The sequence below is a fragment of the Osmia lignaria genome, chromosome 3 (assembly GCF_051020975.1).
Source record: "Osmia lignaria lignaria isolate PbOS001 chromosome 3, iyOsmLign1, whole genome shotgun sequence".
In the NCBI taxonomy this organism is placed as follows: domain Eukaryota; kingdom Metazoa; phylum Arthropoda; class Insecta; order Hymenoptera; family Megachilidae; genus Osmia; species Osmia lignaria.
The window spans coordinates 239,987-312,075 of NC_135034.1; positions in this window are offsets into that span (position 1 = coordinate 239,987).

A 72,089-nucleotide genomic window follows, 5' to 3' on the forward strand; every position below is an offset into this window, starting at 1 on the left:
CATCTACATTAGATATAAAGTAATATACTGATCCCGGACCACAGTTCAATGTACCTATATTTAATAATAATATCATTAGTACTATACCCACATCATATATAATGTAATATACTGATTCCTTCCCACAGATCAATGTACATATAATAGCAATATCGTTATTACTATATCAACATCAGATATGTAATATACATTTAAAAACAAATCATTATTACTACATCTACGTCGGTTATAACGAAATGTACTGATTCCTTCCCAAGGATCAATGTACATATAATCGCAATATCATTATTAGTTACTATATCTACATCGGTTGTAACGCAATATTCTGATTCCTTCCCACAGATCAATGTACATTTAATAGCTGTATCATTAGTACTATATCTACATTAGATATAATATAATATACTGATCCCTTCGCACAGATCACGGTACCTACATTTAATAACAATATCATTAGTACTACGTCCACATTACATATAATGTAGTATACTGATTCCTTCTCACAGATCAGTGTAGATTTAATAACAACATCCTTCATACTATATCAACACTAGGTATAATGTAATATACTGATCCCTTCCCACAGACCAAGGTGCCTACATTTAGTAACAATATCATTATTACTATAACTACATTAGATATAATGTTATATACTGATCCCTGCCCACAGTTCATTGTACCTATACTTAATAACAATATCATTAGTAGTATATCCACATCATATATAATGTAATATACTGATTCCTTCCCACAGATCAACGTAGATTTAATAACAACATCATTCATACTATATCAACACTAGGTATAATGTAATATAGTGATTACATCCCACAGATCAAGGTACATTTTATAACAACATCGTTCATACTATATCTACATCAGATATAATATAATATACTGATCCCTTCCCACAGATCAATGTACATTTAGTAACACCATCATTCATACTATATCTACACTGGATATAATACAATATACGGATTCCTCCCCACAGATCAATGTACATTTTATAACAACATCATTCATACTATATCTACATTGGATATAATGTAATATACTGATCCCTTCCCATACGTCAAAGTACATATAATAGCAAAATCGTTATTACTATATCTACACTAGGTATAATGTAATATGCTGATCCCTGCTCACAGATCAATGTACCTATATTTAATAACAATATCCTTAGTACTATATCCACATTACACATAATGTAATATACTGATTCCTTCCCACAGATCAATGTACATTTAATAACAACAGCATTCATACTATATCAACGCTAGGTATAATGTAATATAGTGATTACATCCCACAGATCAAGGTACATTCAATATCGATATCATTATTACTATATCTACATTAGATAAAATGTAATATACCGATCCCTTCCCACAGATCAATGTATATTTAGTAGCGATATCATTATTACTATATCTACATTGGATACAATGTAATATACTGAACCCTCCCCACAGATCAATGTACCTACATTTAACAACAATATCATTAATACTACGTCCACATTGCATATAATGTAATATGCTGATTCCTTGCCACAGATCAGTGTACATTTAATAACAACATGATTCATTACATATCTACATTGGGTACAATGTAATATAGTGATTACATCCCACAGAACAATGTACATGTAATATCGATATCATTACTACTATATCTACATTAGATATAATGTAATATACTGATCCCTGCCCATAGTTTAATGTACCTATATTTAATAACAATATCATTAGTACTATATCCACATCACATATAATGTAATATACTGATTCCTTCCCACAGATCAATGTACATTTAACAACAGCATCATTCATACTATGTCTACATTGGATATAATGTAATATACTGATCCCTTCCCACAGATCAATGAACATATAATAACAATATCATTATTACTAGAACTACACTAGATATAATGTAATATACTGATTCCTTCCCTCAGATCAATGTACATTTAATATCGATATCATTATTACTATTTCTACATTAGATATAATGTAATATACTGATCCCTTCCCACAGATCAAGGTATCTACATATAATAACAATATCATTATTACTATATCTACACTAGATATAATGCAATATACGGATTCCTTCCCACAGATCAATGTACATTTAATAACAACATCATTCGTAGTATATCTGCATTGGATATAATGTAATATACTGATCCCTTCCCACAGGTCAATGTACATACAATAGCAAAATCGTTATTACTATATCTACATTACGTATAATGTAATGTACTTACTACATCCTACAGATCATTGTACATTTCATAACATCATTCATGCTATAGCTAAATTGGATATAATGTAATATACTCACCCCTTCCCACAGATCAAGGTACCTACATTTAATAACAATATCATTATTACTACATCTACATTAGATATGAAGTAATATACTGATCCCTGCCCACAGTTCAATGTACCTATATTTAATAATTATATCATTAGTACTATATCCACATCATATATAATGTAATATACTGATTCCTTCCCACAGATCAATCTACAGTAACAACAACATCATTCATGCTATGTCTACATTGGATATAATGTAATATACTGATCCCTTCCCACAGATCAATGTACATATAATAACAATATCATTATTACTATAACTACACTAGATATAATGTAGTATACTGATTCCTTCCCTCAGATCAATGTACATTTAATATCGATATCATTATTACTATTTCTACATTAGATATAATGTAATATACTGATCCCTTCCCACAGATCAATGTACATTTGGTAACACCATCATTCATACTATATCTACACTGGATATAATACAATATACGGATTCCTTCCCACAGATCATTGTACATTTAATAACATCATTCATGCTATAGCTAAATTGGATATAATGTAATATATTGATCCTCTCCCACAGATCAAGGTAGCTACATTTAATAACATTATCATTAATACTATATCTACATGAGATATAATTTTATATACTAATCCCTACCCACAGATCAATGTATATTTAATAGCGATATCATTATTACTATATCTACATTAGATATAATGTAGTATACTGATTCCTTCTCACAGATCAGTGTAGATTTAATAACAACATCCTTCATACTATATCAACACTAGGTATAATGTAATATACTGATCCCTTCCCACAGACCAAGGTGCCTACATTTAGTAACAATATCATTATTACTATATCTACATTAGATATAATGTACTATACTGATCCCTGCCCACCGGTCAATGTACATTTAAAAACAACATAGTTCATACTATATCCACATTAGGTATAATGTAATATAGTGATTAGGTCCCACAGATCAATGTACCTACATTTAATAACAATATCCTTAGTACTATATCCACATTACACATAATGTAATATACTGATTCCTTCCCACAGATCAAGGTATCTACATTTAATAACAATATCATTATTACTATATCTACACTAGATATAATGCAATATACGGATTCCTTCCCACAGATCAATGTACATTTAATAACAACATCATTCATACTATATCTGCATTGGATATAACGTAATATACTGATCCCTTCCCACAGGTCAATGTACATACAATAGCAAAATCGTTATTACTATATCCACATTAGGTATAATGTAATGTATTTACTACATCCAACAGATCATTGTACATTTAATAACATCATTCATGCTATAGCTAAATTGGATATAATGTAATATACTCACCCCTTCCCACAGATCAAGGTACCTACATTTAATAACAATATCATTATTACTACATCTACATTAGATATAAAGTAATATACTGATCCCTGCCCACAGTTCAATGTACCCATATTTAATAATAATATCATTAGTACTATATCCACATCATATATAATGTAATATAATGATTCCTTCCCACAGATCAATGTACATTAACAACAACATCATTCATGCTATAGCTAAATTGGATATAATGTAATATACTGATCCCTGCCCACAGATCAATGTACCTACATTTAATAACAATATCATTAGTACTATATCTACATTAGATATAATGTAATATACTGATCCCTACCCACAGGTCAATGTACCTACATTTAGTAACAATATCATTATTACTGTATCTACATTAGATATAATGTAATATACTGATCCCTGCCCACCGGTCAATGTACATTTAATAACAACATCATTCATACTATATCTACAATGGATATAATGTAATATACTGATCCCTGCCCATAGTTTAATGTACCTATATTTAATAACAATATCATTAGTACTATATCCACATCACATATAATGTAATATACTGATCCCTTCCCACAGATCAATGTACATTTAGTAACACCATCATTCATACTATATCTACACTGGATATAATACAATATACGGATTCCTCCCCACAGATCAATGTACATTTTATAACATCATTCATACTATATCTACATTGGATATAATGTAATATACTGATCCCTTCCCATACGTCAATGTACATATAATAGCAAAATCGTTATTACTATATCTACATTAGGTATAATGTAATATACTGATCCCTGCTCACAGATCAATGTACCTATATTTAATATCAATATCCTTAGTACTATATCCACATTACACATAATGTAATATACTGATTCCTTCCCACAGATCAATGTACATTTAATAACAACAGCATTCATACTATATCAACACTAGGTATAATGTAATATAGTGATTACATCCCACAGATCAAGGTACATTCAATATCGATATCATTATTACTGTATCTACATTAGATAAAATGTAATATACTGATTCCTTCCCACAGATCAATGTACATTTAACAACAACATCATTCATACTATATCTACATTGGATATAATGTAATATACTGATCCCTTCCCACAGATCAATGTACCTACATTTAATAACAATATCCTTAGTACTATATCCACATTACACATAATGTAATATACTGATTCCTTCCCACAGAACAATGTACATTTAATAACACCATCATTCATACTATATCTACACGAGGTATAATGTAATATAGTGATTACATCCCACAGATCAATGTACATATAACAACAACATCATTCATACTATATCTACATTGGATATAATGTAATATACTTATCCCTTCCCACAGGTCAATGTACATATAATAGCATAATCGTTATTACTATATCTACATTAGGTATAATGTTATGTATTAACTACATCCTACAGATCATTGTACATTTAATATCATCATTCATGCTATAGCTAAATTGGATATAATGTAATATACTGATTCCTTCCCACAGATCAATGTACATTTAATAACAACACTATTCATACTATATCTACACTAGGTATAATGTAACGTGGTGATTACATCCCACAGATCAATGTACATTTAATAATATCATTCATACTATAACTACATTGGATATAATGTAATATACTGATCCCTTCCCACAGATCAAGGTATCTACATTTAATAACAATATCATTATTACTATATCTGCACTAGATATAATGCAATATACGGATTCCTTCCCACAGATCAATGTACATTTAATAACAACATCATTCATACTATAACTACATTGGATATAATGTAATATACTGATCCCTTCCCACAGATCAATGTACCTACATTTAATAACAATATCATTAGTACTACGTCCACATTACATATAATGTAGTATACTGATTCCTTCTCTCAGATCAGTGTAGATTTAATAACAACATCCTTCATACTATATCAACACTAGGTATAATGTAATATACTGATCCCTTCCCACAGACCAAGGTGCCTACATTTAGTAACAATATCATTATTACTATATCTACATTAGATATAATGTAATATACTGATCCCTGCCCACCGGTCAATGTACATTTAATAACAACATCGTTCATACTATATCCACATTAGGTATAATGTAATACAGTGATTACGTCCCACAGATCAATGTACCTACATTTAATAACAATATCCTTAGTACTATACCCACATTACACATAATGTAATATACTGATTCCTTTCCACAGATCAATGTACATTTAACAACAACATCATTCATACTATATCTACAATGGATATAATGTAATATACTGATCCCTGCCCATAGTTCAATGTACCTATATTTAATAACAATATCATTAGTACTATATCCACATCACATATAATGTAATATACTGATTCCTTCCCACAGATCAATGTACATTTAATAACAACATTATTCATACTATATCTACACTAGGTATAATGTAACATAGTGATTACATCCCACAGATCAATGTACACTTAAAAACAACAACATTCATACTATAACTACATTGGATATAATGTAATATACTGATCCCTTCCCACAGATCAAGGTATCTACATTTAATAACAACATCATTATTACTATATCTACACTAGATATAATGCAATATACGGATTCCTTCCCACAGATCAATGTACATTTAATAACAACATCATTCATACTATATCTGCATTGGATATAATGTAATATACTGATCCCTGCCCACCGGTCAATGTACATTTAATAACAACATCGTTCATACTATATCCACATTAGGTATAATGTAACATAGTGATTACGTCCCACAGATCAATGTACCTACATTTAATAACAATACCATTAGTACTACGTCCACATTACATATAATGTAGTACACTGATTCCTTCTCACAGATCAGTGCAGATTTAATAACAACATCCTTCATACTATATCAACACTAGGTATAATGTAATATACTGATCCCTTCCCACAGACCAAGGTGCCTACATTTAGTAACAATATCAATATTACTGTATCTACATTAGATATAATGTAATATACTGATCCCTGCCCGCCGGTCAATGTACATTGAATAACAACATCGTTCATACTATATCCACATTAGGTATAATGTAATATAGTGATTACGTCCGACAGATCAATGTACCTACATTTAATAACAATATCCTTAGTACTATATCCACATTACACCTAATGTAATATACTGATTCCTTCCCACAGATCAATGTACATTTAACAACAACATCATTCATACTATATCTACATTGGATATAATGTAATATACTGGTCCCTTCCCACAGATCAATGTACCCACATTTAATAACAATATCATTAGTGCTACGTCCACATTACATATAATGTAGTATACTGATTCCTTCTCACAGATCAGTGTAGATTTAATAACACCATCATTCATACTATATCTACACGAGGTATAATGTAATATAGTGATTACATCCCACAGATCAATGTACATATAACAACAACATCATTCATACTATATCTACATTGGATATAATGTAATATACTGATCCCTTCCCACAGGTCAATGTACATTAACAACAACATCATTCATGCTGTAGCTAAATTGGATATAATGTAATATACTGATCCCTGCCCACAGATCAATGTACGTACATTTAATAACAATATCATTAGTACTATATCTACATTAGATATAATGTAATATACTGATCCCTGCCCACAGTTCAATGTAACTATATTTAAAAACAATATCATTAGTACTTTATCCACATCATATATAGTGTAATGTACTGATTCCTTCCCACAGATCAATGTACATATAATAGCAATATCGTTATTACTATATCAACATCAGGTATGTAATATACATTTAAAAACAAATCATTATTACTATATCTACGTCGGTTATAACGAAATGTACTGATTCCTTCCCAAGGATCAATGTACATATAATCGCAATATCATTATTAGTTACTATATCTACATCGGTTGTAACGCAATATACTGATTCCTTCCCACAGATCAATGTACATTTAATAGCAATATCATTAGTACTATATCTACATTAGATATAATGTAATATACTGATCCCTTCGCGCAGATCAAGGTACCTACATTTAATAACAATATCCTTAGTACTATATCCACATTACACATAATGTAATATACTGATTCCTTCCCACAGATCAATGTACATTTAACAACAACATCATTCATACTATATCTACAATGGATATAATGTAATATACTGATCCCTGCCCATAGTTCAATGTACCTATATTTAATAACAATATCATTAGTACTATATCCACATCACATATAATGTAATATACTGATTCCTTCCCACAGATCAATGTACATTTAATAACAACATCATTCATACTATAACTACATTGGATATAATGTAATATACTGATCCCTTCCCACAGATCAATGTACATATAATAGCAACATCGTTATTACTATATCTGCATAAGGTATAATGTAATCTAGTGACTACATCCCACAGATCATTGTACGTTAAATAACACCATCATTCATGCTATAGCTAAATTGGATATAAAGTAATATACTGATCCCTTCCCACAGACCAAGGTGCCTACATTTAGTAACAATATCATTATTACGATATCTACATTAGATATAATGTAATATACTGATCCCTGCCCACCGGTCAATGTACATTTAATAACAACATCATTCATACTATATCTACACGAGGTATAATGTAATATAGTGATTACGTCCCACAGATCAATGTACATATAACAACAACATCATTCATACTATATCTACATTGGATATAATGTAATATACTGATCCCTTCCCACAGGTCAATGTACATACAATAGCAAAATCGTTATTACTATATCTACATTAGGTATAATGTAATGTATTCACTACATCCTACAGATCATTGTACATTTAATAACATCATTCATGCTATAGCTAAGTTGGATATAATGTAATATACTGATCCTTTCCCACAGATCAAGGTAGCTACATTTAATAACATTATCATTAATACTATATCAGCACTAGGTATAATGTAATATAGTGATTACATCCCACAGATCAAGGTACATTTAATAACAACATCGTTCATACTATATCTACATTGGATATAATGTAATATACTGATCCCTTGCCACAGATCAATGTACATTTAGTAACACCATCATTCATACTATATCTACACTGGATATAATACAATATACGGATTCCTCCCCACAGATCAATGTACATTTTATAACAACATCATTCATACTATATCTACATTGGATATAATGTAATATACTGATCCCTTCCCAAACGTCAATGTACATAGAATAGCAAAATCGTTATTACTATATCTATACTAGGTATAATGTAATATAGTGATTACATCCCACAGATCAAGGTACATTCAATATCGATATCATTATTACTATATCTACATTAGATAAAATGTAATGTACTGATCCCTTCCCACAGATCAAGGTGACTACATTTAGTAACAATATCATTATTACTATATCTTCATTAGATATAATGTAATATACTAATCCCTGCCCACAGATCAATGTATATTTAGTAGCGATATCATTATTACTATATCTACATTGGATACAATGTAATATACTGAACCCTCCCCACAGATCAATGTACCTACATTTAACAACAATATCATTAATACTACGTCCACATTGCATATAATGTAATATGCTGATTCCTTGCCACAGATCAGTGTACATTTAATAACAACATGATTCATTACATATCTACATTGGGTACAATGTAATATAGTGATTACATCCCACAGAACAATGTACATGTAATATCGATATCATTACTACTATATCTACATTAGATATAATGTAATATACTGATCCCTGCCCATAGTTCAATGTACCTATATTTAATAACAATATCATTAGTACTATATCCACATCACATATAATGTAATATACTGATTCCTTCCCACAGATCAATGTACATTTAACAACAGCATCATTCATACTATGTCTACATTGGATATAATGTAATATACTGATCCCTTCCCACAGATCAATGTACATATAATAACAATATCATTATTACTATAACTACACTAGATATAATGTAATATACTGATTCCTTTCCTCAGATCAATGTACATTTAATATCGATATCATTATTACTATTTCTACATTAGATATAATGTAATATACTGATCCCTTCCCACAGATCAAGGTATCTACATATAATAACAATATCATTATTACTATATCTACACTAGATATAATGCAATATACGGATTCCTTCCCACAGATCAATGTACATTTAATAACAACATCATTCGTACTATATCTGCATTGGATATAATGTAATATACTGATCCCTTCCCACAGGTCAATGTACATACAATAGCAAAATCGTTATTACTATATCTACATTACGTATAATGTAATGTACTTACTACATCCTACAGATCATTGTACATTTCATAACATCATTCATGCTATAGCTAAATTGGATATAATGTAATATACTCACCCCTTCCCACAGATCAAGGTACCTACATTTAATAACAATATCATTATTACTACATCTACATTAGATATGAAGTAATATACTGATCCCTGCCCACAGTTCAATGTACCTATATTTAATAATTATATCATTAGTACTATATCCACATCATATATAATGTAATATACTGATTCCTTCCCACAGATCAATGTACAGTAACAACAACATCATTCATGCTATGTCTACATTGGATATAATGTAATATACTGATCCCTTCCCACAGATCAATGTACATATAATAACAATATCATTATTACTATAACTACACTAGATATAATGTAATATACTGATTCCTTCCCTCAGATAAATGTACATTTAATATCGATATCATTATTACTATTTCTACATTAGATATAATGTAATATACTGATCCCTTCCCACAGATCAATGTACATTTGGTAACACCATCATTTATACTATATCTACACTGGATATAATACAATATACGGATTCCTTCCCACAGATCATTGTACATTTAATAACATCATTCATGCTATAGCTAAATTGGATATAATGTAATATATTGATCCTCTCCCACAGATCAAGGTAGCTACATTTAATAATATTATCATTAATACTATATCTACATGAGATATAATTTTATATACTAATCCCTGCCCACAGATCAATGTATATTTAATAGCGATATCATTATTACTATATCTACATTAGATATAATGTACTATACTGATCCCTGCCCACCGGTCAATGTACATTTAATAACAACATAGTTCATACTATATCCACATTAGGTATAATGTAATATAGTGATTAGGTCCCACAGATCAATGTACCTACATTTAATAACAATATCCTTAGTACTATATCCACATTACACATAATGTAATATACTGATTCCTTCCCACAGATCAAGGTATCTACAGTTAATAACAACATCATTATTACTATATCTACACTAGATATAATGCAATATACGGATTCCTTCCCACAGATCAATGTACATTTAATAACAACATCATTCATACTATATCTGCATTGGATATAATGTAATATACTGATCCCTTCCCAGAGGTCAATGTACATACAATAGCAAAATCGTTATTACTATATCTACATTAGGTATAATGTAATGTATTTACTACATCCTACAGATCATTGTACATTTAATATCATCATTCATGCTATAGCTAAATTGGATATAATGTAATATACTCACCCCTTCCCACAGATCAAGGTACCTACATTTAATAACAATATCATTATTACTACATCTACATTAGATATAAAGTAATATACTGATCCCGGACCACAGTTCAATGTACCTATATTTAATAATAATATCATTAGTACTATATCCACATCATATATAATGTAATATACTGATTCCTTCCCACAGATCAATGTACATATAATAGCAATATCGTTATTACTATATCAACATCAGATATGTAATATACATTTAAAAACAAATCATTATTACTACATCTACGTCGGTTATAACGAAATGTACTGATTCCTTCCCAAGGATCAAGGTACATATAATCGCAATATCATTATTAGTTACTATATCTACATCGGTTGTAACGCAATATTCTGATTCCTTCCCACAGATCAATGTACATTTAATAGCTGTATCATTAGTACTATATCTACATTAGATATAATATAATATACTGATCCCTTCGCACAGATCACGGTACCTACATTTAATAACAATATCATTAGTACTACGTCCACATTACATATAATGTAGTATACTGATTCCTTCTCACAGATCAGTGTAGATTTAATAACAACATCCTTCATACTATATCAACACTAGGTATAATGTAATATACTGATCCCTTCCCACAGACCAAGGTGCCTACATTTAGTAACAATATCATTATTACTGTATCTACATTAGATATAATGTAATATACTGATCCCTGCCCACCGGTCAATGTACATTTAATAACAACATCGTTCATACTATATCCACATTAGGTATAATGTAATATAGTGATTACATCCGACAGATCAATGTACCTACATTTAATAACAATATCCTTAGTACTATATCCACATTACACCTAATGTAATATACTGATTCCTTCCCACAGATCAATGTACATTTAACAACAACATCATTCATACTATATCTACATTGGATATAATGTAATATACTGGTCCCTTCCCACAGATCAATGTACCCACATTTAATAACAATATCATTAGTGCTACGTCCACATTACATATAATGTAGTATACTGATTCCTTCTCACAGATCAGTGTAGATTTAATAACACCATCATTCATACTATATCTACACGAGGTATAATGTAATATAGTGATTACATCCCACAGATCAATGTACATATAACAACAACATCATTCATACTATATCTACATTGGATATAATGTAATATACTGATCCCTTCCCACAGGTCAATGTACATATAATAGCATAATCGTTATTACTATATCTACATTAGGTATAATGTAATGTATTAACTACATCCTACCGATCATTGTACATTTAATAACATCATTCATGCTATAGCTAAATTGGATATGATGTAATATACTGATCCTTTCCCACAGATCAAGGTAGCTACATTTAATAACAATATCATTATTACTACATCTATATTAGATATAAAGTAATATACTGATCCCAGCCCACAGTTCAATGTACCTATATTTAATAATAATATCATTAGTACTATATCCACATCATATATAATGAAATATACTGATTCCTTCCCACAGATCAATGTACATTAACAACAACATCATTCATGCTGTAGCTAAATTGGATATAATGTAATATACTGATCCCTGCCCACAGATCAATGTACGTACATTTAATAACAATATCATTAGTACTATATCTACATTAGATATAATGTAATAATTACATTAGATATAATGTAATGCCCACAGTTCAATGTAACTATATTTAAAAACAATATCATTAGTACTATATCCACATCATATATAATGTAATGTACTGATTCCTTCCTACAGATCAATGTACATATAATAGCAATATCGTTATTACTATATCAACATCAGGTATGTAATATACATTTAAAAACAAATCATTATTACTATATCTACGTCGGTTATAACGAAATGTACTGATTCCTTCCCAAGGATCAATGTACATATAATCGCAATATCATTATTAGTTACTATATCTAAATCGGTTGCAACGCAATATACTGATTCCTTCCCACAGATCAATGTACATTTAATAGCAATATCATTAGTACTATATCTACATTAGATATAATGTAATATACTGATCCCTTCGCGCAGATCAAGGTACCTACATTTAATAACAATATCCTTAGTACTATATCCACATTACACATAATGTAATATACTGATTCCTTCCCACAGATCAATGTACATTTAACAACAACATCATTCATACTATATCTACAATGGATATAATGTAATATACTGATCCCTGCCCACAGTTCAATGTAACTATATTTAAAAACAATATCATTAGTACTATATCCACATCATATATAATGTAATGTACTGATTCCTTCCCACAGATCAATGTACATATAATAGCAACATCGTTATTACTATATCTGCATAAGGTATAATGTAATCTAGTGACTACATCCCACAGATCATTGTACATTTAATAACATCATTCATGCTATAGCTAAGTTAGATATAATGTAATATACTGATCCTTTCCCACAGATCAAGGTAGCTACACTTAATAACATTATCATTAATACTATATCTACATCAGATATAATGTTATATACTAATCCCTGCCCACAGATCAATGTATATTTAATAGCGATATCATTATTACTATATCTACATTACATATAATGTTATGTACTGATCCCTGCCCACAGTTAAATGTACCTATACTTAATAACAATATCATTAGAACTATATCCACATCATAAATAATGTAATATACTGATTCCTTCCCACAGATCAACGTAGATTTAATAAAAACACCATTCATACTATATCAATACTAGGTATAATGTAATATAGTGATTACATCCCAGAGATCAAGGTACATTTAATAACAACATCATTCATACTATATCTACATTGGATACAATGTATTATACTGATCCCTTCCCAAACGTCAATGTACATATAATAGCAAAATCGTTATTACTATATCTACACTAGGTATAATGTGATGTAGTGACTACATCCCACAGCTCGTTTTACATTTAATAAAAACATCATTCATGGTATAGCTAAATTGGATATAATGTTATATACTGATCCATTCTCACAGATCAAGGTACCTACATTTAATAACAATATCATTATTACTACATCTACATTAGATATAAAGTAATATACTGATCCCTGCCCAAAGTTCAATGTACCTATACTTAATAACAGTATCATTAGTACTGTATCCACATCATATGTAATGTAATATACTGATTCCTTCCCACAGATCAATGTACATTTAATAACAACATCATTCATACTATATCAACACTATGTATAATGTAATATAGTGATTACATCCCACAGATCAAGGTACATTCAATATCGATATCATTATTACTATATCTACATTAGATAAAATGTAATATACTGATCCCTTCCCACCGATCAAGGTGACTACATTTAGTAACAATATCATTATTACTATATCTTCATTAGATATAATGTAATATACTAATCCCTGCCCACAGATCAATGTATATTTAGTAGCGATATCATTATTACTATATCTACATTGGATACAATGTAATATACTGAACCCTCCCCACAGATCAATGTACCTACATTTAACAACAATATCATTAATACTACGTCCACATTGCATATAATGTAATATGCTGATTCCTTGCCACAGATCAGTGTACATTTAATAACAACATGATTCATTACATATCTACATTGGGTACAATGTAATATAGTGATTACATCCCACAGAACAATGTACATGTAATGTCGATATCATTACTACTATATCTACATTAGATATAATGTAATATACTGATCCCTGCCCATAGTTCAATGTACCTATATTTAATAACAATATCATTAGTACTATATCTACATTCGATATAATGTAATATACTGATTCATTCCCACAGATCAATGTACATTTAATAACAATATCATTAGTACTATATCTACATTAGATATGTAATGTTCATTTAATAACAATATCATTATTACCATATCTTCATTACATATTATGTAATATACTGATTCCTTCCCACAGATCAATGTACATTTAATCACAATATCATTATTACTATATCTACAGTAGATATATTGTCATATTCAGATTCATTCCCACAGATCGAAGTACATTTATTCACAATATCATTATACTATATCTACATTAGATATGTAATGTACATTTAATAGCAATATCATTATTACCATATCTACATTGGATATTATGTAATATACTGATTCCTTCCCACAGATCAATGTACATTTGATGACAATATCATTAGTACTATATCCACATTCGATATAATGTAATATACTTATTCGCTCCCACAGACCAATGTACATATAATACCAATATCATTAATCCAATTTCTACATTAGATATGCAATGTACATTTAATAACAATATCATTATTACCATATCTACAGTAGATATAATGTAACATACTGATTCATTCCCACAGATCAATGTACATATAATCCCAATATCATTGGTACTATATCTACATTACATATGTAATGTACATTTAATAACAATATCATTATTACCATATCCACATTAAATATAATGCAATATACTGATTCATTCCCACAGATCAGTGTACACTTAATACCAATATCATTAGTACTATATCTACATTCGATATAATGTAATATACTGATTCATTCCGACAGATTAATGTACATTTAATAACAATATCATTATTACCATACCTACAGTAGATATAATGTCATTTACAGATTCATTCCCACAGATCAATGTACCTTTAATAACAATATCATTAGTACTATATCTACATTAGATATGTAATGATCATTTAAAAACAATATCATTATTACCATATCTACATTAGATATGTAATGTACATTTAATACCAATATTATTAGTAGTATATCTACATTAGATATGTAATGTACATTTAATAACAGTATTATTATTATCATATCTACATTAGATATAATGTAATATACTGATTCATTCCCACAGACCAATGTACATTTAATCACAATATCATTAGTACTATTCCTACATTAGATATGTAATGTAGATTTAATAATAATATCATTATTACCATATCTACATTAGATATAATGCCATATACTGATTCCTTTCCACACATCAATGTAGATTTAATAACAATATCATTATTGCTATATCTACAGTAGATATAATGTCATATACAGATTCATTCCCACAGATCAATGTACATTTAATAACAGTATCATTAGTACCATATCTACATTAGATATGTAATGTACATTTAATACCAATATCATTAGTAGTATATCTACATTAGATATGTAATGTACATTTAATAACAATATCATTATTACCATATCCACATTAGATATAAGGTAATCTACTGATTACTACACACAGATCAATGTACAATTAATAACAATGTCATTAGTACTACATCTACATTCGATATTATTTAATATACTGATTCATTCCCACAGATGATTGTACATTTAATAACAATACCATTAGTACTATATCTACATTAGATATAATGACATATACAGATTCATTCCCACAGATCAATGTACATTTAATAAGAATATCATTATTACCATATCTACATTAGATAGTATGTAATATACTGATTCCTTCACACAGATCAATGTACATTTAATAACAATATCATTAGTACTATATCTACATTCGATATAATGTAACATACTGATTCATTCCCACAGATCAGTGTACATTTAATTCCAATATCATTAGTATTATATCCACATTAGATATGTAATGTTCATTTAATGACAATATCATTATTACTATATCTACAATGGAGCAAGGTTCCATCCCCTGTTCGGGGGTGGAACCTCCAAACGCTCCAGAAGGAGGTCTTCGAAGAGGCCCTCCAAGTCGGGATGCAGAACATTTTGCAGCCCGACGGAGGGCCGTGGACCCGGCTATCGCTGGAGCGGTTCGTCGACGCAAACATGGACGCCATCCATAAAGCGTGCGACGCGTCGTTGAGCCGCGGAAAGCCACGCAGTGCCAGACGGCCTGCCTACTGGTGGTCGAGCGATATCGCCGACCTCCGGAGGTACTGCCATCGTCTGCGGAGAGCAGCCCAGCGTGCGAGGCGCACCACCGACGGAGAGGCCCTGTGGGAATCCTACAGGGCCAAGCGCCGCGAGTTCCGCCACGCTATTCGTGTGAACCAGCGGCGCTGCTGGGAGGACCTTCGAGAGGAGGTCAACCGAGATCCGTGGGGTCTAGGGTACCGTATTGTGCGTCGCAAGATCGGTGCCCAAAACGGTCCCGCGGTGTTACCCGCAGACGAGGCATCGGCGATCGTGGACGCCCTCTTTCCGGACCACCCGCCAAGAGTGCGACAGCCAACTGGGCTGCAGGTGGAGGAGTTCCCCCCCCCTTCACCATGCAGGAGATGCAAGATGCAGCTCGGACCTTCCGCAACAGGAAAGCCCCGGGCCCAGACGGCATCCCAGCAGAGGTCGTGAAGCTGGCAGTTCAGCTTCAACCACGACCGATGCTGGAAATGCTAAACGCATGTCTGGGGTCCGGCATTTGGCCGACCCGATGGAAAGTGCAGCGCCTTGCGCTAATCAACAAGGGGAAGGGGCAGCTAACCGGTCCGTCCGCATACCGCCCTATATGTATGCTGGACACGGCCGGTAAGCTGCTGGAAAAAATGATCAGGCCCCGCCTCCTAGAAGCTTTCCGGGAAGCGGGCGATCTATCGGATCGGCAATACGGCTTTAGACGCGGAAGGTCCACAGTTGACGCCGTACGGGTGGTCCTGGATGCCGCCGATAAGGCGGAGTCCGGCAACCGGCATAGCTGGCATGTCGTCCTCGTAGCCACGTTCGACGTCAGGAACGCCTTCTACTCGGCGAGTTGGGCGGGGATACTCGCGGCCCTGAAGAACAGCTTCCAGGTGCCGGAATATCTCCTCCGTATGATGGAGAATTACTTCTCCGACCGTGTCTTGGTCTACGACACGGTCGAGGGGAGACGGAGGAGAAAAGTCTCTGCAGGAGTGGCCCAGGGGTCCATCTTAGGACCGGACTTCTGGAACGCGTTTAACGACGCCATCCTGCGGATCGAGTATCCCAGTCAGGCGTTCCTGGTGGGCTACGCGGACGACATAGCGGTAGTTATTGTCGCCTGCGACACGGAGTGCGCACAGTTCGGCCTTAATCAGGTCATGAGGCGGATCGAGAGGTGGATGAATGACGCGGGTCTTCGGTTAGCTACGGAGAAGACCGAGCTCGTCGTCCTGTCAAGGCGAAGGATCCCAACAGAGATACCTTTCAAGGTGGGGATCCACACCATCATCGCCAAGTCCGCCGTTAGGTACCTGGGGGTCCTGCTTGACAGCAAGCGGACCTTCTGGGCACAGATACGGCAGGCGGCCGACAGGGCGGCAGCAACCGCGTCGTCCCTCGCCCGCCTCATGGCGAACATCGGAGGCCCAAGGCCGGCGAAGCGGAGGCTGCTCATGACCTCCGTAGAGTCCGTCCTGCTGTACGGCGCGGAGATCTGGGCTGGAGCCCTCCGCTTCGGAAAGTACCGTCGGAGATTAACGGCGGTTCAAAGGAGGTGCGCGCTTCGGGTAGCCTGTTCCTACAGAACTGTCGCGGAGCCAGCTGTGTTGGTGATAGCTGGAATGTTGCCCATAGACCTGCTTGCCCACGAGCGCAAGCAGGTTCATGAGGCGAAGAGGAGCGGCCAGGACACGGCCGACGCGAAGAGGGTGGCTCGAGAGGCCACCCTGCATCGCTGGCAGCAGCGTTGGACTGAACAGGCACGGGGACGCTGGACGGCTAGGCTAATTCCAAGCATCGCCCCCTGGTTAAATAGGACGCACGGCGAGGTGGACTACTACCTTACCCAATTCCTGAGCGGGCACGGATATTTCCGTGCGTATCTGTTTAGGATGGGTAAGGCCACCTCGCCAGTGTGCGATTATGGCTGCCAGGATGCAGGGGATAGTGCCCAGCACACCCTCTTCCAATGCGGACGCTGGGCGGCCGAGAGGAATGCCCTCCAACAGGGGGTTGGCCCCGTCACCCCCGACAACATCGTGGGGGTGATGCTGCAGACATTGCAGACCTGGAGCGCCGTTGCCAATTATGTGCGACGGTTGCTCCAGCAGAAGAAGCAGGAGGAGAGTCGGTGGAATCCCCTAAACCCAGTGTAGGCGATGCCACCGACAAGTTGAAGTAGCTCCTCACGGGCCACCTTCTGTTGTGAGGACATTCGAAGTGCAGCGGGTATGAACACACGCAGCAGGCGACTCCCCCCCAAAGTAATGTGATGAACAGTTCCGGGGGGGACTAAAGTCGCATCAAGGGTTTGCGGTTTTTTAGTGGGTAGGAATCCCACATACCCCGGGGCACGTGGTCCGACCCGGGGATCTTGAAGACCGGAAGATTTTTCCGCAGCTTTCCTTCACCAAAACAAAACAAAAAAAAAAATTTATCTACAATAGATATAATGTAATATACTGATTCATTCTCACAGATCAGTGTACATTTAATACCAATATCATTAGTACTATATCTACATTAGATATGTAATGTACATTTAATACCAATATCATTATTACCATATCTACAGTACATATAATGTTATATACTGATTCCTTCCCACAGATCAATGTACATATAATACCAATATCATTAGTACTATATCTACATTAGATATGTAATGTACATTTAATACCAATATCATTAGTAGTATATCTACATTAGATATGTAATGTACATTTAATAACAATATCATTATTACCACATCCACATTAGATATAAGGTCCTGTACAGATTCATTCCAACAGATCAATGTACATTTAATCACAATATCATTAGTACTATATCCACATCACATATAATGTAATATACTGATTCCTTCCCACAGATCAATGTACACTTAATAACAACATTATTCATACTATATCTACACTAGGTATAATGTAACATAGTGATTACATCCCACAGATCAATGTACATTTAATAACAACATCATTCATACTATAACTACATTGGATATAATGTAATATACTGATCCCTTCCCACAGATCAATGTACATCATATAACAACATCATTCATGCTATAGCTAAATTGGATATAATGTAATATACTGATCCCTGCCCACCGGTCAATGTACATTTAATAACAACATCGTTCATACTATATCCACATTAGGTATAATGTAATATAGTGATTACGTCCCACAGATCAATGTACCTACATTTAATAACAATATCCTTAGTACTATACCCACATTACACATAATGTAATATACTGATTCCTTCCCACAGATCAATGTACATTTAACAACAACATCATTCATACTATATCTACAATGGATATAATGTAATATACTGATCCCTGCCCATAGTTCAAGGTACCTATATTTAATAACAATATCATTAGTACTATATCCACATCACATATAATGTAATATACTGATTCCTTCCCACAGATCAATGTACATTTAATAACAACATTATTCATACTATATCTACAGTAGGTATAATGTAATGTATTTACTACATCCTACAGATCATTGTACATTTAATAAGATCATTCATGCTATAGCTAAATTGGATATAATGTAATATACTCACCCCTTCCCACAGATCAAGGTAGCTACATTTAATAACATTATCATTAATACTATATCTACATGAGATATAATGTTATATACTAATCCCTGCCCACAGATCAATGTATATTTAATAGCGATATCATTATTACTATATCTACATCAGATATAATGTTATATACTGATCCCTGCCCACAGTTCAATGTACCTATACTTAATAACAATATCATTAGTACTATATCCACATCATATATAATGTAATATACCGATTCCTTCCCACAGATCAACGTAGATTTAATAACATCATTCATACTATATCAACACTAGGTATAATGTAATATAGTGATTACATCCCACAGATCAAGGTACATTTAATAACAACATCATTCATACTATATCTACATTGGATATAATGTATTATACTGGTCCCTTCCCACAGATCAAGGTGCCCACATTTAATAACAACATCATTCATACTATATCTTCATTGGATATAATGTAATATACTGATCCCTTCCCACAGGTCAATGTACATACAATAGCAAAATCGTTATTACTATATCTACATTAGGTATAATGTAATATACTGGTCCCTGCCCACAGATCAATGTACCTACATTTAATAACAATATCATTAGTACTACGTCCACATTACATATAATGTAGTATACTGATTCCTTCTCACAGATCAGTGTAGATTTAATAACAACATCCTTCATACTGTATCAACACTAGGTATAATGTAATATACTGATCCCTTCCCACAGACCAAGGTGCCTACATTTAGTAACAATATCATTATTACTATATCTACATTAGATATAATGTAATATACTGATCCCTGCCCACCGGTCAATGTACATTTAATAACAACATCGTTCATACTATATCCACATTAGGTATAATGTAATATAGTGATTACGTCCCACAGATCAATGTACCTACATTTAATAACATTATCATTAATACTATATCTACATGAGACATAATGATATATACTAATCCCTGCCCACAGATCAATGTATATTTAATAGCGATATCATTATTACTATATCTACATTAGATATAATGTTATATACTGATCCCTGCCCACAGTTCAATGTTCCTATACTTAATAACAATATCATTAGTACTATATCCACATCATATATAATGTAATATACTGATTCCTTCCCACAGATCAACGTAGATTTAATAACAACATCATTCATACAATATCAACACTAGGTATAATGTAATATAGTGATTACATCCCACAGATCAAGGTACATTTTATAACAACATCGTTCATACTATATCTACGGTGGATATAATGTAATATACTGATCGCTTCCCACAGACCAAGGTGCCTACATTTAGTAACAATATCATTCATACTATATCAACACTAGGTATAATGTAACATAGTGATTACATCCCACAGATCAAGGTACATTTTATAACAACATCGTTCATACTATATCTACATTGGATATAATGTAATATAATGATCCCTTCCCACAGACCAAGGTGCCTACATTTAGTAACAATATCATTATTACTATAACTACATTAGATATAATGTTATATACTGATCCCTGCCCACAGTTCATTGTACCTATACTTAATAACAATATCATTAGTAGTATATCCACATCATATATAATGTAATATACTGATTCCTTCCCACAGATCAACGTAGATTTAATAACAACATCATTCATACTATATCAACACTAGGTATAATGTAATATAGTGATTACATCCCACAGATCAAGGTACATTTTATAACAACATCGTTCATACTATATCTACATTGGATATAATATAATATACTGATCCCTTCCCACAGATCAATGTACATTTAGTAACACCATCATTCATACTATATCTACACTGGATATAATACAATATACGGATTCCTCCCCACAGATCAATGTACATTTTATAACAACATCATTCATACTATATCTACATTGGATATAATGTAATATACTGGTCCCTTCCCATACGTCAATGTACATATAATAGCAAAATCGTTATTACTATATCTACATTAGGTATAATGTAATATACTGATCCCTGCTCACAGATCAATGTACCTATATTTAATAACAATATCCTTAGTACTGTATCCACATTACACATAATGTAATATACTGATTCCTTCCCACAGATCAATGTACATTTAATAACAACAGCATTCATACTATATCAACACTAGGTATAATGTAATATAGTGATTACATCCCACAGATCAAGGTACATTCAATATCGATATCATTATTACTGCATCTACATTAGATAAAATGTAATATACTGATTCCTTCCCACAGATCAATGTACATTTAATAACAACATCATTCATACTATATCTGCATTGGATATAATGTAATATACTGATCCCTGCCCACCGGTCAATGTACATTTAATAACAACATCGTTCATACTATATCCACATTAGGTATAATGTAACATAGTGATTACGTCCCACAGATCAATGTACCTACATTTAATAACAATATCCGTAGTATTATATCCACATTACACATAATGTAATATACTGATTCCTTCCCACAGATCAATGTACATTGAACAACAACATCATTCATACTATATCTACAATGGATATAATGTAATATACTGATCCCTTCCCACAGATCAATGTACCTACATTTAATAACAATATCCTTAGTACTGTATCCACATTACACATAATGTAATATACTGATTCCTTCCCACAGATCAATGTACATTTAATAACAACATTATTCATACTATATCTACACTAGGGATAATGTAACATAGTGATTACATCCCGCAGATCAATGTACACTTAATAACAACATCATTCATACTATAACTACATTGGATATAATGTAATATACTGATCCCTTCCCACAGATTAAGGTATCTACATTTAATAACAATATCATTATTACTATATCTACACTAGATATGATGCAATATACGGATTGCTTCCCACAGATCAATGTACATTTAATAACAACATCATTCATACTATCTCTGCATTGGATATAATGTAATATACTGATCCCTTCCCACAGGTCAATGTACATACAATAGCAAAATCGTTATTACTATATCTACATTAGGTATAATGTAATGTTTTTACTACATCCTACAGATCATTGTACATTTAATAACATCATTCATGCTATAGCTAAATTGGATATAATGTAATATACTCACCCCTTCCCACAGATCAAGGTACCTACATTTAATAACAATATCATTATTACTACATCTACATTAGATATAAAGTAATATACTGATCCCTGCCCACAGTTCAATGTACCTATATTTAATAATAATATCATTAGTACTATATCCACATCATATATAATGTAATATACTGATTCCTTCCCACAGATCAATGTACATTAACAACAACATCATTCATGCTATAGCTAAATTGGATATAATGTAATATACTGATCCCTGCCCACAGATCAATGTACCTACATTTAATAACAATATCATTAGTACTATATCTACATTAGATATAATGTAATATACTGATCCCTGCCCACAGTTCAATGTAACTATATTTAATAACAATATCATTAGTACTATATCCACATCATATATAATGTAATATACTGATTCCTTCCCACAGATCAATGTACATTTAACAACCGCATCATTCATACTATGTCTACATTGGATATAATGTAATATACTGTTCCCTTCCCACAGATCAATGTACATATAATAACAATATCATTATTACTATAACTACACTAGATATAATGTAATATACTGATTCCTTCCCTCAGATCAATGTACATTTAATATCGATATCATTATTACTATATCTACATTAGATATAATGTAATATACTGATCCCTGCCCACCGGTCAATGTACATTTAATAACAACATCGTTCATACTATATCCACATTAGGTATAATGTAATATAGTGATTACGTCCCACAGATCAATGTACCTACATTTAATAACAATATCCTTAGTACTATATCCACATTACACATAATGTAATATACTGATTCCTTCCCACAGATCAATGTACATTTAACAACGACATCATTCGTACTATATCTACATTGGATATAATGTAATATACTGATCCCTTCCCACAGATCAATGTACCTACATTTAATAACAATATCCTTAGTACTATATCCACATCACACATAATGTAATATACTGATTCCTTTCCACAGAACAATGTACATTTAATAACCCCATCATTCATACTATATCTACACGAGGTATAATGTAATATAGTGATTACATCCCACAGATCAATGTACACTTAAAAACAACATCATTCATACTATAACTACATTGGATATAATGTAATATACTGATCCCTTCCCACAGGTCAATGTACATATAATAGTATAATTGTTATTACTATATCTACATTAGGTATAATGTAATGTATTTACTACATCCTACAGATCATTGTACATTTAATAACATCATTCATGCTATAGCTAAATTGGCTATAATGTAATATACTCACCCCTTCCCACAGATCAAGGTACGTACATTTAATAACAATATCATTATTACTACATCTACATTAGATATAAAGTAATATACTGATCCCTGCCCACAGTCAATGTACCTATATTTAATAATAATATCATTAGTACTATATCCATATCATATATAATGTAATATACTGATTCCTTCCCACAGATCAATGTACATTAACAACAACATCATTCATGCTATAGCTAAATTGGATATAATGTAATATACTGATCCCTGCCCACCGGTCAATGTACATTTAATAACAACATCGTTCATACTATATCCACATTAGGTATAATGTAATATAGTGATTACGTCCCACAGATCAATGTACCTACATTTAATAACAATATCCTTAGTACTATACCCACATTACACATAATGTAATATACTGATTCCTTCCCACAGATCAATGTACATTTAACAACAACATCATTCATACTATATCTACAATGGATATAATGTAATATACTGATCCCTGCCCATAGTTCAAGGTACCTATATTTAATAACAATATCATTAGTACTATATCCACATCACATATAATGTAATATACTGATTCCTTCCCACAGATCAATGTACATTTAATAACAACATTATTCATACTATATCTACACTAGGTATAATGTAATGTATTTACTACATCCTACAGATCATTGTACATTTAATAAGATCATTCATGCTATAGCTAAATTGGATATAATGTAATATACTCACCCCTTCCCACAGATCAAGGTAGCTACATTTAATAACATTATCATTAATACTATATCTACATGAGATATAATGTTATATACTAATCCCTGCCCACAGATCAATGTATATTTAATAGCGATATCATTATTACTATATCTACATCAGATATAATGTTATATACTGATCCCTGCCCACAGTTCAATGTACCTATACTTAATAACAATATCATTAGTACTATATCCACATCATATATAATGTAATATACCGATTCCTTCCCACAGATCAACGTAGATTTAATAACATCATTCATACTATATCAACACTAGGTATAATGTAATATAGTGATTACATCCCACAGATCAAGGTACATTTAATAACAACATCATTCATACTATATCTACATTGGATATAATGTATTATACTGATCCCTTCCCACAGATCAAGGTGCCCACATTTAATAACAACATCATTCATACTATATCTTCATTGGATATAATGTAATATACTGATCCCTTCCCACAGGTCAATGTACATACAATAGCAAAATCGTTATTACTATATCTACATTAGGTATAATGTAATATACTGATCCCTGCCCACAGATCAATGTACCTACATTTAATAACAATATCATTAGTACTACGTCCACATTACATATAATGTAGTATACTGATTCCTTCTCACAGATCAGTGTAGATTTAATAACAACATCCTTCATACTATATCAACACTAGGTATAATGTAATATACTGATCCCTTCCCACAGACCAAGGTGCCTACATTTAGTAACAATATCATTATTACTATATCTACATTAGATATAATGTAATATACTGATCCCTGCCCACCGGTCAATGTACATTTAATAACAACATCGTTCATACTATATCCACATTAGGTATAATGTAATATAGTGATTACGTCCCACAGATCAATGTACCTACATTTAATAACATTATCATTAATACTATATCTACATGAGACATAATGATATATACTAATCCCTGCCCACAGATCAATGTATATTTAATAGCGATATCATTATTACTATATCTACATTAGATATAATGTTATATACTGATCCCTGCCCACAGTTCAATGTTCCTATACTTAATAACAATAGCATTAGTACTATATCCACATCATATATAATGTAATATACTGATTCCTTCCCACAGATCAACGTAGATTTAATAACAACATCATTCATACAATATCAACACTAGGTATAATGTAATATAGTGATTACATGCCACAGATCAAGGTACATTTTATAACAACATCGTTCATACTATATCTACGGTGGATATAATGTAATATACTGATCGATTCCCACAGACCAAGGTGCCTACATTTAGTAACAATATCATTCATACTATATCAACACTAGGTATAATGTAACATAGTGATTACATCCCACAGATCAAGGTACATTTTATAACAACATCGTTCATACTATATCTACATTGGATATAATGTAATATAATGATCCCTTCCCACAGACCAAGGTGCCTACATTTAGTAACAATATCATTATTACTATAACTACATTAGATATAATGTTATATACTGATCCCTGCCCACAGTTCATTGTACCTATACTTAATAACAATATCATTAGTAGTATATCCACATCATATATAATGTAATATACTGATCCCTTCCCACAGATCAATGTACATTTAGTAACACCATCATTCATGCTATAGCTAAATTGGATATAATGTAATATACTGATCCCTGCCCACAGATCAATGTACCTACATTTAATAACAATATCATTAGTACTATATCTACATTAGATATAATGTAATATACTGATCCCTGCCCACAGGTCAATGTACCTACATTTAGTAACAATATCATTAGTACTATATCTACATTAGATATAATGTAATATACTGATCCCTGCCCACAGGTCAATGTACCTATATTTAGTAACAATATCATTATTACTATATCTACATTGGATATAATGTAATATACTGATCCCTTCCCACAGATCAATGTACCTACATTTAATAACAATATCCTTAGTACTATATCCACATTACACATAATGTAATATACTGATTCCTTCCCACAGAACAATGTACATTTAATAACCCCATCATTCATACTATATCTACACGAGGTATAATGTAATATAGTGATTACATCCCCCAGATCAATGTACATATAACAACAACATCATTCATACTATATCTACATTGGATATAATGTAATATACTGATCCCTTCCCAAAGGTCAATGTACATATAATAGCATAATCGTTATTACTATATCTACATTAGGTATAATGTAATGTATTAACTACATCCTACAGATCATTGTACATTTAATAACATCATTCATGCTATAGCTAAATTGGATATAATGTAATATACTGATCCTTTCCCACAGATCAAGGTAGCTACATTTAATAACATTATCATTAATACTATATCTACATGAGATATAATGTTATATACAAATCCCTGCCCACAGATCAATGTATATTTAATAGCGATATCATTATTACTATATCTACATTAGATATAATGTTATATACTGATCCCTGCCCACAGTTCAATGTACCTATACTTAATAACAATATCATTAGTACTATATCCACATCATATATAATGTAATATACCGATTCCTTCCCACAGATCAACGTAGATTTAATAACAACATCATTCATACTATATCAACACTAGGTATAATGTAATATAGTGATTACATCCCACAGATCAAGGTACATTTAATAACAACATCATTCATACTATATCTACATTGGATATAATGTATTATACTGATCCCTTCCCACAGATCGAGGTGCCTACATTTAGTAACAATATCATTATTACTATATCTTCATTAGATATAATGTAATATACTAATCCCTGCCCACAGATCAATGTATATTTAGTAGCGATATCATTATTACTATATCCACATTGGATATAATGTAATATACTGAACCCTCCCCACAGATCAATGTACCTACATTTAACAACAATATCATTAGTACTACGTCCACATTGCATATAATGTAATATACTGATTCCTTGCCACAGATCAGTGTACATTTAATAACAACATCATTCATTACATATCTATTTTGGGTACAATGTAATATAGTGATTACATCCCACAGATCAATGTACATGTAATATCGATATCATTATTACTATATCTACATTAGATATAATGTAATATACTGATCCCTGCCCATAGCTCAATGTACCTATATTTAATAACAATATCATTAGTACTATATCCACATCACATATAATGTAATATACTGATCCCTTCCCACAGATCAATGTACATTTAGTAACACCATCATTCATACTATATCTACACTGGATATAATACAATATACGGATTCCTCCCCACAGATCAATGTACATTTTATAACAACATCATTCATACTATATCTACATTGGATATAATGTAATATACTGATCCCTTCCCATACGTCAATGTACATATAATAGCAAAATCGTTATTACTATATCTACATTAGGTATAATGTAATATACTGATCCCTGCTCACAGATCAATGTACCTATATTTAATAACAATATCCTTAGTACTATATCCACATTACACATAATGTAATATACTGATTCCTTCCCACAGATCAATGTACATTTAATAACAACAGCATTCATACTATATCAACACTAGGTATAATGTAATATAGTGATTACATCCCACAGATCAAGGTACATTCAATATCGATATCATTATTACTGTATCTACATTAGATAAAATGTAATATACTGATTCCTTCCCACAGATCAATGTACATTTAACAACAACATCATTCATACTATATCTACATTGGATATAATGTAATATACTGATCCCTTCCCACAGATCAATGTACCTACATTTAATAACAATATCCTTAGTACTATATCCACATTACACATAATGTAATATACTGATTCCTTCCCACAGATCAATGTACATTTAATAACACCATCATTCATACTATACCTACACGAGGTATAATGTAATATAGTGATTACATCCCACAGATCAATGTACATATAACAACAACATCATTCATACTATATCTGCATTGGATATAATGTAATATACTTATCCCTTCCCACAGGTCAATGTACCTACATTTAATAACAATATCCTTAGTACTGTATCCACATTACACATAATGTAATATACTGATTCCTTCCCACAGATCAATGTACATTTAATAACAACATTATTCATACTATATCTACACTAGGGATAATGTAACATAGTGATTACATCCCGCAGATCAATGTACACTTAATAACAACATCATTCATACTATATCTACATTGGATATAATGTAATATACTGATCCCTTCCCACAGGTCAATGTACATATAATAGTATAATTGTTATTACTATATCTACATTAGGTATAATGTAATGTATTTACTACATCCTACAGATCATTGTACATTTAATAACATCATTCATGCTATAGCTAAATTGGCTATAATGTAATATACTCACCCCTTCCCACAGATCAAGGTACCTACATTTAATAACAATATCATTATTACTACATCTACATTAGATATAAAGTAATATACTGATCCCTGCCCACAGTTCAATGTACCTATATTTAATAATAATATCATTAGTACTATATCCACATCATATATAATGTAATATACTGATTCCTTCCCACAGATCAATGTACATTAACAACAACATCATTCATGCTATAGCTAAATTGGATATAATGTAATATACTGATCCCTGCCCACCGGTCAATGTACCTACATTTAATAACAATATCATTAGTACTATATCTACATTAGATATAATGTAATATACTGATCCCTGCCCACAGGTCAATGTACCTACATTTAGTAACAATATCATTATTACTATATCTACATTAGATATAATGTAATATACTGATCCCTGCCCACCGGTCAATGTACATTTAATAACAACATCGTTCATACTATATCCACATTAGGTATAATGTAATATAGTGATTACGTCCCACAGATCAATGTACCTACATTTAATAACAATATCCTTAGTACTATATCCACATTACACATAATGTAATATACTGATTCCTTCCCACAGATCAATGTACATTTAACAACAACATCATTCGTACTATATCTACATTGGATATAATGTAATATACTGATCCCTTCCCACAGATCAATGTACCTACATTTAATAACAATATCCTTAGTACTATATCCACATTACACATAATGTAATATACTGATTCCTTCCCACAGAACAATGTACATTTAATAACCCCATCATTCATACTATATCTACACGAGGTATAATGTAATATAGTGATTACATCCCCCAGATCAATGTACATATAACAACAACATCATTCATACTATATCTACATTGGATATAATGTAATATACTGATCCCTTCCCAAAGGTCAATGTACATATAATAGCATAATCGTTATTACTATATCTACATTAGGTATAATGTAATGTATTAACTACATCCTACAGATCATTGTACATTTAATATCATCATTCATGCTATAGCTAAATTGGATATAATGTAATATACTGATTCCTTCCCACAGATCAATGTACCTACATTTAATAACAATATCATTAGTACTACGTCCACATTACATATAATGTAGTATACTGATTCCTTCTCTCAGATCAGTGTAGATTTAATAACAACATCCTTCATACTATATCAACACTAGGTATAATGTAATATACTGATCCCTTCCCACAGACCAAGGTGCCTACATTTAGTAACAATACCATTATTACTATATCTACATTAGATATAATGTAATATACTGATCCCAGCCCACCGGTCAATGTACATTTAATAACAACATCGTTCATACTATATCCACATTAGGTATAATGTAATATAGTGATTACGTCCCACAGATCAATGTACCTACATTTAATAACAATATCCTTAGTACTATATCCACATTACACATAATGTAATATACTGATTCCTTCCCACAGATCAATGTACATTTAACAACAACATCATTCGTACTATATCTACATTGGATATAATGTAATATACTGATCCCTTCCCACAGATCAATGTACCTACATTTAATAACAATATCCTTAGTACTATATCCACATTACACATAATGTAATATACTGATTCCTTCCCACAGAACAATGTACATTTAATAACCCCATCATTCATACTATATCTACACGAGGTATAATGTAATATAGTGATTACATCCCCCAGATCAATGTACATATAACAACAACATCATTCATACTATATCTACATTGGATATAATGTAATATACTGATCCCTTCCCAAAGGTCAATGTACTTATAATAGCATAATCGTTATTACTATATCTACATTAGGTATAATGTAATGTATTAACTACATCCTACAGATCATTGTACATTTAATAACATCATTCATGCTATAGCTAAATTGGATATAATGTAATATACTGATCCTTTCCCACAGATCAAGGTAGCTACATTTAATAACATTATCATTAATACTATATCTACATGAGATATAATGTTATATACTAATCCCTGCCCACAGATCAATGTATATTTAATAGCGATATCATTATTACTATATCTACATTAGATATAATGTTATATACTGATCCCTGCCCACAGTTCAATGTACCTATACTTAATAACAATATCATTAGTACTATATCCACATCATATATAATGTAATATACCGATTCCTTCCCACAGATCAACGTAGATTTAATAACAACATCATTCATACTATATCAACACTAGGTATAATGTAATATAGTGATTACATCCCACAGATCAATGTACATTTTATAACAACATCATTCATACTATATCTCCATTGGATATAATGTAATATACTGATCCCTTCCCATACGTCAATGTACATATAATAGCAAAATCGTTATTACTATATCTACATTAGGTATAATGTAATATAGTGATTACGTCTCACAGATCAATGTACCTACATTTAATAACAATATCCTTAGTACTATATCCACATTACACATAATGTAATATACTGATTCCTTCCCACAGATCAATGTACATTTAACAACAACATCATTCATACTATATCTACAATGGATATAATGTAATATACTGATCCCTGCCCATAGTTCAATGTACCTATATTTAATAACAATATCATTAGTACTATATCCACATCACATATAATGTAATATACTGATTCCTTCTCACAGATCAATGTACATTTAATAACAACATTATTCATACTATATCTACACTAGGTAGAATGTAACATAGTGATTACATCCCACAGATCAATGTACACTTAAAAACAACATCATTCATACTATAACTACATTGGATATAATGTAATATACTGATCCCTTCCCACAGATCAAGGTATCTACATTTAATAACAATATCATTATTACTATATCTACACTAGATATAATGCAATATACGGATTCCTTCCCACAGATCAATGTACATTTAATAACAACATCATTCATACTATATCTGCATTGGATATAACGTAATATACTGATCCCTTCCCACAGGTCAATGTACATACAATAGCAAAATCGTTATTACTATATCCACATTAGGTATAATGTAATGTATTTACTACATCCAACAGATCATTGTCCATTTAATAACATCATTCATGCTATAGCTAAATTGGATATAATGTAATATACTCACCCCTTCCCACAGATCAAGGTACCTACATTTAATAACAATATCATTATTACTACTTCTACATTAGATATAAAGTAATATACTGATCCCTGCCCACAGTTCAATGTACCCATATTTAGTAATAATATCATTAGTACTATATCCACATCATATATAATGTAATATACTGATTCCTTCCCACAGATCAATGTACATTAACAACAACATCATTCATGCTATAGCTAAATTGGATATAATGTAATATACTGATCCCTGCCCACAGATCAATGTACCTACATTTAATAACAATATCATTAGTACTATATCTACATTAGATATAATGTAATATACTGGTCCCTGCCCACAGATCAATGTACCTACATTTAGTAACAATATCATTATTACTATATCTACATTAGATATAATGTAATATACTGATCCCTGCCCACCGGTCAATGTACATTTAATAACAACATCGTTCATACTATATCCACATTAGGTATAATGTAATATAGTGATTACATCCCCCAGATCAATGTACATATAACAACAACATCATTCATACTATATCTACATTGGATATAATGTAATATACTGATCCCTTCCCAAAGGTCAATGTACATATAATAGCATAATCGTTATTACTATATCTACATTAGGTATAATGTAATGTATTAACTACATCCTACAGATCATTGTACATTTAATATCATCATTCATGCTATAGCTAAATTGGATATAATGTAATATACTGATTCCTTCCCACAGATCAATGTACATTTAATAACAACACTATTCATACTATATCTACACTAGGTATAATGTAACGTGGTGATTACATCCCACAGATCAATGTACATTTAATAATATCATTCATACTATAACTACATTGGATATAATGTAATATACTGATCCCTTCCCACAGATCAAGGTATCTACATTTAATAACAATATCATTATTACTATATCTGCACTAGATATAATGCAATATACGGATTCCTTCCCACAGATCAATGTACATTTAATAACAACATCATTCATACTATATCTGCATTGGATATAACGTAATATACTGATCCCTTCCCACAGGTCAATGTACATACAATAGCAAAATCGTTATTACTATATCTACATTAGGTATAATGTAATGTTTTTACTACATCCTACAGATCATTGTACATTTAATAACATCATTCATGCTATAGCTAAATTGGATATAATGTAATATACTCACCCCTTCCCACAGATCAAGGTACCTACATTTAATAACAATATCATTATTACTACATCTACATTAGATATAAAGTAATATACTGATCCCTGCCCACAGTTCAATGTACCTATATTTAATAATAATATCATTAGTACTATATCCACATCATATATAATGTAATATACTGATTCCTTCCCACAGATCAATGTACATTAACAACAACATCATTCATGCTATAGCTAAATTGGATATAATGTAATATACTGATCCCTGCCCACAGATCAATGTACCTACATTTAATAACAATATCATTAGTACTATATCTACATTAGATATAATGTAATATACTGATCCCTGCCCACAGTTCAATGTAACTATATTTAATAACAATATCATTAGTACTATATCCACATCATATATAATGTAATATACTGATTCCTTCCCACAGATCAATGTACATTTAACAACCGCATCATTCATACTATGTCTACATTGGATATAATGTAATATACTGTTCCCTTCCCACAGATCAATGTACATATAATAACAATATCATTATTACTATAACTACACTAGATATAATGTAATATACTGATTCCTTCCCTCAGATCAATGTACATTTAATATCGATATCATTATTACTATTTCTACATTAGATATAATGTAATATACTGATCCCTTCCCACAGATCAATGTACCTACATTTAATAACAATACCATTAGTACTACGTCCACATTACATATAATGTAGTATACTGATTCCTTCTCTCAGATCAGTGTAGATTTAATAACAACATCCTTCATACTATATCAACACTAGGTATAATGTAATATACTGATCCCTTCCCACAGACCAAGGTGCCTACATTTAGTAACAATATCATTATTACTATATCTACATTAGATATAATGTAATATACTGATCCCTGCCCACCGGTCAATGTACATTTAATAACAACATCGTTCATACTATATCCACATTAGGTATAATGTAATATAGTGATTACGTCCCACAGATCAATGTACCTACATTTAATAACAATATCCTTAGTACTATATCCACATTACACATAATGTAATATACTGATTCCTTCCCACAGATCAATGTACATTTAACAACGACATCATTCGTACTATATCTACATTGGATATAATGTAATATACTGATCCCTTCCCACAGATCAATGTACCTACATTTAATAACAATATCCTTAGTACTATATCCACATCACACATAATGTAATATACTGATTCCTTTCCACAGAACAATGTACATTTAATAACCCCATCATTCATACTATATCTACACGAGGTATAATGTAATATAGTGATTACATCCCACAGATCAATGTACACTTAAAAACAACATCATTCATACTATAACTACATTGGATATAATGTAACATACTGATCCCTTCCCACAGGTCAATGTACATATAATAGTATAATTGTTATTACTATATCTACATTAGGTATAATGTAATGTATTTACTACATCCTACAGATCATTGTACATTTAATAACATCATTCATGCTATAGCTAAATTGGCTATAATGTAATATACTCACCCCTTCCCACAGATCAAGGTACGTACATTTAATAACAATATCATTATTACTACATCTACATTAGATATAAAGTAATATACTGATCCCTGCCCACAGTCAATGTACCTATATTTAATAATAATATCATTAGTACTATATCCATATCATATATAATGTAATATACTGATTCCTTCCCACAGATCAATGTACATTAACAACAACATCATTCATGCTATAGCTAAATTGGATATAATGTAATATACTGATCCCTGCCCACCGGTCAATGTACATTTAATAACAACATCGTTCATACTATATCCACATTAGGTATAATGTAATATAGTGATTACGTCCCACAGATCAATGTACCTACATTTAATAACAATATCCTTAGTACTATACCCACATTACACATAATGTAATATACTGATTCCTTCCCACAGATCAATGTACATTTAACAACAACATCATTCATACTATATCTACAATGGATATAATGTAATATACTGATCCCTGCCCATAGTTCAAGGTACCTATATTTAATAACAATATCATTAGTACTATATCCACATCACATATAATGTAATATACTGATTCCTTCCCACAGATCAATGTACATTTAATAACAACATTATTCATACTATATCTACACTAGGTATAATGTAATGTATTTACTACATCCTACAGATCATTGTACATTTAATAAGATCATTCATGCTATAGCTAAATTGGATATAATGTAATATACTCACCCCTTCCCACAGATCAAGGTAGCTACATTTAATAACATTATCATTAATACTATATCTACATGAGATATAATGTTATATACTAATCCCTGCCCACAGATCAATGTATATTTAATAGCGATATCATTATTACTATATCTACATCAGATATAATGTTATATACTGATCCCTGCCCACAGTTCAATGTACCTATACTTAATAACAATATCATTAGTACTATATCCACATCATATATAATGTAATATACCGATTCCTTCCCACAGATCAACGTAGATTTAATAACATCATTCATACTATATCAACACTAGGTATAATGTAATATAGTGATTACATCCCACAGATCAAGGTACATTTAATAACAACATCATTCATACTATATCTACATTGGATATAATGTATTATACTGATCCCTTCCCACAGATCAAGGTGCCCACATTTAATAACAACATCATTCATACTATATCTTCATTGGATATAATGTAATATACTGATCCCTTCCCACAGGTCAATGTACATACAATAGCAAAATCGTTATTACTATATCTACATTAGGTATAATGTAATATACTGATCCCTGCCCACCGGTCAATGTACATTTAATAACAACATCGTTCATACTATATCCACATTAGGTATAATGTAATATAGTGATTACGTCCCACAGATCAATGTACCTACATTTAATAACATTATCATTAATACTATATCTACATGAGACATAATGATATATACTAATCCCTGCCCACAGATCAATGTATATTTAATAGCGATATCATTATTACTATATCTACATTAGATATAATGTTATATACTGATCCCTGCCCACAGTTCAATGTTCCTATACTTAATAACAATAGCATTAGTACTATATCCACATCATATATAATGTAATATACTGATTCCTTCCCACAGATCAACGTAGATTTAATAACAACATCATTCATACAATATCAACACTAGGTATAATGTAATATAGTGATTACATGCCACAGATCAAGGTACATTTTATAACAACATCGTTCATACTATATCTACGGTGGATATAATGTAATATACTGATCGCTTCCCACAGACCAAGGTGCCTACATTTAGTAACAATATCATTCATACTATATCAACACTAGGTATAATGTAACATAGTGATTACATCCCACAGATCAAGGTACATTTTATAACAACATCGTTCATACTATATCTACATTGGATATAATGTAATATAATGATCCCTTCCCACAGACCAAGGTGCCTACATTTAGTAACAATATCATTATTACTATAACTACATTAGATATAATGTTATATACTGATCCCTGCCCACAGTTCATTGTACCTATACTTAATAACAATATCATTAGTAGTATATCCACATCATATATAATGTAATATACTGATCCCTTCCCACAGATCAATGTACATTTAGTAACACCATCATTCATGCTATAGCTAAATTGGATATAATGTAATATACTGATCCCTGCCCACAGATCAATGTACCTACATTTAATAACAATATCATTAGTACTATATCTACATTAGATATAATGTAATATACTGATCCCTGCCCACAGGTCAATGTACCTACATTTAGTAACAATATCATTAGTACTATATCTACATTAGATATAATGTAATATACTGATCCCTGCCCACAGGTCAATGTACCTATATTTAGTAACAATATCATTATTACTATATCTACATTGGATATAATGTAATATACTGATCCCTTCCCACAGATCAATGTACCTACATTTAATAACAATATCCTTAGTACTATATCCACATTACACATAATGTAATATACTGATTCCTTCCCACAGAACAATGTACATTTAATAACCCCATCATTCATACTATATCTACACGAGGTATAATGTAATATAGTGATTACATCCCCCAGATCAATGTACATATAACAACAACATCATTCATACTATATCTACATTGGATATAATGTAATATACTGATCCCTTCCCAAAGGTCAATGTACATATAATAGCATAATCGTTATTACTATATCTACATTAGGTATAATGTAATGTATTAACTACATCCTACAGATCATTGTACATTTAATAACATCATTCATGCTATAGCTAAATTGGATATAATGTAATATACTGATCCTTTCCCACAGATCAAGGTAGCTACATTTAATAACATTATCATTAATACTATATCTACATGAGATATAATGTTATATACAAATCCCTGCCCACAGATCAATGTATATTTAATAGCGATATCATTATTACTATATCTACATTAGATATAATGTTATATACTGATCCCTGCCCACAGTTCAATGTACCTATACTTAATAACAATATCATTAGTACTATATCCACATCATATATAATGTAATATACCGATTCCTTCCCACAGATCAACGTAGATTTAATAACAACATCATTCATACTATATCAACACTAGGTATAATGTAATATAGTGATTACATCCCACAGATCAAGGTACATTTAATAACAACATCATTCATACTATATCTACATTGGATATAATGTATTATACTGATCCCTTCCCACAGATCGAGGTGCCTACATTTAGTAACAATATCATTATTACTATATCTTCATTAGATATAATGTAATATACTAATCCCTGCCCACAGATCAATGTATATTTAGTAGCGATATCATTATTACTATATCCACATTGGATATAATGTAATATACTGAACCCTCCCCACAGATCAATGTACCTACATTTAACAACAATATCATTAGTACTACGTCCACATTGCATATAATGTAATATACTGATTCCTTGCCACAGATCAGTGTACATTTAATAACAACATCATTCATTACATATCTATTTTGGGTACAATGTAATATAGTGATTACATCCCACAGATCAATGTACATGTAATATCGATATCATTATTACTATATCTACATTAGATATAATGTAATATACTGATCCCTGCCCATAGCTCAATGTACCTATATTTAATAACAATATCATTAGTACTATATCCACATCACATATAATGTAATATACTGATCCCTTCCCACAGATCAATGTACATTTAGTAACACCATCATTCATACTATATCTACACTGGATATAATACAATATACGGATTCCTCCCCACAGATCAATGTACATTTTATAACAACATCATTCATACTATATCTACATTGGATATAATGTAATATACTGATCCCTTCCCATACGTCAATGTACATATAATAGCAAAATCGTTATTACTATATCTACATTAGGTATAATGTAATATACTGATCCCTGCTCACAGATCAATGTACCTACATTTAATAACAATATCCTTAGTACTATATCCACATTACACATAATGTAATATACTGATTCCTTCCCACAGATCAATGTACATTTAATAACACCATCATTCATACTATACCTACACGAGGTATAATGTAATATAGTGATTACATCCCACAGATCAATGTACATATAACAACAACATCATTCATACTATATCTGCATTGGATATAATGTAATATACTTATCCCTTCCCACAGGTCAATGTACCTACATTTAATAACAATATCCTTAGTACTGTATCCACATTACACATAATGTAATATACTGATTCCTTCCCACAGATCAATGTACATTTAATAACAACATTATTCATACTATATCTACACTAGGGATAATGTAACATAGTGATTACATCCCGCAGATCAATGTACACTTAATAACAACATCATTCATACTATATCTACATTGGATATAATGTAATATACTGATCCCTTCCCACAGGTCAATGTACATATAATAGTATAATTGTTATTACTATATCTACATTAGGTATAATGTAATGTATTTACTACATCCTACAGATCATTGTACATTTAATAACATCATTCATGCTATAGCTAAATTGGCTATAATGTAATATACTCACCCCTTCCCACAGATCAAGGTACCTACATTTAATAACAATATCATTATTACTACATCTACATTAGATATAAAGTAATATACTGATCCCTGCCCACAGTTCAATGTACCTATATTTAATAATAATATCATTAGTACTATATCCACATCATATATAATGTAATATACTGATTCCTTCCCACAGATCAATGTACATTAACAACAACATCATTCATGCTATAGCTAAATTGGATATAATGTAATATACTGATCCCTGCCCACCGGTCAATGTACCTACATTTAATAACAATATCATTAGTACTATATCTACATTAGATATAATGTAATATACTGATCCCTGCCCACAGGTCAATGTACCTACATTTAGTAACAATATCATTATTACTATATCTACATTAGATATAATGTAATATACTGATCCCTGCCCACCGGTCAATGTACATTTAATAACAACATCGTTCATACTATATCCACATTAGGTATAATGTAATATAGTGATTACGTCCCACAGATCAATGTACCTACATTTAATAACAATATCCTTAGTACTATATCCACATTACACATAATGTAATATACTGATTCCTTCCCACAGATCAATGTACATTTAACAACAACATCATTCGTACTATATCTACATTGGATATAATGTAATATACTGATCCCTTCCCACAGATCAATGTACCTACATTTAATAACAATATCCTTAGTACTATATCCACATTACACATAATGTAATATACTGATTCCTTCCCACAGAACAATGTACATTTAATAACCCCATCATTCATACTATATCTACACGAGGTATAATGTAATATAGTGATTACATCCCCCAGATCAATGTACATATAACAACAACATCATTCATACTATATCTACATTGGATATAATGTAATATACTGATCCCTTCCCAAAGGTCAATGTACATATAATAGCATAATCGTTATTACTATATCTACATTAGGTATAATGTAATGTATTAACTACATCCTACAGATCATTGTACATTTAATATCATCATTCATGCTATAGCTAAATTGGATATAATGTAATATACTGATTCCTTCCCACAGATCAATGTACCTACATTTAATAACAATATCATTAGTACTACGTCCACATTACATATAATGTAGTATACTGATTCCTTCTCTCAGATCAGTGTAGATTTAATAACAACATCCTTCATACTATATCAACACTAGGTATAATGTAATATACTGATCCCTTCCCACAGACCAAGGTGCCTACATTTAGTAACAATACCATTATTACTATATCTACATTAGATATAATGTAATATACTGATCCCAGCCCACCGGTCAATGTACATTTAATAACAACATCGTTCATACTATATCCACATTAGGTATAATGTAATATAGTGATTACGTCCCACAGATCAATGTACCTACATTTAATAACAATATCCTTAGTACTATATCCACATTACACATAATGTAATATACTGATTCCTTCCCACAGATCAATGTACATTTAACAACAACATCATTCGTACTATATCTACATTGGATATAATGTAATATACTGATCCCTTCCCACAGATCAATGTACCTACATTTAATAACAATATCCTTAGTACTATATCCACATTACACATAATGTAATATACTGATTCCTTCCCACAGAACAATGTACATTTAATAACCCCATCATTCATACTATATCTACACGAGGTATAATGTAATATAGTGATTACATCCCCCAGATCAATGTACATATAACAACAACATCATTCATACTATATCTACATTGGATATAATGTAATATACTGATCCCTTCCCAAAGGTCAATGTACTTATAATAGCATAATCGTTATTACTATATCTACATTAGGTATAATGTAATGTATTAACTACATCCTACAGATCATTGTACATTTAATAACATCATTCATGCTATAGCTAAATTGGATATAATGTAATATACTGATCCTTTCCCACAGATCAAGGTAGCTACATTTAATAACATTATCATTAATACTATATCTACATGAGATATAATGTTATATACTAATCCCTGCCCACAGATCAATGTATATTTAATAGCGATATCATTATTACTATATCTACATTAGATATAATGTTATATACTGATCCCTGCCCACAGTTCAATGTACCTATACTTAATAACAATATCATTAGTACTATATCCACATCATATATAATGTAATATACCGATTCCTTCCCACAGATCAACGTAGATTTAATAACAACATCATTCATACTATATCAACACTAGGTATAATGTAATATAGTGATTACATCCCACAGATCAAGGTACATTTAATAACAACATCATTCATACTATATCTACATTGGATATAATGTATTATACTGATCCCTTCCCACAGATCGAGGTGCCTACATTTAGTAACAATATCATTATTACTATATCTTCATTAGATATAATGTAATATACTAATCCCTGCCCACAGATCAATGTATATTTAGTAGCGATATCATTATTACTATATCCACATTGGATATAATGTAATATACTGAACCCTCCCCACAGATCAATGTACCTACATTTAACAACAATATCATTAGTACTACGTCCACATTGCATATAATGTAATATACTGATTCCTTGCCACAGATCAGTGTACATTTAATAACAACATCATTCATTACATATCTATTTTGGGTACAATGTAATATAGTGATTACATCCCACAGATCAATGTACATTTAATAACAACAGCATTCATACTATATCAACACTAGGTATAATGTAATATAGTGATTACATCCCACAGATCAAGGTACAATCAATATCGATATCATTATTACTGTATCTACATTAGATAAAATGTAATATACTGATTCCTTCCCACAGATCAATGTACATTTAACAACAACATCATTCATACTATATCTACATTGGATATAATGTAATATACTGATCCCTTCCCACAGGTCAATGTACATATAATAGTATAATTGTTATTACTATATCTACATTAGGTATAATGTAATGTATTTACTACATCCTACAGATCATTGTACATTTAATAACATCATTCATGCTATAGCTAAATTGGCTATAATGTAATATACTCACCCCTTCCCACAGATCAAGGTACCTACATTTAATAACAATATCATTATTACTACATCTACATTAGATATAAAGTAATATACTGATCCCTGCCCACAGTTCAATGTACCTATATTTAATAATAATATCATTAGTACTATATCCACATCATATATAATGTAATATACTGATTCCTTCCCACAGATCAATGTACATTAACAACAACATCATTCATGCTATAGCTAAATTGGATATAATGTAATATACTGATCCCTGCCCACCGGTCAATGTACCTACATTTAATAACAATATCATTAGTACTATATCTACATTAGATATAATGTAATATACTGATCCCTGCCCACAGGTCAATGTACCTACATTTAGTAACAATATCATTATTACTATATCTACATTAGATATAATGTAATATACTGATCCCTGCCCACCGGTCAATGTACATTTAATAACAACATCGTTCATACTATATCCACATTAGGTATAATGTAATATAGTGATTACGTCCCACAGATCAATGTACCTACATTTAATAACAATATCCTTAGTACTATATCCACATTACACATAATGTAATATACTGATTCCTTCCCACAGATCAATGTACATTTAACAACAACATCATTCGTACTATATCTACATTGGATATAATGTAATATACTGATCCCTTCCCACAGATCAATGTACCTACATTTAATAACAATATCCTTAGTACTATATCCACATTACACATAATGTAATATACTGATTCCTTCCCACAGAACAATGTACATTTAATAACCCCATCATTCATACTATATCTACACGAGGTATAATGTAATATAGTGATTACATCCCCCAGATCAATGTACATATAACAACAACATCATTCATACTATATCTACATTGGATATAATGTAATATACTGATCCCTTCCCAAAGGTCAATGTACATATAATAGCATAATCGTTACTACTATATCTACATTAGGTATAATGTAATGTATTAACTACATCCTACAGATCATTGTACATTTAATAACATCATTCATGCTATAGCTAAATTGGATATAATGTAATATACTGATCCTTTCCCACAGATCAAGGTAGCTACATTTAATAACATTATCATTAATACTATATCTACATGAGATATAATGTTATATACTAATCCCTGCCCACAGATCAATGTATATTTAATAGCGATATCATTATTACTATATCTACATTAGATATAATGTTATATACTGATCCCTGCCCACAGTTCAATGTACCTATACTTAATAACAATATCATTAGTACTATATCCACATCATATATAATGTAATATACCGATTCCTTCCCACAGATCAACGTAGATTTAATAACAACATCATTCATACTATATCAACACTAGGTATAATGTAATATAGTGATTACATCCCACAGATCAATGTACATTTTATAACAACATCATTCATACTATATCTACATTGGATATAATGTAATATACTGATCCCTTCCCATACGTCAATGTACATATAATAGCAAAATCGTTATTACTATATCTACATTAGGTATAATGTAATATACTGATCCCTGCTCACAGATCAATGTACCTATATTTAATAACAATATCCTTAGTACTATATCCACATTACACATAATGTAATATACTGATTCCTTCCCACAGATCAATGTACATTTAATAACAACAGCATTCATACTATATCAACACTAGGTATAATGTAATATAGTGATTACATCCCACAGATCAAGGTACATTCAATATCGATATCATTATTACTGTATCTACATTAGATAAAATGTAATATACTGATTCCTTCCCACAGATCAATGTACATTTAACAACAACATCATTCATACTATATCTACATTGGATATAATGTAATATACTGATCCCTTCCCACAGATCAATGTACCTACATTTAATAACAATATCCTTAGTACTATATCCACATTACACATAATGTAATATACTGATTCCTTCCCACAGAACAATGTACATTTAATAACACCATCATTCATACTATATCTACACGAGGTATAATGTAATATAGTGATTACATCCCACAGATCAATGTACATATAAGAACAACATCATTCATACTATATCTACATTGGATATAATGTAATATACTTATCCCTTCCCACAGGCCAATGTACCTACATTTAATAACAATATCCTTAGTACTGTATCCACATTACACATAATGTAATATACTGATTCCTTCCCACAGATCAATGTACATTTAATAACAACATTATTCATACTATATCTAAACTAGGGATAATGTAACATAGTGATTACATCCCGCAGATCAATGTACACTTAATAACAACATCATTCATACTATAACTACATTGGATATAATGTAATATACTGATCCCTTCCCACAGATTAAGGTATCTACATTTAATAACAATATCATTATTACTATATCTACACTAGATATGATGCAATATACGGATTCCTTCCCACAGATCAATGTACATTTAATAACAACATCATTCATACTATATCTGCATTGGATATGATGTAATATACTGATCCCTTCCCACAGGTCAATGTACATACAATAGCAAAATCGTTATTACTATATCTACATTAGGTATAATGTAATGTATTTACTACATCCTACAGATCATTGTACATTTAATAAGATCATTCATGCTATAGCTAAATTGGATATAATGTAATATACTCACCCCTTCCCACAGATCAAGGTACCTACATTTAATAACAATATCATTATTACTACATCTACATTAGATATAATGCAATATACGGATTCCTTCCCACAGATCAATGTACATTTAATAACAACATCATTCATACTATAACTACATTGGATATAATGTAATATACTGATCCCTCCCCACAGATCAATGTACATTTTATAACAACATCATTCATACTATGTCTACATTGGATATAATGTAATATACTGATCCCTTCCCATACGTCAATGTACATATAATAGCAAAATCGTTATTACTATATCTACATTAGGTATAATGTAATATAGTGATTACGTCTCACAGATCAATGTACCTACATTTAATAACAATATCCTTAGTACTATATCCACATTACACATAATGTAATATACTGATTCCTTCCCACAGATCAATGTACATTTAACAACAACATCATTCATACTATATCTACAATGGATATAATGTAATATACTGATCCCTGCCCATAGTTCAATGTACCTATATTTAATAACAATATCATTAGTACTATATCCACATCACATATAATGTAATATACTGATTCCTTCTCACAGATCAATGTACATTTAATAACAACATTATTCATACTATATCTACACTAGGTAGAATGTAACATAGTGATTACATCCCACAGATCAATGTACACTTAAAAACAACATCATTCATACTATAACTACATTGGATATAATGTAATATACTGATCCCTTCCCACAGATCAAGGTATCTACATTTAATAACAATATCATTATTACTATATCTACACTAGATATAATGCAATATACGGATTCCTTCCCACAGATCAATGTACATTTAATAACAACATCATTCATACTATATCTGCATTGGATATAACGTAATATACTGATCCCTTCCCACAGGTCAATGTACATACAATAGCAAAATCGTTATTACTATATCCACATTAGGTATAATGTAATGTATTTACTACATCCAACAGATCATTGTCCATTTAATAACATCATTCATGCTATAGCTAAATTGGATATAATGTAATATACTCACCCCTTCCCACAGATCAATGTACATTTAACAACAACATCATTCGTACTATATCTACATTGGATATAATGTAATATACTGATCCCTTCCCACAGATCAATGTACCTACATTTAATAACAATATCCTTAGTACTATATCCACATTACACATAATGTAATATACTGATTCCTTCCCACAGAACAATGTACATTTAATAACCCCATCATTCATACTATATCTACACGAGGTATAATGTAATATAGTGATTACATCCCCCAGATCAATGTACATATAACAACAACATCATTCATACTATATCTACATTGGATATAATGTAATATACTGATCCCTTCCCAAAGGTCAATGTACATATAATAGCATAATCGTTACTACTATATCTACATTAGGTATAATGTAATGTATTAACTACATCCTACAGATCATTGTACATTTAATAACATCATTCATGCTATAGCTAAATTGGATATAATGTAATATACTGATCCTTTCCCACAGATCAAGGTAGCTACATTTAATAACATTATCATTAATACTATATCTACATGAGATATAATGTTATATACTAATCCCTGCCCACAGATCAATGTATATTTAATAGCGATATCATTATTACTATATCTACATTAGATATAATGTTATATACTGATCCCTGCCCACAGTTCAATGTACCTATACTTAATAACAATATCATTAGTACTATATCCACATCATATATAATGTAATATACCGATTCCTTCCCACAGATCAACGTAGATTTAATAACAACATCATTCATACTATATCAACACTAGGTATAATGTAATATAGTGATTACATCCCACAGATCAATGTACATTTTATAACAACATCATTCATACTATATCTACATTGGATATAATGTAATATACTGATCCCTTCCCATACGTCAATGTACATATAATAGCAAAATCGTTATTACTATATCTACATTAGGTATAATGTAATATACTGATCCCTGCTCACAGATCAATGTACCTATATTTAATAACAATATCCTTAGTACTATATCCACATTACACATAATGTAATATACTGATTCCTTCCCACAGATCAATGTACATTTAATAACAACAGCATTCATACTATATCAACACTAGGTATAATGTAATATAGTGATTACATCCCACAGATCAAGGTACATTCAATATCGATATCATTATTACTGTATCTACATTAGATAAAATGTAATATACTGATTCCTTCCCACAGATCAATGTACATTTAACAACAACATCATTCATACTATATCTACATTGGATATAATGTAATATACTGATCCCTTCCCACAGATCAATGTACCTACATTTAATAACAATATCCTTAGTACTATATCCACATTACACATAATGTAATATACTGATTCCTTCCCACAGAACAATGTACATTTAATAACACCATCATTCATACTATATCTACACGAGGTATAATGTAATATAGTGATTACATCCCACAGATCAATGTACATATAAGAACAACATCATTCATACTATATCTACATTGGATATAATGTAATATACTTATCCCTTCCCACAGGCCAATGTACCTACATTTAATAACAATATCCTTAGTACTGTATCCACATTACACATAATGTAATATACTGATTCCTTCCCACAGATCAATGTACATTTAATAACAACATTATTCATACTATATCTAAACTAGGGATAATGTAACATAGTGATTACATCCCGCAGATCAATGTACACTTAATAACAACATCATTCATACTATAACTACATTGGATATAATGTAATATACTGATCCCTTCCCACAGATTAAGGTATCTACATTTAATAACAATATCATTATTACTATATCTACACTAGATATGATGCAATATACGGATTCCTTCCCACAGATCAATGTACATTTAATAACAACATCATTCATACTATATCTGCATTGGATATGATGTAATATACTGATCCCTTCCCACAGGTCAATGTACATACAATAGCAAAATCGTTATTACTATATCTACATTAGGTATAATGTAATGTATTTACTACATCCTACAGATCATTGTACATTTAATAAGATCATTCATGCTATAGCTAAATTGGATATAATGTAATATACTCACCCCTTCCCACAGATCAAGGTACCTACATTTAATAACAATATCATTATTACTACATCTACATTAGATATAATGCAATATACGGATTCCTTCCCACAGATCAATGTACATTTAATAACAACATCATTCATACTATAACTACATTGGATATAATGTAATATACTGATCCCTCCCCACAGATCAATGTACATTTTATAACAACATCATTCATACTATGTCTACATTGGATATAATGTAATATACTGATCCCTTCCCATACGTCAATGTACATATAATAGCAAAATCGTTATTACTATATCTACATTAGGTATAATGTAATATAGTGATTACGTCTCACAGATCAATGTACCTACATTTAATAACAATATCCTTAGTACTATATCCACATTACACATAATGTAATATACTGATTCCTTCCCACAGATCAATGTACATTTAACAACAACATCATTCATACTATATCTACAATGGATATAATGTAATATACTGATCCCTGCCCATAGTTCAATGTACCTATATTTAATAACAATATCATTAGTACTATATCCACATCACATATAATGTAATATACTGATTCCTTCTCACAGATCAATGTACATTTAATAACAACATTATTCATACTATATCTACACTAGGTAGAATGTAACATAGTGATTACATCCCACAGATCAATGTACACTTAAAAACAACATCATTCATACTATAACTACATTGGATATAATGTAATATACTGATCCCTTCCCACAGATCAAGGTATCTACATTTAATAACAATATCATTATTACTATATCTACACTAGATATAATGCAATATACGGATTCCTTCCCACAGATCAATGTACATTTAATAACAACATCATTCATACTATATCTGCATTGGATATAACGTAATATACTGATCCCTTCCCACAGGTCAATGTACATACAATAGCAAAATCGTTATTACTATATCCACATTAGGTATAATGTAATGTATTTACTACATCCAACAGATCATTGTCCATTTAATAACATCATTCATGCTATAGCTAAATTGGATATAATGTAATATACTCACCCCTTCCCACAGATCAAGGTACCTACATTTAATAACAATATCATTATTACTACTTCTACATTAGATATAAAGTAATATACTGATCCCTGCCCACAGTTCAATGTACCCATATTTAGTAATAATATCATTAGTACTATATCCACATCATATATAATGTAATATACTGATTCCTTCCCACAGATCAATGTACATTAACAACAACATCATTCATGCTATAGCTAAATTGGATATAATGTAATATACTGATCCCTGCCCACAGATCAATGTACCTACATTTAATAACAATATCATTAGTACTATATCTACATTAGATATAATGTAATATACTGGTCCCTGCCCACAGATCAATGTACCTACATTTAGTAACAATATCATTATTACTATATCTACATTAGATATAATGTAATATACTGATCCCTGCCCACCGGTCAATGTACATTTAATAACAACATCGTTCATACTATATCCACATTAGGTATAATGTAATATAGTGATTACATCCCCCAGATCAATGTACATATAACAACAACATCATTCATACTATATCTACATTGGATATAATGTAATATACTGATCCCTTCCCAAAGGTCAATGTACATATAATAGCATAATCGTTATTACTATATCTACATTAGGTATAATGTAATGTATTAACTACATCCTACAGATCATTGTACATTTAATATCATCATTCATGCTATAGCTAAATTGGATATAATGTAATATACTGATTCCTTCCCACAGATCAATGTACATTTAATAACAACACTATTCATACTATATCTACACTAGGTATAATGTAACGTGGTGATTACATCCCACAGATCAATGTACATTTAATAATATCATTCATACTATAACTACATTGGATATAATGTAATATACTGATCCCTTCCCACAGATCAAGGTATCTACATTTAATAACAATATCATTATTACTATATCTGCACTAGATATAATGCAATATACGGATTCCTTCCCACAGATCAATGTACATTTAATAACAACATCATTCATACTATATCTGCATTGGATATAACGTAATATACTGATCCCTTCCCACAGGTCAATGTACATACAATAGCAAAATCGTTATTACTATATCCACATTAGGTATAATGTAATGTATTTACTACATCCAACAGATCATTGTACATTTAATAACATCATTCATGCTATAGCTAAGTTGGATATAATGTAATATACTCACCCCTTCCACAGATCAAGGTACCTACATTTAATAACAATATCATTATTACTACTTCTACATTAGATATAAAGTAATATACTGATCCCTGCCCACAGTTCAATGTACCCATATTTAATAATAATATCATTAGTACTATATCCACATCATATATAATGTAATATACTCATTCCTTCCCACAGATCAATGTACATTAACAACAACATCATTCATGCTATAGCTAAATTGGATATAATGTAATATACTGATCCCTGCCCACAGATCAATGTACCTACATTTAATAACAATATCATTAGTACTATATCTACATTAGATATAATGTAATATACTGATCCCTGCCCACAGATCAATGTACCTACATTTAGTAACAATATCATTATTACTATATCTACATTAGATATAATGTAATATACTGATCCCTGCCCACCGGTCAATGTACATTTAATAACAACATCGTTCATACTATATCCACATTAGGTATAATGTAATATAGTGATTACATCCCCCAGATCAATGTACATATAACAACAACATCATTCATACTATATCTACATTGGATATAATGTAATATACTGATCCCTTCCCAAAGGTCAATGTACATATAATAGCATAATCGTTATTACTATATCTACATTAGGTATAATGTAATGTATTAACTACATCCTACAGATCATTGTACATTTAATATCATCATTCATGCTATAGCTAAATTGGATATAATGTAATATACTGATTCCTTCCCACAGATCAATGTACATTTAATAACAACACTATTCATACTATATCTACACTAGGTATAATGTAACGTGGTGATTACATCCCACAGATCAATGTACATTTAATAATATCATTCATACTATAACTACATTGGATATAATGTAATATACTGATCCCTTCCCACAGATCAAGGTATCTACATTTAATAACAATATCATTATTACTATATCTGCACTAGATATAATGCAATATACGGATTCCTTCCCACAGATCAATGTACATATAATAACAACATCATTCATACTATAACTACATTGGATATAATGTAATATACTGATCCCTTCCCACAGATCAATGTACCTACATTTAATAACAATATCATTAGTACTACGTCCACATTACATATAATGTAGTATACTGATTCCTTCTCTCAGATCAGTGTAGATTTAATAACAACATCCTTCATACTATATCAACACTAGGTACAATGTAATATACTGATCCCTTCCCACAGACCAAGGTGCCTACATTTAGTAACAATACCATTATTACTATATCTACATTAGATATAATGTAATATACTGATCCCTGCCCACCGGTCAATGTACATTTAATAACAACATCGTTCATACTATATCCACATTAGGTATAATGTAATATAGTGATTACGTCCCACAGATCAATGTACCTACATTTAATAACAATATCCTTAGTACTATATCCACATTACACATAATGTAATATACTGATTCCCTCCCACAGATCAATGTACATTTAACAACGACATCATTCGTACTATATCTACATTGGATATAATGTAATATACTGATCCCTTCCCACAGATCAATGTACCTACATTTAATAACAATATCCTTAGTACTATATCCACATCACACATAATGTAATATACTGATTCCTTCTCACAGAACAATGTACATTTAATAACCCCATCATTCATACTATATCTACACGAGGTATAATGTAATATAGTGATTACATCCCACAGATCAATGTACACTTAAAAACAACATCATTCATACTATAACTACATTGGATATAATGTAATATACTGATCCCTTCCCACAGGTCAATGTACATATAATAGTATAATTGTTATTACTATATCTACATTAGGTATAATGTAATGTATTTACTACATCCTACAGATCATTGTACATTTAATAACATCATTCATGCTATAGCTAAATTGGCTATAATGTAATATACTCACCCCTTCCCACAGATCAAGGTACGTACATTTAATAACAATATCATTATTACTACATCTACATTAGATATAAAGTAATATACTGATTCCTTCCCACAGATCAATGTACATTTAACAACAACATCATTCATACTATATCTACAATGGATATAATGTAATATACTGATCCCTGCCCATAGTTCAATGTACCTATATTTAATAACAATATCATTAGTACTATATCCACATCACATATAATGTAATATACTGATTCCTTCCCACAGATCAATGTACATTTAATAACAACATTATTCATACTATATCTACACTAGGTATAATGTAACATAGTGATTACATCCCACAGGTCAATGTACACTTAAAAACAACATCATTCATACTATAACTACATTGGATATAATGTAATATACTGATCCCTTCCCACAGATCAAGGTATCTACATTTAATAACAACATCATTATTACTATATCTACACTAGATATAATGCAATATACGGATTCCTTCCCACAGATCAATGTACATTTAATAACAACATCATTCATACTATATCTGCATTGGATATAATGTAATATACTGATCCCTTCCCACAGGTCAATGTACATACAATAGCAAAATCGTTATTACTATATCTACATTAGGTATAATGTAATGTATTTACTACATCCTACAGATCATTGTACATTTAATAAGATCATTCATGCTATAGCTAAATTGGATATAATGTAATATACTCACCCCTTCCCACAGATCAAGGTAGCTACATTTAATAACATTATCATTAATACTATATCTACATGAGATATAATGTTATATACTAATCCCTGCCCACAGATCAATGTATATTTAATAGCGATATCATTATTACTATATCTACATTAGATATAATGTTATATACTGATCCCTGCCCACAGTTCAATGTACCTATACTTAATAACAATATCATTAGTACTATATCCACATCATATATAATGTAATATACCGATTCCTTCCCACAGATCAACGTAGATTTAATAACATCATTCATACTATATCAACACTAGGTATAATGTAATATAGTGATTACATCCCACAGATCAAGGTACATTTAATAACAACATCATTCATACTATATCTACATTGGATATAATGTATTATACTGGTCCCTTCCCACAGATCAAGGTGCCTACATTTAATAACAACATCATTCATACTATATCTTCATTGGATATAATGTAATATACTGATCCCTTCCCACAGGTCAATGTACATACAATAGCAAAATCGTTATTACTATATCTACATTAGGTATAATGTGATGTATTTACTACATCCTACAGATCATTGTACATTTAATAAGATCATTCATGCTATAGCTAAATTGGATATAATGTAATATACTCACCCCTTCCCACAGATCAAGGTACCTACATTTAATAACAATATCATTATTACTACATCTACATTAGATATAATGCAATATACGGATTCCTTCCCACAGATCAATGTACATTTAATAACAACATCATTCATACTATAACTACATTGGATATAATGTAATACACTGATCCCTCCCCACAGATCAATGTACATTTTATAACAACACCATTCATACTATATCTACATTGGATATAATGTAATATACTGATCCCTTCCCATACGTCAATGTACATTTAATAACAATATCATTATTACTATATCTACAGTAGATATAATGAAATATACTGATCCCTGCCCACAGATCAATGTACCTACATTTAATAACAATATCATTAGTACTACGTCCACATTACATATAATGTAGTATACTGATTCCTTCTCACAGATCAGTGTAGATTTAATAACAACATCCTTCATACTATATCAACACTAGGTATAATGTAATATACTGATCCCTTCCCACAGACCAAGGTGCCTACATTTAGTAACAATATCATTATTACTATATCTACATTAGATATAATGTAATATCCTGATCCCTGCCCACCGGTCAATGTACATTTAATAACAACATCGTTCATACTATATCCACATTAGGTATAATGTAATATAGTGATTACGTCCCACAGATCAATGTACCTACATTTAGTAACAATATCATTCATACTATATCAACACTAGGTATAATGTAATATAGTGATTACATCCCACAGATCAAGGTACATTTTATAACAACATCGTTCATACTATATCTACATTGGATATAATGTAATATAATGATCCCTTCCCACAGACCAAGGTGCCTACATTTAGTAACAATATCATTATTACTATAACTACATTAGATATAATGTTATATACTGATCCCTGCCCACAGTTCATTGTACCTATACTTAATAACAATATCATTAGTAGTATATCCACATCATATATAATGTAATATACTGATTCCTTCCCACAGATCAACGTAGATTTAATAACAACATCATTCATACTATATCAACACTAGGTATAATGTAATATAGTGATTACATCCCACAGATCAAGGTACATTTTATAACAACATCGTTCATACTATATCTACATTGGATATAATATAATATACTGATCCCTTCCGACAGATCAATGTACATTTAGTAACACCATCTTTCATACTATATCTACACTGGATATAATACAATATACGGATTCCTCCCCACAGATCAATGTACATTTTATAACAACATCATTCATACTATATCTACATTGGATATAATGTAATATACTGAACCCTCCCCACAGATCAATGTACCTACATTTAACAACAATATCATTAGTACTACGTCCACATTGCATATAATGTAATATACTGATTCCTTGCAACAGATCAGTGTACATTTAATAACAACATCATTCATTACATATCTATATTGGGTACAATGTAATATAGTGATTACAGCCCACAGATTGATGTACATGTAATATCGATATCATTATTACTATATCTACATTAGATATAATGTAATATACTGATCCCGGCCCATAGTTCAATGTACCTATATTTAATAACAATATCATTAGTACTATATCCACATCACATATAATGTAATATACTGATCCCTTCCCACAGATCAATGTACATTTAGTAACACCATCATTCATACTATATCTACACCAGGTATAATGTAACATAGTGATTACATCCCACAGATCAATGTACATTTAATAACAACATCATTCATAATATAACTACATTGGATATATTGTAATATACTGATCCCTTCCCACAGATCAATGTACATATAACAGCAACATCGTTAGTACTATATCTGCATTAGGTATAATGTAATCTAGTGACTACATCCCACAGATCATTGTACGTTTAATAACACCATCATTCATGCTATAGCTAAATTGGATATAATGTAATATACTCACCCCTTCCCACAGATCAAGGTACCTACATTTAATAACAATATCATTATTACTACATCTACATTAGATATAAAGTAATATACTGATCCCTGCCCACAGTTCAATGTACCTATATTTAATAATAATATCATTAGTACTATATCCACATCATATATAATGTAATATACTGATTCCTTCCCACAGATCAATGTGCATTAACAACAACATCATTCATGCTATAGCTAAATTGGATATAATGTAATATACTGATCCCTGCCCACAGTTCAATGTAACTATATTTAATAACAATATCATTAGTACTATATCCACATCATATATAATGTAATATACTGATTCCTTCCCACAGATCAATGTACATTTAACAACCGCATCATTCATACTATGTCTACATTGGATATAATGTAATATACTGTTCCCTTCCCACAGATCAATGTACATATAATAACAATATCATTATTACTATAACTACACTAGATATAATGTAATATACTGATTCCTTCCCTCAGATCAATGTACATTTAATATCGATATCATTATTACTATTTCTACATTAGATATAATGTAATATACTGATCCCTTCCCACAGATCAATGTACCGACATTTAATAACAATATCATTAGTACTACGTCCACATTACATATAATGTAGTATACTGATTCCTTCTCTCAGATCAGTGTAGATTTAATAACAACATCCTTCATACTATATCAACACTAGGTATAATGTAATATACTGATCCCTTCCCACAGACGAAGGTGCCTACATTTAGTAACAATACCATTATTACTATATCTACATTAGATATAATGTAATATACTGATCCCTGCCCACCGGTCAATGTACATTTAATAACAACATCGTTCATACTATATCCACATTAGGTATAATGTAATATAGTGATTACGTCCCACAGATCAATGTACCTACATTTAATAACAATATCCTTAGTACTATATCCACATTACACATAATGTAATATACTGATTCCTTCCCACAGATCAATGTACATTTAACAACAACATCATTCGTACTATATCTACATTGGATATAATGTAATATACTGATCCCTTCCCACAGATCAATGTACCTACATTTAATAACAATATCCTTAGTACTATATCCACATTACACATAATGTAATATACTGATTCCTTCCCACAGAACAATGTACATTTAATAACCCCATCATTCATACTATATCTACACGAGGTATAATGTAATATAGTGATTACATCCCCCAGATCAATGTACATATAACAACAACATCATTCATACTATATCTACATTGGATATAATGTAATATACTGATCCCTTCCCAAAGGTCAATGTACATATAATAGCATAATCGTTATTACTATATCTACATTAGGTATAATGTAATGTATTAACTACATCCTACAGATCATTGTACATTTAATAACATCATTCATGCTATAGCTAAATTGGATATAATGTAATATACTGATCCTTTCCCACAGATCAAGGTAGCTACATTTAATAACATTATCATTAATACTATATCTACATGAGATATAATGTTATATACTAATCCCTGCCCACAGATCAATGTATATTTAATAGCGATATCATTATTACTATATCTACATTAGATATAATGTTATATACTGATCCCTGCCCACAGTTCAATGTACCTATACTTAATAACAATATCATTAGTACTATATCCACATCATATATAATGTAATATACCGATTCCTTCCCACAGATCAACGTAGATTTAATAACAACATCATTCATACTATATCAACACTAGGTATAATGTAATATAGTGATTACATCCCACAGATCAAGGTACATTTAATAACAACATCATTCATACTATATCTACATTGGATATAATGTATTATACTGATCCCTTCCCACAGATCGAGGTGCCTACATTTAGTAACAATATCATTATTACTATATCTTCATTAGATATAATGTAATATACTAATCCCTGCCCACAGATCAATGTATATTTAGTAGCGATATCATTATTACTATATCCACATTGGATATAATGTAATATACTGAACCCTCCCCACAGATCAATGTACCTACATTTAACAACAATATCATTAGTACTACGTCCACATTGCATATAATGTAATATACTGATTCCTTGCCACAGATCAGTGTACATTTAATAACAACATCATTCATTACATATCTATTTTGGGTACAATGTAATATAGTGATTACATCCCACAGATCAATGTACATGTAATATCGATATCATTATTACTATATCTACATTAGATATAATGTAATATACTGATCCCTGCCCATAGTTCAATGTACCTATATTTAATAACAATATCCTTAGTACTGTATCCACATTACACATAATGTAATATACTGATTCCTTCCCACAGATCAATGTACATTTAATAACAACATTATTCATACTATATCTACACTAGGGATAATGTAACATAGTGATTACATCCCGCAAATCAATGTACACTTAATAACAACATCATTCATACTATAACTACATTGGATATAATGTAATATACTGATCCCTTCCCACAGATTAAGGTATCTACATTTAATAACAATATCATTAGTACTACGTCCACATTACATATAATGTAGTATACTGATTCCTTCTCTCAGATCAGTGTAGATTTAATAACAACATCCTTCATACTATATCAACACTAGGTATAATGTAATATACTGATCCCTTCCCACAGACCAAGGTGCCTACATTTAGTAACAATACCATTATTACTATATCTACATTAGATATAATGTAATATACTGATCCCTGCCCACCGGTCAATGTACATTTAATAACAACATCGTTCATACTATATCCACATTAGGTATAATGTAATATAGTGATTACGTCCCACAGATCAATGTACCTACATTTAATAACAATATCCTTAGTACTATATCCACATTACACATAATGTAATATACTGATTCCTTCCCACAGATCAATGTACATTTAACAACAACATCATTCGTACTATATCTACATTGGATATAATGTAATATACTGATTCCTTCCCACAGATCAATGTACATTTAATAACAACACTATTCATACTATATCTACACTAGGTATAATGTAACGTGGTGATTACATCCCACAGATCAATGTACATTTAATAATATCATTCATACTATAACTACATTGGATATAATGTAATATACTGATCCCTTCCCACAGATCAAGGTATCTACATTTAATAATAATATCATTATTACTATATCTGCACTAGATATAATGCAATATACGGATTCCTTCCCACAGATCAATGTACATTTAATAACAACATCATTCATACTATAACTACATTGGATATAATGTAATATACTGATCCCTTCCCACAGATCAATGTACCTACATTTAATAACAATATCATTAGTACTACGTCCACATTACATATAATGTAGTATACTGATTCCTTCTCTCAGATCAGTGTAGATTTAATAACAACATCCTTCATACTATATCAACACTAGGTATAATGTAATATACTGATCCCTTCCCACAGACCAAGGTGCCTACATTTAGTAACAATACCATTATTACTATATCTACATTAGATATAATGTAATATACTGATCCCTGCCCACCGGTCAATGTACATTTAATAACAACATCGTTCATACTATATCCACATTAGGTATAATGTAATATAGTGATTACGTCCCACAGATCAATGTACCTACATTTAATAACAATATCCTTAGTACTATATCCACATTACACATAATGTAATATACTGATTCCTTCCCACAGATCAATGTACATTTAACAACAACATCATTCGTACTATATCTACATTGGATATAATGTAATATACTGATCCCTTCCCACAGATCAATGTACCTACATTTAATAACAATATCCTTAGTACTATATCCACATTACACATAATGTAATATACTGATTCCTTCCCACAGAACAATGTACATTTAATAACCCCATCATTCATACTATATCTACACGAGGTATAATGTAATATAGTGATTACATCCCCCAGATCAATGTACATATAACAACAACATCATTCATACTATATCTACATTGGATATAATGTAATATACTGATCCCTTCCCAAAGGTCAATGTACATATAATAGCATAATCGTTATTACTATATCTACATTAGGTATAATGTAATGTATTAACTACATCCTACAGATCATTGTACATTTAATAACATCATTCATGCTATAGCTAAATTGGATATAATGTAATATACTGATCCTTTCCCACAGATCAAGGTAGCTACATTTAATAACATTATCATTAATACTATATCTACATGAGATATAATGTTATATACTAATCCCTGCCCACAGATCAATGTATATTTAATAGCGATATCATTATTACTATATCTACATTAGATATAATGTTATATACTGATCCCTGCCCACAGTTCAATGTACCTATACTTAATAACAATATCATTAGTACTATATCCACATCATATATAATGTAATATACCGATTCCTTCCCACAGATCAACGTAGATTTAATAACAACATCATTCATACTATATCAACACTAGGTATAATGTAATATAGTGATTACATCCCACAGATCAAGGTACATTTAATAACAACATCATTCATACTATATCTACATTGGATATAATGTATTATACTGATCCCTTCCCACAGATCGAGGTGCCTACATTTAGTAACAATATCATTATTACTATATCTTCATTAGATATAATGTAATATACTAATCCCTGCCCACAGATCAATGTATATTTAGTAGCGATATCATTATTACTATATCCACATTGGATATAATGTAATATACTGAACCCTCCCCACAGATCAATGTACCTACATTTAACAACAATATCATTAGTACTACGTCCACATTGCATATAATGTAATATACTGATTCCTTGCCACAGATCAGTGTACATTTAATAACAACATCATTCATTACATATCTATTTTGGGTACAATGTAATATAGTGATTACATCCCACAGATCAATGTACATGTAATATCGATATCATTATTACTATATCTACATTAGATATAATGTAATATACTGATCCCTGCCCATAGTTCAATGTACCTATATTTAATAACAATATCCTTAGTACTGTATCCACATTACACATAATGTAATATACTGATTCCTTCCCACAGATCAATGTACATTTAATAACAACATTATTCATACTATATCTACACTAGGGATAATGTAACATAGTGATTACATCCCGCAAATCAATGTACACTTAATAACAACATCATTCATACTATAACTACATTGGATATAATGTAATATACTGATCCCTTCCCACAGATTAAGGTATCTACATTTAATAACAATATCATTATTACTATATCTACACTATATATGATGCAATATACGGATTCCTTCCCACAGATCAATGTACATTTGATAACAACATCATTCATACTATATCTGCATTGGATATAATGTAATATACTGATCCCTTCCCACAGGTCAATGTACATACAATAGCAAAATCGTTATTACTATATCTACATTAGGTATAATGTAATGTATTTGCTACATCCTACAGATCATTGTACATTTAATAACATCATTCATGCTATAGCTAAATTGGATATAATGTAATATACTCACCCCTTCCCACAGATCAAGGTACCTACATTTAATAACAATATCATTATTACTACATCTACAATAGATATAAAGTAATATACTGATCCCTGCCCACAGTTCAATGTACCTATATTTAATAATAATATCATTAGTACTATATCCACATCATATATAATGTAATATACTGATTCCTTCCCACAGATCAATGTACATTAACAACAACATCATTCATGCTATAGCTAAATTGGATATAATGTAATATACTGATCCCTGCCTACAGATCAATGTACCTACATTTAATAACAATATCATTAGTACTATATCTACATTAGATATAATGTAATATACTGATCCCTGCCCACAGGTCAATGTACCTACATTTAGTAACAATATCATTATTACTATATCTACATTAGATATAATGTAATATACTGATCCCTGCCCACCGGTCAATGTACATTTAATAACAACATCGTTCATACTATATCCACATTAGGTATAATGTAATATAGTGATTACGTCCCACAGATCAATGTACCTACATTTAATAACAATATCCTTAGTACTATATCCACATTACACATAATGTAATATACTGATTCCTTCCCACAGATCAATGTACATTTAACAACAACATCATTCGTACTATATCTACATTGGATATAACGTAATATACTGATCCCTTCCCACAGATCAATGTACCTACATTTAATAACAATATCCTTAGTACTATATCCACATTACACATAATGTAATATACTGATTCCTTCCCACAGAACAATGTACATTTAATAACCCCATCATTCATACTATATCTACACGAGGTATAATGTAATATAGTGATTACATCCCCCAGATCAATGTACATATAACAACAACATCATTCATACTATATCTACATTGGATATAATGTAATATACTGATCCCTTCCCAAAGGTCAATGTACATATAATAGCATAATCGTTATTACTATATCTACATTAGGTATAATGTAATGTATTAACTACATCCTACAGATCATTGTACATTTAATATCATCATTCATGCTATAGCTAAATTGGATATAATGTAATATACTGATTCCTTCCCACAGATCAATGTACATTTAATAACAACACTATTCATACTATATCTACACTAGGTATAATGTAACGTGGTGATTACATCCCACAGATCAATGTACATTTAATAATATCATTCATACTATAACTACATTGGATATAATGTAATATACTGATCCCTTCCCACAGATCAAGGTATCTACATTTAATAACAATATCATTATTACTATATCTGCACTAGATATAATGCAATATACGGATTCCTTCCCACAGATCAATGTACATTTAATAACAACATCATTCATACTATAACTACATTGGATATAATGTAATATACTGATCCCTTCCCACAGATCAATGTACCTACATTTAATAACAATATCATTAGTACTACGTCCACATTACATATAATGTAGTATACTGATTCCTTCTCTCAGATCAGTGTAGATTTAATAACAACATCCTTCATACTATATCAACACTAGGTATAATGTAATATACTGATCCCTTCCCACAGACCAAGGTGCCTACATTTAGTAACAATACCATTATTACTATATCTACATTAGATATAATGTAATATACTGATCCCTGCCCACCGGTCAATGTACATTTAATAACAACATCGTTCATACTATATCCACATTAGGTATAATGTAATATAGTGATTACGTCCCACAGATCAATGTACCTACATTTAATAACAATATCCTTAGTACTATATCCACATTACACATAATGTAATATACTGATTCCTTCCCACAGATCAATGTACATTTAACAACAACATCATTCGTACTATATCTACATTGGATATAATGTAATATACTGATCCCTTCCCACAGATCAATGTACCTACATTTAAAAACAATATCCTTAGTACTATATCCACATTACACATAATGTAATATACTGATTCCTTCCCACAGAACAATGTACATTTAATAACCCCATCATTCATACTATATCTACACGAGGTATAATGTAATATAGTGATTACATCCCCCAGATCAATGTACATATAACAACAACATCATTCATACTATATCTACATTGGATATAATGTAATATACTGATCCCTTCCCAAAGGTCAATGTACATATAATAGCATAATCGTTATTACTATATCTACATTAGGTATAATGTAATGTATTAACTACATCCTACAGATCATTGTACATTTAATATCATCATTCATGCTATAGCTAAATTGGATATAATGTAATATACTGATTCCTTCCCACAGATCAATGTACATTTAATAACAACACTATTCATACTATATCTACACTAGGTATAATGTAACGTGGTGATTACATCCCACAGATCAATGTACATTTAATAATATCATTCATACTATAACTACATTGGATATAATGTAATATACTGATCCCTTCCCACAGATCAAGGTATCTACATTTAATAACAATATCATTATTACTATATCTGCACTAGATATAATGCAATATACGGATTCCTTCCCACAGATCAATGTACATTTAATAACAACATCATTCATACTATAACTACATTGGATATAATGTAATATACTGATCCCTTCCCACAGATCAATGTACCTACATTTAATAACAATATCATTAGTACTACGTCCACATTACATATAATGTAGTATACTGATTCCTTCTCTCAGATCAGTGTAGATTTAATAACAACATCCTTCATACTATATCAACACTAGGTATAATGTAATATACTGATCCCTTCCCACAGACCAAGGTGCCTACATTTAGTAACAATACCATTATTACTATATCTACATTAGATATAATGTAATATACTGATCCCTGCCCACCGGTCAATGTACATTTAATAACAACATCGTTCATACTATATCCACATTAGGTATAATGTAACATAGTGATTACGTCCCACAGATCAATGTACCTACATTTCATAACAATATCCGTAGTACTATATCCACATTACACATAATGTAATATACTGATTCCTTCCCACAGATCAATGTACATTGAACAACAACATCATTCATACTATATCTACAATGGATATAGTGTAATATACTGATCCCTTCCCACAGATCAATGTACCTACATTTAATAACAATATCCTTAGTACTGTATCCACATTACACATAATGTAATATACTGATTCCGTCCCACAGATCAATGTACATTTAATAGCAACATTATTCATACTATATCTACACTAGGGATAATGTAACATAGTGATTACATCCCGCAAATCAATGTACACTTAATAACAACATCATTCATACTATAACTACATTGGATATAATGTAATATACTGATCCCTTCCCACAGATTAAGGTATCTACATTTAATAACAATATCATTATTACTATATCTACACTAGATATGATGCAATATACGGATTCCTTCCCACAGATCAATATACATTTAATAACAACATCATTCATACTATATCTGCATTGGATATAATGTAATATACTGATCCCTTCCCACAGGTCAATGTACATACAATAGCAAAATCGTTATTACTATATCTACATTAGGTATAATGTAATGTATTTACTACATCCTACAGATCATTGTACATTTAATAACATCATTCATGCTATAGCTAAATTGGATATAATGTAATATACTCACCCCTTCCCACAGATCAAGGTACCTACATTTAATAACAATATCATTATTACTACATCTACATTAGATATAAAGTAATATACTGATCCCTGCCCACAGTTCAATGTACCTATATTTAATAATAATATCATTAGTACTATATCCACATCATATATAATGTAATATACTGATTCCTTCCCACAGATCAATGTACATTAACAACAACATCATTCATGCTATAGCTAAATTGGATACAATGTAATATACTGATCCCTGCCCACAGATCAATGTACCTACATTTAATAACAATATCATTAGTACTATATCTACATTAGATATAATGTAATATACTGATCCCTGCCCACAGGTCAATGTACCTACATTTAGTAACAATATCATTATTACTATATCTACATTAGATATAATGTAATATACTGATCCCTGCCCACCGGTCAATGTATATTTAATAACAACATCCTTCATACTATATCAACACTAGGTATAATGTAATATACTGATCCCTGCCCACCGGTCAATGTACATTTAATAACAACATCGTTCATACTATATCCACATTAGGTATAATGTAACATAGTGATTACGTCCCACAGATCAATGTACCTACATTTCATAACAATATCCGTAGTACTATATCCACATTACACATAATGTAATATACTGATTCCTTCCCACAGATCAATGTACATTGAACAACAACATCATTCATACTATATCTACAATGGATATAGTGTAATATACTGATCCCTTCCCACAGATCAATGTACCTACATTTAATAACAATATCCTTAGTACTGTATCCACATTACACATAATGTAATATACTGATTCCGTCCCACAGATCAATGTACATTTAATAGCAACATTATTCATACTATATCTACACTAGGGATAATGTAACATAGTGATTACATCCCGCAAATCAATGTACACTTAATAACAACATCATTCATACTATAACTACATTGGATATAATGTAATATACTGATCCCTTCCCACAGATTAAGGTATCTACATTTAATAACAATATCATTATTACTATATCTACACTAGATATGATGCAATATACGGATTCCTTCCCACAGATCAATATACATTTAATAACAACATCATTCATACTATATCTGCATTGGATATAATGTAATATACTGATCCCTTCCCACAGGTCAATGTACATACAATAGCAAAATCGTTATTACTATATCTACATTAGGTATAATGTAATGTATTTACTACATCCTACAGATCATTGTACATTTAATAACATCATTCATGCTATAGCTAAATTGGATATAATGTAATATACTCACCCCTTCCCACAGATCTAGGTACCTACATTTAATAACAATATCATTATTACTACATCTACATTAGATATAAAGTAATATACTGATCCCTGCCCACAGTTCAATGTACCTATATTTAATAATAATATCATTAGTACTATATCCACATCATATATAATGTAATATACTGATTCCTTCCCACAGATCAATGTACATTAACAACAACATCATTCATGCTATAGCTAAATTGGATATAATGTAATATACTGATCCCTGCCCACAGATCAATGTACCTACATTTAATAACAATATCATTAGTACTATATCTACATTAGATATAATGTAATATACTGATCCCTGCCCACAGGTCAATGTACCTACATTTAGTAACAATATCATTATTACTATATCTACATTAGATATAATGTAATATACTGATCCCTGCCCACCGGTCAATGTATATTTAATAACAACATCCTTCATACTATATCAACACTAGGTATAATGTAATATACTGATCCCTTCCCACAGACCAAGGTGCCTACATTTAGTAACAATACCATTATTACTATATCTACATTAGATATAATGTAATATACTGATCCCTGCCCACCGGTCAATGTACATTTAATAACAACATCGTTCATACTATATCCACATTAGGTATAATGTAATATAGTGATTACGTCCCACAGATCAATGTACCTACATTTAATAACAATATCCTTAGTACTATATCCACATTACACATAATGTAATATACTGATTCCTTCCCACAGATCAATGTACATTTAACAACAACATCATTCGTACTATATCTACATTGGATATAATGTAATATACTGATCCCTTCCCACAGATCAATGTACCTACATTTAATAACAATATCCTTAGTACTATATCCACATTACACATAATGTAATATACTGATTCCTTCCCACAGAACAATGTACATTTAATAACCCCATCATTCATACTATATCTACACGAGGTATAATGTAATATAGTGATTACATCCCCCAGATCAATGTACATATAACAACAACATCATTCATACTATATCTACATTGGATATAATGTAATATACTGATCCCTTCCCAAAGGTCAATGTACATATAATAGCATAATCGTTATTACTATATCTACATTAGGTATAATGTAATGTATTAACTACATCCTACAGATCATTGTACATTTAATAACATCATTCATGCTATAGCTAAATTGGATATAATGTAATATACTGATCCTTTCCCACAGATCAAGGTAGCTACATTTAATAACATTATCATTAATACTATATCTACATGAGATATAATGTTATATACTAATCCCTGCCCACAGATCAATGTATATTTAATAGCGATATCATTATTACTATATCTACATTAGATATAATGTTATATACTGATCCCTGCCCACAGTTCAATGTACCTATACTTAATAACAATATCATTAGTACTATATCCACATCATATATAATGTAATATACCGATTCCTTCCCACAGATCAACGTAGATTTAATAACAACATCATTCATACTATATCAACACTAGGTATAATGTAATATAGTGATTACATCCCACAGATCAAGGTACATTTAATAACAACATCATTCATACTATATCTACATTGGATATAATGTATTATACTGATCCCTTCCCACAGATCGAGGTGCCTACATTTAGTAACAATATCATTATTACTATATCTTCATTAGATATAATGTAATATACTAATCCCTGCCCACAGATCAATGTATATTTAGTAGCGATATCATTATTACTATATCCACATTGGATATAATGTAATATACTGAACCCTCCCCACAGATCAATGTACCTACATTTAACAACAATATCATTAGTACTACGTCCACATTGCATATAATGTAATATACTGATTCCTTGCCACAGATCAGTGTACATTTAATAACAACATCATTCATTACATATCTATTTTGGGTACAATGTATTATAGTGATTACATCCCACAGATCAATGTACATGTAATATCGATATCATTATTACTATATCTACATTAGATATAATGTAATATACTGATCCCTGCCCATAGTTCAATGTACCTATATTTAATAACAATATCCTTAGTACTGTATCCACATTACACATAATGTAATATACTGATTCCTTCCCACAGATCAATGTACATTTAATAACAACATTATTCATACTATATCTACACTAGGGATAATGTAACATAGTGATTACATCCCGCAAATCAATGTACACTTAATAACAACATCATTCATACTATAACTACATTGGATATAATGTAATATACTGATCCCTTCCCACAGATTAAGGTATCTACATTTAATAACAATATCATTAGTACTACGTCCACATTACATATAATGTAGTATACTGATTCCTTCTCTCAGATCAGTGTAGATTTAATAACAACATCCTTCATACTATATCAACACTAGGTATAATGTAATATACTGATCCCTTCCCACAGACCAAGGTGCCTACATTTAGTAACAATACCATTATTACTATATCTACATTAGATATAATGTAATATACTGATCCCTGCCCACCGGTCAATGTACATTTATTACAACATCGTTCATACTATATCCACATTAGGTATAATGTAATATAGTGATTACGTCCCACAGATCAATGTACCTACATTTAATAACAATATCCTTAGTACTATATCCACATTACACATAATGTAATATACTGATTCCTTCCCACAGATCAATGTACATTTAACAACAACATCATTCGTACTATATCTACATTGGATATAATGTAATATACTGATTCCTTCCCACAGATCGATGTACATTTAATAACAACACTATTCATACTATATCTACACTAGGTATAATGTAACGTGGTGATTACATCCCACAGATCAATGTACATTTAATAATATCATTCATACTATAACTACATTGGATATAATGTAATATACTGATCCCTTCCCACAGATCAAGGTATCTACATTTAATAATAATATCATTATTACTATATCTGCACTAGATATAATGCAATATACGGATTCCTTCCCACAGATCAATGTACATTTAATAACAACATCATTCATACTATAACTACATTGGATATAATGTAATATACTGATCCCTTCCCACAGATCAATGTACCTACATTTAATAACAATATCATTAGTACTACGTCCACATTACATATAATGTAGTATACTGATTCCTTCTCTCAGATCAGTGTAGATTTAATAACAACATCCTTCATACTATATCAACACTAGGTATAATGTAATATACTGATCCCTTCCCACAGACCAAGGTGCCTACATTTAGTAACAATACCATTATTACTATATCTACATTAGATATAATGTAATATACTGATCCCTGCCCACCGGTCAATGTACATTTAATAACAACATCGTTCATACTATATCCACATTAGGTATAATGTAATATAGTGATTACGTCCCACAGATCAATGTACCTACATTTAATAACAATATCCTTAGTACTATATCCACATTACACATAATGTAATATACTGATTCCTTCCCACAGATCAATGTACATTTAACAACAACATCATTCGTACTATATCTACATTGGATATAATGTAATATACTGATCCCTTCCCACAGATCAATGTACCTACATTTAATAACAATATCCTTAGTACTATATCCACATTACACATAATGTAATATACTGATTCCTTCCCACAGAACAATGTACATTTAATAACCCCATCATTCATACTATATCTACACGAGGTATAATGTAATATAGTGA